Genomic DNA, 61669 nt, shown 5'->3' with positions numbered 1-61669 from the left:
TTGTAAACGTTAAGGGCATTTTTTCACATTTTTCCTTTTATAATTTCATCGTTGATTAATTTAAAACATGTCCATTTTAGACATTTTAAATCCGAACAACAACAGTTCAATATAATTTTACCAAACACTAGTAATTAAACAGCTAATAACAAACAGCTAACAGCTTACTGTAACTGCAACCGCAACAGCTATTAGCTAACAGCTGAACCAAACAGGCCCTAAATATTTAACCGTAACATTTCAAGCGAAGTGCAGATTTAGCCCTAATGTATGAAATAGTGCAAATTTAGCACTAACATTTCTAAGGAAGATCAATTTTAACCATACGCTACCGAAATTTTGAACAAAATTTGTTTGATAATTTTTTTGCCACGTCAGACCTTCTAAACCAGTTTGTCAATAAATTGAATCAATTTTATACATTTTTTTTTCATAACTATGTTAATAATATAGTAAAATATTTTAGACTGTTTCAAAAAACTAAACCTGTTACATATAAATTAATCGCAATTTCTTTAAAAATGTCTAAAATATTTTACTCTGTTATTAATATACCAAATTTTTTTTTATTAGTAATGCATTAAATATTTAACCGTAACGTTTCAAGCGAAGTACAGATTTAACCATAACGTATGAAATGTGCAAATTTAATTATAACATTTCCAAACAAAATTAAATTTAAATTTAATCAAACTTTTATAAAATAAAAATTCAATAACATCATTATACTATATAATATTATTTTTATAAAATGATAAATTGATTTTTTTTCTTTATAATTGTTTTATAAATTGTTTTTTAATTTTTTTTTTAATATTTATTGGCTTGTCCACTAGTTGGTTAAAAAAAATATTCAAAAAAATACAATATTTAACCATAGTTAAAAAACAACCCCTTTGGTGAAAATAAATTTCAACTATAACCAACAATGTAATAATTTCTACTTTTAACCCCAAACAAAGGTTTAATCCATCAATTTGTTTGACAAATTCTAACAAATTCAACCTATTATTCGGGTATTGATTCAAAAAATAATGCAAACCGTCACACTTAGATGTGGTTCTAGTTTTAAAAAAATCTCTAAGATATGTCTCCGCCCATATCTTTCAATCTTCATACATATGTTGAATCCAATATTATTTTATAGATCATACCTTAAAGCCAATGATGACCATTTTTCTTCAAATTCCTACAACTTCATAGGAGTTACCATCATGTGTCCAAAATTATGATTGATATCATAACTTTTCATCTCACGAGTTGCATTTCTTTGAATATGTCAGCTACACAACATGTGAATGACACCGAGAAAAACGTCCCTAATAGAAGCACGCATCACCAAATCACCGTTAATAAACAACAGAATAATATTATTCTGACTATTGTTATTACATTGATATTTACAAGAGAAATTTTAGAGTATGTCGGGCATACCACCTAGAAAATATGAGGTGGTATGCCACATCCAATAAAATAATTATACCTCATTAAAAAATTGTCTAATTCATTTAAGAATAATTTCAGGGCAACAATTTTCCAACTCTGCCCTCCACTTTCCCTTTTTCCCCTAATTTCTGTCAAGAGTCCATCTCGGAGCCAACCACACCTATACCTGGTTCTACCGCCGTTACTTCTTACTCTTGCTTGAGGGTTGCGTTTCTTTTTTCCCTTTTTATTCAAATCCAAACTGTTAAAAGAATAGGAGAGTTGTTAAAAGAATTGACACATCTGTAACTTTCCAATTTCTGAGAAATATAACTCAAAACTCAGGCTGTCCCTTGGAAGAATACAGCCGGAAAACCGGCAACCTTACAGTGGTTAAAGTGGATTATAAGGGATTGTTTCATAATTTGTTGATTGGCGGTAACCAATAATGTTTATAGGCTGGTTAGATTGATAATTAATTGCTATATTTGTAAATGAGGCATTTTTTTATGATATCTATGGTTTTTGTTTCAAAAAAAATGATCAATATTGAGAAATAAAATCACTAGCAATGGAGTTTATGCCAGATGAGAGAAAATATTTGTCTCGGAGAAAATATTTGTCATGGTTCTGCAGGTGTAAAAAAGGAAGGAGAAGGAGAAGGGCAAGATTTGATTTTAATGTTAATTATTAGTTTTAAAATAATGATTTTGTTTTTTTTTTAACTAGTGATAGAGAGATGAGTTAAAGGAAGTTTTTAGTTTCTGGATACATCTGATGCAGGAGCAACGTGAAGGAGAATGAATTTGGCTCTACAATTGTTTTTTTACTGATGTGTTAACTAGCACGTGTCATATTTTAATTAGTCAGGCATACCACATCATTGTTCGTACGTGGTATGCCTGGCACATACTGAAATTTCTCTATTTACAATATATTAATACATTATCCTCTTTCCATAAACAAGATAAATAATATAAAAATTAAAATAATATTATATATATACTATAAAAGTGAAGAGATTGAACAGTGCAATTGAAAAATTTTGCCAAAATTTTCCAATTACACCCCTTATTCCTTCTCTCTTTTTCACTTTATGTGTCCTTTTTTGTCATTTCAATTTTTTCTGATTTTATCCTTCAATTGCCCCTCTCTAAGAAGAAGTGATGTAGACAAATCTATTTGAGGATCTTTTATATAATTTACCATTATCTTCAGATTCATTGGGGTTGCTTACAGCTAGCACCAAAACGGCACCGTATTATCAAGGGCATTTTAGAGTTTTCTTCTCTCCATTCATTTAGGGTTTGTATCGATAAAATTAACTTATAGTGCCTGCAAATTACCCTTGCGCCGTTTCTCTCTCATTCCAAGCGTTTTCCTATTCTCCATCGTTTTTCCCCAGCTCTCATCCTCCATTTCCCATCTCCGACTTACCGTTTGGCAATCTCCAGCAATATTGTGTTTCCTTTATCATTCTCTTGGCCGGTTTGGAAAGCAACGATTTAGGGATTTGTTCTTCACACCTATAGCTTCGAATCGGTCCGCAATTGATGTAAGATTTCTATCATTTCTTAGCGTACTTTTGTTGAGTTTAATTTTGTCGTAGTCTGAACATAGTTCTTTCACTCTTTAGGATCCTTTTTCAACAGCCGAAGAACACGGATCTACTGTTCAGGTACATTTTCTGCAGATTTGTTTGCTTTTTTTACAATATGCTTATTAACTTTTAAATTTATTATATTTGGCAGGTCTTTTCTCATGGATTGTAAAACTTGAACCATTTCTATTGTTGAAACACACAGATCTGGAATAATTTTGTTTTTTTACAATATGCTTATTAACTTTTTAATTTATGCTATTTGGCAGGTCTTTTCTCATGGATTGTAAAACTTGAACCATTTCTATGGTTGAAATACACAGATCTAGAACAATCTGCTCTTCAAATGATATTATTCAGATCTTCCATTTTTTTGGCTATGTTATTTATTCATTATTTTTTACATGTTTCTTAACACGCCTATTTTTTTGGTTTACTGATGGTATCAACCTTTTTGCCTCTATGTTCTTCAATTTGAATTGTCACTCTGGTTTTGGTACTGGCCATTACATTGGAATCCGTATTACAATGTCCTTCCTTTTTTCTTTTATTGGTAATACATTTTTTAGCTTGGTTGGAATTACAATTTTATGTTATATTTTTGTAGATGTAGCATCATCTACTATTAGTGAGATGAGAGAAGGATGGGAAAGTCAAAGGAAAAGTGACACTACTGAGTTCTGTAAGGCCGATCCTTGCACTTCATGCTTCTTTTCAATATCATTACTCTTTATTTCATTTTTTCGACTTTTTTGTTGGTCATTTCATGTTCAGATAAAGTATATGCTTCCTATTTTCCATTTTAATATATATATATATATATATATATATATATATATATATATATTAGCTGATTTTGCACTCTAATTATGTTAGCATTTCTTAGACTTGGCTGTGTTGAATTTACAGGAAAACTTTGAAATGCAATTGAAGGAGAAGCCTAATCAGGCTGATTTAGTTCGTTGTTTACAATATTTGCAGGTACAAGACTAATTTTTGTAGCATATCGGGAAAGTGATGGTTTTGCACATTTACTTTGTTTTAGAGTGTTGAAGCAGTTCTATTTGTTTTTACAGATGTGCTTAGAAACCGAGTAAAGTGCAGGAAAATTCTGCATAATGTGTGCTGAAACCGGGTGGCTATTTTTTTATTCCTATTTATTTATATTGGAAGTCATAATTTGCATCAACAATTCATTATTGTGTCTGAAATAAATTTCGCATCGCTGTCTATCTTATTGAAGGATGTTTAGATATGTGGTTTTGTTATTTTAATTGTATTCCAAATAAATAGCAATTGGAAAAAGGCATCCGAGGGGTTCTGTTTTTTTTTTTAATTTTTTCACATTGAGTAGTTTAATTTGACACATGGAGTCTTTATCTATCATAGTTGCACATGATGGTAAATAGGACAATTAGTTTTGAACATCAAGCTTGATCAAAATTGGATGTCCTCTTCATCCTTTGAGAATGACATCATTAGGAAAAAATTTAAAGCTCAATCATTTCATTTATATTAAAGTTGGGTGTTTGTTGTTTGTGAAGGAGATTTTTTTATTAAACGAGATGAACTAATGCGGTTTTGATAGTTAGTTGGTTCTTACAAGTTATTTATTTGCGACTATGTTGCTTATATTGCTGAGTTTTTACTGTTTGTTTCATTGATGTTTACAGCTTCTTTTCCTTGGTCAAGTTGTTTCCATTTGTTATACTATATGCATTGTATTAGCATATATATATATATTTCTCCCTGAATGTTATTTGTATACTTGAGCATGATGTATTATTTCAACTAGCAACCTTCTTTTTCATTTTATAATTTCTTAACATTTTATAACACCTCCATTAATCATTTTACACAAGGACCTTTTACATTATAAAATCCTAATACATTTAAATACCTATGCTTTTAGCTTATTTAATTCACATTAAAATTGTAAGTGACAAAAACCATGCGCTTTTCTCTTACATTTTAAACATGTCATTGTTGTTACTTTGGTATAGTTATGTATGTATCAAACTTTTTTTTTGTATATATATCATGTTTATTTTGGATCCTGTGATAAATTGAAAATAAAACCTTATTAATAGTCTCATTAAGTCATCTTTAGTTATCACAAGACTGCATTTTTTAGCAAAAGAGCTATTTCCAGCACTAAATTAGCATGATGTGCTATCTTACTATCTTTCCTTTTTTTTTATCTCATTTGTTTCATTTATCTGTTTGCTAGACAGATGGAAAATAATCGTACAAGTGTTTGTGGAAATTCTACCAAAACTAGCATCTAACTTCTTAGGAATATGAATTTGGAAGAGGGAAAAAGCACTGGACCCATGAGTAGAGTCTAAGATACTCAGGAATTTGTTATTGCAGGGAAAAAATTGTTCCATCTTTTAATGAATCATGTTAATTTTTGCCAGTTCACACAATATAGTAGCAATTATTTAGAGGTTTATAATTTACATATGGATTCCATGACTACTATTTAAATTGTTTATGAAATTTGTAAGTTTACAATATACTTTATAGACGTGTGGGGGGAATAGTGATCTAAATCCCTTTAATGAGCCTTGAAATATTAGTTTATATATTTTTGAACTACAAAAGTAATTAATTCCAAAACTAGATATCTTATGATGAAAAAGCAAAAAAGTTCAACTATTTTATTTCAAGTGGAACAAACATTGAGATTGTTATATATCTATTTCCTTTGGTAAGCATTGGTTTGATAAATGATAAAGGCATTTTGAAAGAGATTGATATTTGAATTTATTCTTTAAAGTTTTTACCCAACATCCATATCTTCCATATCCCTTTCTAAAACATTTTTATTTCTTATATTTTCATTTTTTCCAATCCGACATATCACTTTTTTTATAACATTTTTAATTTTCCATTTTGATTTTTATAGGTAAGAAAAACTGATTTATTCTTTAAAATCATACTGCCTGCCATTTTTTAAGTATTGACATTTATTCATTTTTCCTAATGCTACACACTATATTTAAACAATTTAGGTTTTCGTTTTTGTGTTTTTTTATTGGAAGGTTGTTTTTTTTTAAGAAATTGGAAGGTTGTCCTTTAATTATGATATGTGTTAATTATTCATTAATTAGAAAAACATTACTTAACTTTTGAATTACATGTTTCGAACTTTATATGAGTTTCAAATTTTTATATTCACTGCTTCAATAATATGCAAATTGAAAAGTACGAACAAACTTAAGATGTACGACCTAACAAAAGTATAATAAATTATTATGTTATTTACTAAATTTCTCATATTTATTCATTCTACAGATACAACTCATTTTCTAAAATTTAAGATCAATCATATGTTGCTCCGTCTTTGTTCATCATGAATAAATTTATTACTCCACAAATGAGTTGTATTACATGAAAAACATTATTCAGCATTAATATATTGTTGAACCTTTTATTTTCTTATGTATCTTTTTAATGAACATAAAAGTATTCATTTCTTTTCCCCTTTTATTATTTATTGTTTATGTATAATATCATTTCTATTTTATGAGTTATCTTTTCAAATCCTGAAGCATCGCGAGGGTATTTCCTAGTATATATATATAACTTAATAAATAAATAAATTGAATTAATATTTTATTATTATTAAGTTTTGTATTAATTCTGATTCCGATTATTAGAGAAATAAACAACTTCAAATGTCCGATTCCAGACTAAACCAAACAAGATAAATAAATAATCATTCCAATTCTGATTCCGTTACATTCCGATTCTGTTTCCGTTTTCGAAGTTTGAACCAAACACACCCAAAGTTTAACTAACAAAATCTAAGAAGCCCTATTCAAACTGTCTTTTAAAGATCATTGATCTCAATATTGTTTTTTACTAATTGTATCATTTTTTTAAATTAAATATAGTACTATAAATTTGTCCAAAGTCCACTAAAATGTTGATGAACATAATTAATGAGATGTTCGCGAGAAATCATGAACAATATTAAAAAATTGCTGAAGAGCAAAGCTCGCAAACAAAATAAATAAACTACTGCGAGCATCTCACAAATAGATAATTTTCTTAATAAGCTAAGTTTGAACGTAATTTTGAGCTCAAACTAAGCTCAAAACTTAACTCGAGCTCGTTAATTTTCTATAGAGTCGAGAATGAGCAGGTCACAGCTCAACTTGGCTCGTTTACAGTCTTATGTTAAATGAAAATGAAGAAGAATTAAACTTTATCTTCTCTTTTGAGTTTTGATAGACCTTTTGAGCTAAAACTAAGAGGTAGATTTTGGCTTAAAGCACTCACTCATGTTTATTACATGGGGGGGGGGATTTTGATAAGTGCACATTATACTAATATAATCACGGGATTTGGGCCTAATTTAGTGCTTAAGTGAACCAATTATTATTCAGAAAGCCTTATAATTTGCCTTATCTATGCAGGTTGTTCTTCAATGACTCTGCTTGCTCTAAAGGAGTCAAGAACGGTCAAACCAGAGAGAGAGAGAGAGAGGTCACGTGAGGCACGCTTGGGAAACAGGAATGTGGAGTTTCAAAGCATGATGTCATGAATTCTGAAGAAATAGTAATTGCGTGTGTCCTTTATGGCACATAGAAAGTTGAACATTATCCTTTTTTGTGCAACTTTGTCTGCTTATACTACTTTTTTCTGTTTTTGCAGATTGTTTGATTTATTCTACAGATTGCTTGTCTTACTTTGCAGATTGCTCTTATTCGCAGCAGACTGTTCCCAGTTGCTGACTTTTATTTTATTTTCTATTTTAGTTTGTTTTATATCAGTCCTATATATAGCTCATTGCTAGGAAGCTATGTGACAATCTTTTATCTACCTTTGAAGTTTAAGTCTCTGTAATTTTTGAATCCAAGTGAGATCCTTAGTGATCTCACACTTTAATCTATTTCCATTTTATGTTTTCTTTAATTATTTGTGTTTTGAGCATGAGTATGAGTGGGTAGTTCACCCAACGGGCTGAAGCCAGCCTTAGGCTAATGGATGCAAGAGGTTTCCCACCCCTAATATGTACATGAATATCTTTAAATGATTGTTAGATGGATGCTTAATTCATTATAGGTTTAGCTAGCCTATATGTTAGTCGAATAATTGCGGAGGAGACTCGGATTAGACGATGGAAACACTAGGATGGAGACAAGATTAACTAATGTTTTTACAGTTTTCTTATAGTAAACTTATACATATAAAAAACCGCTTTCAAACTGTGAAATATACAAATTTCAAACGCATGTGAAATAAGTAACACTATGTTACCTGAGTTTTCTGTCCAAAACTGATTTTTCTAGTCATCAGAGGTTTAATGTGACAAAAAATTAAAAAATTAAAAACTTAATGTATCAAAATAAAAAAATTAAAAGCTTAATGAACCAAAAATTAAATTACTACACCTTAAAATGAATCTATTTATATGAAACCAAAACTAGATAAATCAAACAAATTTTATCCTTCCTCAAAATAAAAAATAAAAATTATTTACACTTCGTGGATCAGAAGTTGTTTTTGCAAAAAATTCATTTTTTCAATTGCAAAAGCTTCATTTCCATCAATTAAAGGGGTTGTTTTTTACCAATTAAGATTGATTTTGTTAGGGAAAACCCCGTAGCGGAACGAAATATTTAATTTGGGTAAATAAATTGACAACAAAATAAAAGAAGAACAATAAAGTAAATGACACAAGGATTTACGTGGTTCGGCGGTGTGCCTAGTCCACGGGCGAAGGAGACCGAAAATTATTCCACTAGAGAGACAAAAGTGGTACAAAAGAATGAAGAAAATAACACTCAAAACCCTTAACCCCAATACACCAAAAACCTCACAATTCTCTCTTAGAGAATATCACTCAAAACTAGCAATCTAATATCAATTGCTAGGATGCCCAAAACCTATGCCAATGCATGGTATTTATAGGCAAATTTTGGAGTGTGAATACAAAGAAAAATAATGTGTGAACAAAGGGAAAGAAAAGGGATAAATGTGAACTTTGACAAATTTAATTGGTGTTCAAAGTTCAACATGGTTTGAATTGAAATTCAAAGTATTCATACTAATTTCAAAGCATTCATACAAATCTCCACCTTGATTTGAAATTTTCCCAAAAGTCTTCCTTCGCCGTAATGCCCTTTCGGGCCAGCTCACTTATTGCTAATACCGATCAAGTTCAAGCAATGCTTGAACTTAGTTGTTGGAAGAGGCTTCGTCATCATGTCGGCTGGATTATCTGCAGTACCAATTTTACTAACTGTAATATTTACTTCAGAAATAACATCTCGAATAAAATGGTACTTCACATCAATGTGTTTCGTTCTTTCATGAAACATCTGATCCTTCGTCAAATATATAGCACTTTGGCTATCACAGTGAACGACAATCTTCTGCGAATTTGAACTGAGCTCACCAACCAAGCCTCGTAGCCAAATAGCTTCTTTTACAGCTTCAACTACAGCCATATATTCTGCTTCTATAGTGGACAATGCAACTGTAGGCTGTAAAGTAGCTTTCCAACTGATGGCACTACTACCAAGAGTAAACACATAACCTGTAATGGATCTTCTTCTGTCAAGATCACCCGCATAGTCTGAATCAACATAACCTGCCACCATATTCTCACTCCTTCCAAATTTTAAACAAGCATTAGTAGTACCCCTTAAATATCTCAGAATCCATTTCACGGCATTCCAATGATCTTTACCAGGATTGGACATATATATACTGACTACACTGACTGCATGTGAAATGTCAGGACGAGTACAAACCATCGCGTACATGATACTACCAACCGCACTAGAGTAAGGTACATGTGACATATATTCAATATCCATTTTGGACTGTGGACACATATCAGCAGAAAGTCTGAAATGAGCAGCAAGTGGAGTACTTACAGGTTTAGCATTTTTCATGCCAAATCGCTCCAACACTTTTTCAACAAAACTTCTCTGAGTTAAACAAAGTGTTCCTGCAGCTCTATCTCTATAGATCTCCATACCAAGAATCTTCTTGGCAGCTCCCAAATCTTTCATCTCGAATTCACTGCTCAGCTCTGCTTTCAATCTGCTGATATCAGACATATCCTTGGCAGCAATAAGCATATCATCAACATAGAGTAACAAATAAACAAATGAGCCATTTGGAAGTTTTGTGAAATAAACACAACTATCATATTGGCTCCTAAAATAACCATGCCCAATCATAAAGGAATCAAACTGCTTATACCACTGTCGAGGAGACTGCTTTAACCCATATAGTGATTTCTGCAACAAGCAAACATGGTCTTCTTTGCCTTCGATTTCAAAACCTTCAGGTTGTTACATATAGATTTTCTCCTCAAGTTCTCCATGTAAGAAGGCAGTTTTGACATCGAGTTGTTCCAACTCCAAATCATTTATAGCAACCAATGCAAGCAAAACACGAATAGAGCTATGTTTAACAACAGGAGAGAAAACATCATTAAAATCAACTCCTTGTACCTGACTATAGCCCTTAGCTACCAATCGTGCCTTGTATCGAGCATCTTCAACGCCCGTAATGCCATCTTTACGTTTGAAGACCCATTTACAACCGACAATCTTCTTGTTCTTTGGCGGTTTCACCAATTCCCACGTTTTATTTTTGTGAAGAGATTCCACCTCCTCTTGCATGGCTATCAACCATTTTCCAGAATCATCACCGGACATGGCTTCTGAATATGTTGAAGGATCGCCAACTCCTTCAGTCTCTTGTGCAGCAACACAGGCAAAAGTGACATAGTCTGCTAACCTTAGAGGTTGTTTTCTTTCTCTTTCTGGCCTGCTTCTAGCAACTGGATGCTCCTCTTCAATAGCTGTAGATTCTTCTACTTCGGCAGACTCCGTCAATTGTTCATTCAATGGAGAGAATGAATTCTCCACCTCAACTTGAACCTCCACCTGCTTATCAGAATTCTGTATCTTGGTGTTAGAAGTGACTGAAGACTCCTTTGGATGAAGCATGACAGATTCATTAAATACAACATTTCTACTGATTACAGATTTTGGTGACTTGGGATCAAGAAGCCAAACTTTATATCCCTTTACACCAGGAGGATAGCCGAGAAAAATGCCCTTTTTAGATCTGGGCTCCAACTTTCCATCATTCATATGAACATAAACAGGACATCCAAAAATCCTCAAATCAGAATAATCAGCGGGTTTTCTAGACCATACCTCTTCAGGAGTTTTACAATTAATTGAAGCAGACGGAGAACGATTCACTAAATGACAAGCTGTTAAAGCTGCTTCAGCCCAAAAGTCTTGAGATAAGCCAGAATTTGATAACATACAACGAACCTTTTCTAACAGAGTTCTGTTCATCCGCTCAGCTACAACATTTTGTTGTGGTGTTCCTGGAACTGTGAGATGTCTGGAGATGCCCATATTTTTACAAAATGTGTTGAATTCATCATTGCAAAATTCTAGACCATTATCAGTGCGGAGACGCTTGATCTTCTTACCAGTTTGGTTTTCCACCAAGGCCTTCCATTGCTTGAAAGTGGCAAAGGCATCATTTTTCTGCTTCAAGAAATAAGCCCAAACCTTCCTGGAGTAATCGTCAATGAAGGTAAGCATATATCGAGCGCCACCTTTTGAAGGAACACGTGCAGGCCCCCATAGATCTGAATGGATATAATCCAAAGTGCATTTTGTTTGATGAACACCAGTATTGAAACTGACTCGTTTATGTTTGCCAAAAATGCAATGCTCACAAAACTCCAACTTGGACGTATGTTGACCACAAAGGAGACCTCGTTGACTTAACATGGACAAGCCTTTCTCACTCATGTGGCCGAGCCTCATGTGCCACAATTTGGTAATTTCTGACTCCGGCATGGAAGAGGAAACTGCAGCAACACCCGTGGCTGTTGAACCTTGTAACACGTACAATCTTCCAACTTTTCTGGCTTTCATTACAACTAGAGCACCTTTTAAAACCTTCAAGACTCCATCTCCACCAGAAAATCTGCAATTATTGTCATCTAAAGCAGATAAAGAGATAAGGTTTTTCTTCATGTCAGGAACATACCGCACATCTGTCAAGGTTCTGACAACACCATCATGCATTTTGATTTTGATGGTACCAATACCAACAACTTTATAAGGAGAATCGTTCCCCATTAACACAACTCCTCTGTTTACTGATTCATAAGAGGAGAACCAATCTCTGTGAAGGCAAATGTGAAATGAACAAGCAGAGTCAAGGATCCACCCTTGTCCAGATCTAGCACCATCGTCGGACACGGCATAGACTTCGCAATCCACTTCATCTTCAGCAACACTGGCTTCGTCATGATTGTCTTCTTTATGAACATTCTCTTTATTTTTCTTCTGTAGCTTGAAACATTCAGCTTTGATGTGCCCTTTCTTTTTACAGTAATTGCATGTCACATTACTGTATCTGGATTTTGATTTTGATCTCGATCAATTGTTGTTGTTGCTGCTGCTGGGATCCTTTGTAGAAGATCTCCCTCTAACAACCAGACTTTCTGCAGGGCCATTTCTATCACCAGAAAGCTCTTTGTCTATTAGATCTTTTGAAAATAGACACCCTTTAACCTCATCTACAGTTAGAGTGCTTTTACTGTAGATCATGGTCTTCCGGAAATTTTTGAAAGACGGCGGTAAAGATCGTAACAACATAAGAGCTTTATCTTCTTCTTCATATTTAATATCTAAATTTTCCAGATCCAGCAAAATTGAACTGAAATTATCAAGGTGTGACTTTAGGGATGTACCTTCCGCCATATTGAGCATGTGAAGACGATGTTTCACAACAAGCTTGCTGGTGAGGTTTTTGGACATGTAGAGAGACTCAAGTTTCTCCCATAAGCCTTTAGGAGTCTTCTCATGGATGACTTCACGCAAAACCTCGTTTGACAAGCATAACTGAATGGCAGTTAGAGCTTTCTCCTCCATTTGTTGTTTCTTCTCCTTTGTTACCGTGGGAGGTAACTCGTCTGCTAACACCTTGCTCAATCCGTTTTGTGTTAAAATAGCTTTCATCTTGACTTGCCATAAGGCAAAGCTGATAGTACGATCATACTTCTCGATATCAAATTTTGTTGTCGCCATAGTAGATCCCAAAATAAATATTAATTGGCTCTGATACCAATTTGTTAGGGAAAACCCCGCAGCGGAACGAAATATTTAATTTGGGTAAATAAATTGACAACAAAATAAAAGAAGAACAATAAAGTAAATGACACAAGGATTTACGTGGTTCGGCGGTGTGCCTAGTCCACGGGCGAAGGAGACCGAAAATTATTCCACTAGAGAGACAAAAGTGGTACAAAAGAATGAAGAAAATAACACTCAAAACCCTTAACCCCAATACACCCAAAACCTCACAATTCTCTCTTAGAGAATATCACTCAAAACTAGCAATCTAATATCAATTGCTAGGATGCCCAAAACCTATGCCAATGCATGGTATTTATAGGCAAATTTTGGAGTGTGAATACAAAGAAAAATAATGTGTGAACAACGGGAAAGAAAAGGGATAAATGTGAACTTTGACAAATTTAATTGGTGTTCAAAGTTCAACATGGTTTGAATTGAAATTCAAAGTATTCATACTAATTTCAAAGCATTCATACAGATTTGAGTGGTTAAGGGTCTTAAGTTGTTTAAACTAGATTTCGAGTTTGAATCCTAACATATGCATGAAACTTTAATTGAAAGAGGGTCCACCTAAAAGATACCTGATGAGTCTCAAACCGATAAATCAGACAAATTATCAAAAAGAAAAATGTTGTTTTTTAACTTCTTAGTTGAAGCTCGTTTTCTTCATTAAATCTAGGTTTAATACATTTAGTATTATGGACTTGTCCAAAAAAGTTATTTGCCCGTATAATTTTAAAATGTTCAATTTACCTATAAAATCTACATGGAGAAATAAAAAGAAATTTTGAAAAAGTTGAAATATATACAATTTAAACAAGTTCGCAAAATTAATATATACATTTCAGAAAATCAATTTGTCACTTTAAATAAGTATTAAATGATATAAATATTTGATAAATACTAAAAATAAATATCATTTTTCAAAAAAATAAACATCAAATTTGAAAATATTACTTGATTATTAACTTAAAGTTTTAATTTAAATATTTTTACTTGCTATACTAAGTGAGTTTTTTTTTACCTATTTAAAATTTGTAAATAATAAATATGGATGTTTATTTTTTTTTTGTTACAATGGAGGGGCTAATCCCGAGGACACACCAAAAACAGACCGACTCTTAAAGACGGATCATTCTGGGAAGCGCAGATCCAATCAGCTGTCTTGTTCCTTTCCCGTAGGATATGAACGAGCCGCACCTCCTAATATAGATGTTTCTTAATCCTTAAAATGTTCTTCTTCATCTAGATTTTATAGTATTCTTCCGTCTTTTAGCCAAAAGATAAACCTCATTTTTTATTTTGTTTTGTTTTTTTATTGAATAAAGTTTTTTTATTAATATACTATGATAAATTTGGTAGTTTATATATATATATATATATATATATATATATATATATTAGTATGTCTTCCTATATGGATGATTATCGTCTGTCTCCCTATATGTGTGTTATCATGTTTTACTTCATGGAAAAACATAAGAGTTCTGTTTATCACCACACAGATCTGACTTATTGAAAAGATTATGAAGTCATTCATAGAGAAAAAGACTATAAATTCGATTATGGATGGAGTATGGTTCTTGCCATTGTGCCAACAAAGTTTCAAGCACTGTCTACTATCACTTTATCTCGATCTATGATATTGAAAATACAAATTCAAAATGCTTTGATATACTTATATCGAAATGTACTGTTTTTTTTTATGAATGAAACAATTATCGTTTTTCTAAATTTTTTATTTATTTTAAATCATATTATCAAATATATTATTTATAAGTGATTAATTATCAAACAACCCCTTCTTATTATATAATAGAGTGAAGAGAAATTCACATAAAAATTCACGTTTAAAAAACTATCTACAATTAAAAAGCTTTTTGTGTGGAAACTAGTTGCTGGAGCTATCCCTCTTAGAACTAGACTGGTGGATCGTAGAATAGCCATCCCAACCTCCTGTTTACTATGCCCGAATGACATTGAGTATGGATGGCACTTGTTCTCAAGATGTGCCTTCGCTCGACAGTGCTGGATGGTGGCTAGTGCGGCCTCTCCGGGTCCAAAATGGGAAAGAGTGGAAGATTGGATTCTGTATACATGTAGAGGAACTGATGAGATCCTTATACAGAGAAGCATGGCTGTGTTATGGGCAATCTGGTATGCGCGAAACGATATGATGTGGACGCATAAACACAAAAGAGCCAAGGAGATGACTGAGTGGGCTCTTCGATTTACTGAGGAGTGGAAGGAAGCCCAGGCATGAAAGAAGATGGAGGAGGGAGGTGTTTTCAAACTAACAATGATGCTTATTTCTGTGCAGGTACACATGAGGCTGACCATGAAATTAACAGAAGATCCAGGCACAGGGATGAGCAACAAATCCCAAAAAGATGCCAGACTCATCCAGACCAGCCAAATGTAGTCGTGATTGTTGAGGAAGGGAGCAGGTCGGTGGCACAGAGTCAGGGAACTACAGCTGGTGGTCTTAGCTTATTCGGTGCTATTGCGGACCAAACAGGTCCATCGAACGTCATTGCAACAGTAACAGGGAGCATGCAGATCACTCGCAGAACCAACGGGACATCTGCAACTGATACTAGACTTGCTATAGAAATGAGCGAGGACCCTGCTTTTCCTCAAACGACAGATGTGGCTGTTGCCTCCTTAGGGACTAACTATGGTTCTTCGGGTATTGGTGGTCACAGCAATGCAGAAACATTAGACGTTAATGTTGTACTGATACGAAGAGGAACGTCGAATGCAGCAACCTCAATAACACTAGGCGACAGAAGATCTGATGATAGCAACCAGCCACGCAACACTGAGAGATGGAGAAAATCGTCGAAAGGAAAGTACAAATGCAACATAGATGCCGCCCTGTTCGTAGAGAATAAATCGTTTGGTGGCGGAGCAGTCATACGTGATAGCAATGGACATTTTGTATCGGGCTTCAGCTTGCACAACGAAGGGCTACCAACAACAAAGCTTGCTGAAGCGATGGTTCTCCACGCAAGTATCAAATGGGCATGTGAAGCAACGTCTCTAAACATCATTTTTGAAACCGTCGTCAAGACAGTTGTGGATAGTATTTTATCATCCAAACGAGACATTACTGAATTTGGTACGGTAATTAATTAACGAGATTAAACTTCTCCTTAGTATTCACCATAGATTTTTGGTGTTTTTTGTTTCAAGGTTAACAAACGGGGCGACTCATGCACTTGCACGAAACGCTCGTTTCTACACTAATTCTTTCATTGATTCCTTATTCATTGAGGACATTCCAATTTGGGATACTCCTCCTAATTTTGAATAAAGTACTGTTTATCTTCAAAAAAAAAAAAAAAACTATCTACAATTATGTCAAACTAATAAAATCATTATAGTTTAATATATTTTAAGGATTAAAGTTTATAAATAAAAAGTTTAGAATATATTGTCTAGGACTTAGGATTTATGAATTGGGATTTAGAATTTTCAAATTAGGGTGTAAAAGTATACTTTATTTGTTATATATAGAAAATAATGGTATTTTGATAATTAAATTTGATAATATGATTTAATTGTAATTTTGTAGTTAATTATTATATTTATGTAGGTAGCCCTAAATTATGCTTGGCTTGGCTTGAGAAATGTTGGGTTTGAGGGTGCTGCGGCCTGCTTTTGTTTTTCGGCCCACCCAAGACTAAAACGACGTAGTACTTTCTATGGAAGACTGAAGAAATAAAGGCAATTGAGGGAATTTTGAACCCTCCCCTCTCTTTTCTCAAGTCGCAGACACAGCCCCCTCCCTACTGCCGCCTTCTCGCTCCTCCTCCACTCTGCGGCCAGGCTATTCTCTCCTCCGCTCCAGGTCACCGCCGTCCGTCCTCCTCTCCGTCCAGAAGCTCTACTCTCCTCCTCCGGTAAGTCCTATAATATCTTATATATATTATCTTACCTATTATTTATATAGAGGAAATTGATGGGGAAATATGTATATTGGTGATAAAGAGATAGAAGAAGATAATGGAAGTAAGAAGAGAGACCTTTCTATTCCTTCTTATTTTTTTCAATTATTTTACTCTCTTTTTTGGCTGGTGAACTAATTTGCTAAATTAACTTTCTTCTCCACCGAGTGTCTTAGTCTTGAATCCCTGGATTTCACATCCTCATTGTTGTTAAATTGATTCAGTGGTGAACATTCAAATTGCTTCTTCACTGTAAGCCATAGTTGGTAATTTATTTCTTCTTTCCTTTTCTCATCTAATTTTACATAAAAATCTGGACGGTTTGATCGTAGTTATGCGGCTCTATGTTTCTCCAATTTTTCGGAATAAAATTATGCATTAAATTGGCAGTACTTGAGCTTCAATTTGAATTTGTTGATCAAGTTATGAGCGATTTGGTCGTACAAGTGTAGTTTAAAAACCAGAAGCAGAAATCCCTGTATCTTTAGATGCATTTTCATATACCACTGCTTTTTCTTTTTATTTCTTTATATTTTGAGCAACAACACCATTAATTCATCCTTAAAAATAATATTAATCTGTGGTGATGGGAGGGATTTTCTTCCCGCCACCTTAACTGAATTCCTTAGCTGAATAATTTTTGGTGTAGTCTACGGTTTTTCGTGTTCTCTGCTAGTGACTGCTTTCTTGTATCTTAGGCTTCCTAAAAATGGAGAAGAAGAAAAGAGATAGGCACCATAATCCCCAACCTTTCATTCGAGATGATGATTCCATTGCCTCTACAAATAAACGAACCAAAGCATCCAAAAACCACCAGAAGCAGGAAAAGGTATGTTCTAATCGCTTAATGTATATAACTATATTCAGAGTGTTAATTTCATTTTATGGTGGTACTCACAGTTTTTGTCTGGTTGTAGATGATCTCATCTGGTTTGAGTTCGAAAATTTTGAAAGAGGCGTTGATTCAGCAGAAGGAAATTCAAGAGGAGGCCGAGGAGACAACTCCTACTGGTAAAGCCTTTGTTTTAGCTGAAGAAGAAAATGCCAGGGATCGAAAAGAAGATGAAGAAGGGGACCTTGATGATTTTAATGGTTTCTCTGAGACTCAAACTCAGTTTGGTGATTATGATGTGAGTTTTTTCTCTTACAGTTCTCTTGGGATTTTGACTTTATTTTTGCTACTAAGAGTAGAATGAGGAGCAAGTATACTTTACTTCTATTTGGCCTATTGTCTCGCTTACTATAGAAACATCTTTCTGATGTTTATACTGCTGAAATCGTGTTTCATATGTGAAACTTATATTGGAACCAGCTGATGATGGATCCATGTTCTATACACATCTTAGCTGAGTGGACGTATCTAATATGTCTGGCTTATTTAAAACACCTGTTATGTTCCTACTTCTTTTTCTGCCTATGCATATCTAGTCTTTAGCAACAGCAGCTACCACACTTCTTACTTGGGATGTTAATGTTGTGTAATAAAAAAGAAAATTTGTGATGTGTAGTTCAAAAGAAATTTGATGTATAGGGACGGTGAAGTTTTCTTTCTTCTAAGTGATGTTGTCCAGTAGTGAGAAAGAATAATTACTACTAAAATATTGGCAAATTTGATGTAAATCAACTCAAGCATAATTTTCTGAATCAAAGTAATTTCAACACCATTACTCAGACCTGCAGCTTTGATGTCTATTTATACTACTATAGTCTTCTCTTTTCTGACTTTTATTCTTTATCTTTCTAATAAAATATTAGTACGTGGATTTCAATTTATATTTCTATTCTTATGTTGTATAATTGCTATAATAAATTCTCAACCATGTTTGTTGACAGATATTATAATGCATATTATGGTGTAGTCTAGGTTGTTCTTTACTTCTTTTGAGCTTTTTTTTTCCAGGGTCAATGTTGGGTTGGTATTACATTTTGCTTATCTCTTTGCTTAAATTTTATTATTGCTAATGGAAGAACCATGCCAAAAATCCTTTCCTATTGTTGAGTATTCAAATGAGTCAATCCTTGTCCTGCTGAAAATTTGTTGCTAAATTTTAGCATGCCACAAGTAGTGCATCTTAGACCTTGTTTGATAAAATTGAAAATTAAGTACTGAAAAAATAAGTACTGAATTTTAAGTGTTGAAGATTATAAGTGCTTTGGCGGTCCGGTCGCACTACGCGTCCCCGCTGAGCGAGGGTCCGGGGAGGGGTCCCACCACAAGGGTGTACTGGGGGCAAGCCTTCCCCTGCCAATTTATTTGACAAGAGGCCGCTCCTAAGACTCGAACCCGTGACCTCTTGGTCACATGACAACAACGTTTACCGTTGCGCCAAGGCTCGCCCTCTTGAAGATTATAAGTGCTGAAAGTATTAAATTATAATAAGTGCTGAATATAAAAATATTAGTTGATAATATTTAACTTAAAATGTTAAGCTAAATATTGACATATCAAAATAAGTGATTTTTAACTTAATTGACAAAATTTAAGTGGCAGAGAAATAACTTTTATCAAACACTTAAATTTAATAAGTACTTAACATTTTAATTTAAGTGATTAAACTAAGTTATCAAACAAGGTCTTAGGCTCCATTTTTTGCACGGCAAAAATGTTCTTCCAGAATGTAAATTCTTTTTTCCCCCCAACATTTAGAGCTCTACAAGAAAATAAGTTGACAGTCACCAAAAAATAGTATCAAACCATGGGCTTGTCCTTCTAAGAAGAAGTAGCTACTTTCCAATCTTTGAATTAAAGCAACAAATATTGAGGCTTGCATTATTTTTATTCACATACTAAATTTAAAAAATGGAAGATATTTTCTCAAGGTAAATTATTTTCTGCAAAACAAACAGAGCCTGAATAACTTTTTGCTATCATATAATTCACTATGTTCTTTGGTGCTGTAGGAGATTGATGAGCATGAGGAGAAATTACTTGAGTCATTTTTGTCCAAAGACGCAGGTCCACAGCGCACACTTGCAGACCTCATTATTGAAAAAATCAAACAGAAGGACACAAATGTTTCTTTAGGTTAATATTTTTTTCCCTTAACTTTTTTAAAGGTTAAATCATGTCTTTGATTGGAGATTTCAATCCACCATTTGATTCTAAATGGATTTCTGTTATTGCCTGCTTGCATGGATAAACTGATTTTTTTGTCTTTTTAATTTCTATTGCAGAAGCGCCTCCTTTGCCCAAACTGGATGAATCGATCATAGAATTGTATAAAGGGTACATCTTTTTATGTCTCCCTCTTGCTATGTGCTATAATGAGCTATTTTCATCTTTAAGTTCCAAAATTATCAAGCATTTTACTTTTCTGTTTCACTTGTTGAGCTTGTTTCAGGATAGGCATATGTTTTTATTTTTTATTTTTTCTCTCCAGAAAGGTAGTGTCAGATGTGACTTGTTAAGTGGAGAAATGTATTTAGCATATCTAAGTTTGTTTTGATGTGTAGGCTTGGGGAGTTCTTGAGCAAGTACACAGCTGGAAAAATGCCCAAAGCATTTAAGCATATCCCTGCAATGCAACTGTGGGAGGATGTCTTATACCTTACAAAACCTGAGAATTGGTCACCAAATGCAATGTATCAAGCAACTAGAATTTTTGCTTCCAATTTGAGCGCAAAGAAGGCAGAACGTTTCTATAGGCTTGTATTGCTCCCTCGAATCAGAGATGATATTAAGCAGCACAAGAAGCTGCATTTTGCTTTATATCAAGCTTTGAAAAAGTCTATCTATAAACCTGCTGCATTCAACAAGGGAATATTGTTTCCACTGTGTAAGGTATGCGCTAGAACGAAATTTGCATATGGCATTCCAAGTATTAAAAAATTGGGCGCCCAAATATTTTGCTTGTAGTTGTTTGTCTATTGAAAGTGAAGTACCACTTCATCTTCATCCCAGTCAAATTGAGATGGCCAGTATATGAAGATTTTATTTGATGGAGTAAAATTTCATTGCAAGCATGAAAGCTTAACTTGATTGATGTTGCTTTAATATTCCCCAAGTATGCACTTCATACATATCATTATGTGAAATGATGACCTGCCTCTCTTATGACATATCAAGCTAACTTGCATGCCACATCCCTGCACCCGCATGCAGACCTGTAAAATATTGTCCATCTACCTGTGCTCTTAAAGCATTTAGTGTCTGGTGACATTGGATTGAAAGCTGAAACTTCTCTGGAACTTGACCCATTTAGGTCCTCTTGCATGTAGTACTTTGGAATTATTTTATAGCTGTGATGTGAAATTTTATGATAAAAAAAAAAACGCTGTTAAATCCTCCTTAGGAATCAAATTTCGTTGCCTCTAATCAATACATTCAAGATAGCTAATCAGATTAGAATTAGCTGTGAAGTGTTGTGAACAAAACATTGTAAAATTCGCCTTAAGAAACAAATTTAATTGCCTCTAATCAATAGAGTCAAGGTGGAGTGAATCTAGAATAATAATGTAATACATAACCTAGGGAGTTTTTGCTTTTTTGACTATGGAACATCTAATATTGGAACTTCTGTTGTTCTGCTATTTATGCTTGCTGATAAGGCTTTCTGCTGGTTTCCCATATTATGATAGGCTCTCCTTGCCATTTCAGCTTGCTGGTTTGAATTTCTTGGTTCCTCATCTGTTTTATGGAAGAGTTGAACTGTTCCCTTCTTCCCATCATCTTTAACCCTGAAGATGAAAATAAAGATAACTTACGAATTTTAATAATTTCTATAATATGATTACCTTAATTCTTATATTATTTGGAACCACATGATTATGCCTCATTGACATCATTTTTGTCTATGATGTCAGTCCTTGGGATGAGCAATAATAAGTTTGCTTTTGCTTCACCTGGTATGATGTTTTTCAAGTGCATGTTAAATGTTTTATTTATGTAGCTCTTCCTTATATAATTGTGTACATTGAGCTCAGGATTCTGTCATTTAGTATTTAGCTTATCGAGTTTCCATACTCATTTTTGAGTGTTGAGTTAACCCACTCACTACACATTAACTGATTGCCTGAAGAGTATTGCTTTCAGGCAAGAGGGGATCACTTGAATCTGATATTGCTGAATCAGAATAGCGAAGTGTCTAGGTTGTTTTCCATGGGTTCTTGATTCATCTTGGTAACAGTACCTTACGAGAGCCTGGTAGCCACTGAAACTCTAATTAAATAAACACTAATATTTTTTTTGTTGCAATTTTAATTAGATTATCAACCATAGCAAGCAGAAAGCCTACATAGGCTTGTTTAATTTACTCAAGACGTGGTTAAATTGGAAGACCACTAAACTAATGATAATGAAAGGAAAACTTTTCCAACTATTTGACCGGAAAGTCGTTGTTTTGTTATCTTACTATTGATTGATACAACTCATTGGTGGCATTATTGATTGTTGCATTTATTATTTCTTTTGTCACCTTTACGTAAAATTAGATTGTACACAATGCTTTTCATATTCTTTTTCATTTTTTTTATAATCATATTATCATTTCCATATTTGGTGTTGTCTTTCTTGTCACATATACTTGAAAACATTGGTGGCATGATTGATTGTTGCATTTATTATTTCTTTTGTCACCTTTACGTAAAATTAAATTGTACACAATGCTTTTCATATTCTTTTTCATTTTTTTTTATAATCATATTATCATTTCCATATTTGATGTTGTCTTTCTTGTCACATATACTTGAAAACATATTTCCAGTTTTAGGATTCATGGAAAATATTTTCAAAGGAAAATATGTTCTAGGAAAATAAAATATTTTCCATTGTTTAGCTTCAATAAGTATAAAAATGAGTTGTGCCTTAATTTGATACGCCATATTAATTGCTTTGATAGGAAGGATGAAAATAATTCCCATTCTCAAAAGTGGAAGTTGTTTTCCTTGTTTTTAGATTATTTTCCATTGACTAACAATTTATTTTCCTTTGACTTATTTTACTATAGAGCTCCAAACATTAGAAAATAAAGAAAATATTTTCCGTGAAACAAATGGAGCAGCATTTAATCAATTTTTAATGCATTTGATTAATTTTCAAACTCAAACAAGTCTATATCTTAAGTATCATTTTTCTACATTTGTTTATCTTTAATAAACTGCATATTTTGTATTTTCATGTTAACTTATTTTCCCTCTTTGACGTGCAGTCAGGGACATGCAATCTTAGGGAGGCTGTAATTGTTGGAAGTATTGTTCAAAAAGTTTCCATTCCCATGCTTCATTCCAGGTATGTGAAGTTATTTTGAGGCAGAATCGCAATGGGTTTGCAAAAATGATTTGAATATGTGATTGCAGCTACTTCTCATTAGTGAGTGTGTGTTTCCGGTTCTAATAGGAACTTTTGCTTGATAATTGTGTGGTCGATTTAGGAAGTTATCCTATCAGTGCTCTTCTATTCATTGGGAAATATAGGCCTTGCATGTTTTTTTAGGTCATTATCTACAACTATAAGAATTTAACTCTCGGCAAGTCATATAGTGAGGAAACTGTGCTTTCTTAGAGATTTGTTTTCCATTTATGATCATATTTAAACCATGATTTTGTAGCAGAAGTATGCCACAGACATGATGCTGTTACCTCTCTGTATGCGCTTTGGTAAATGCAGCTGCAAAGATATGAGTCTAGATCAATTATAAGTGCTGAATTGAGAAATGGTTCTAGGGTCTTGATAAGAAGTTAAGAACAAAAAAGAAACATCAATTGACATTTTTTTTATTTTTTAAATTGGTTTGAGTTGGAGTAGAAAGATTAGTATCACTTGTTGTAGAAAACCGAACACGGACAAAAGTGGTGTTAGCATTTGTCTGAAGGGCTTTATTGTTGAGAAGATAGTTACTACAATTAAAAAACAATGTTGAACAAGGATAAGATATATAATGGATAATAACACTAATTTTGCATTGAAAATCTCATGAGGAAATTTCTAGGAAATTTTCTTGTGGAAGAATTTTCGAAATAAATTTCCAAACCATGAAAATATTCCTACTCTACTACATAAACAGCTAGGTGTCCTGAAGGCTGAATGGGTATCTTAGTCATTAAGAATCTGCTCACTACTTTGGGCCTTGTAGTCCATATAAAAATTTGCTCCTTGTATTGTCAAACGACCTATGAAGTCCTTAAATAGATTTAATTATTACTTATCCACTTAAACTATATCTCGATCCCAAACCAGTTGAATTGACTATTTGGATCTGTTTTCTCCATTTCAACCAGTTTAATCTTGAGGAAATCATCTGGCTCTTACATCATTTTTTTTCTTCCCTTCATGTAATCACGAGTCTTCCTGTTGTTTTATTTCCTGAAACTTCAATGGGCTAAACCTGCTGTACAAATGCTTTTCGAATTTCGCCTGAAATAAGCTAATTATCTCCTGGATTTTCTTGATGTTTTGCTGATATCCATCAGTTTGACATGTTTTAATTGGTCAAATAATTTCGGTGAAGGGTGATGATTTCATTGTTCCCTAGGACTTTGTGCATCAAATGAGAAATTATGCATTAGATGGAATTATCAAATGTTTGCACCTAGCGTTTTAAATACTTAGTCATTGTGTTTGCGCCTGGATTCTTAAATACTTGTTTATTGTGTTTGTACCTTTGCATTTTCATGTGAAGCTTAACTCAAATGTTGGATGTATTTTTCAGTGTTGCACTATTGAAGCTTGCAGAGATGGATTACTGTGGCACAACTAGGTAATGTTTGGTTTAGCACACCTAAAAAATTTCCATTGAGAAAAATAAAAATGTGTATCTATTTTTTTTGAAACATTCAACAGTTCCACTAATGCATCTGAACTAAGTTTCCACATGCCTACTAAATATATACCAAGTAGGTAATCGTTGATTGTATTGTAATATTTGTTCTATAGTCAGCAAAATCCGCGAGATGAGATTTCCTAGAAGTCGGATTCTGAAAAATGTAATAACTAGCATGCTTATTTATTTATTTATTTTTGTGAACTGCTAACAGAGGAAGGAACAATCACTTATAAAAAAACATATTTGATGTGTATTTGTTGTCACGACTTATTATTAATTACAGGAGACAAAATTTATAAGTAAGGTTGCATATAATAATAGTAAAAGTATGTTATCATTATCAGTTTTTAATCCGATGTTGCTCCATTGGGCTACAGTTCATGGCGTAAAAAACCCGAAAGAACTGCTAACTAAAGATTACTGCCATAATATTGGCAAAATTAGAAATAAAATAATTAATATACATGTACAATTGCTCTGAAACAAATACAACTGGATCCTTAAACATGAACCTGTACTTGCAACTCCATCGTTTCATTTTAGGACATATAAGTGAAGGAATGAGTTTTTTTTTTTTTCTTTTCTTTTCTCTTGTCTTTCTAAGGATGCGAAGTAATCTAAAAGTTGAGAATGTTGTTTTGGTAAAACATTGCAGTTATTTTATCAAGCTTCTCTTGGAAAAGAAATATGCCTTGCCTCTTCGTGTAGTTGATGCAATTGTTTCTCATTTTATGAGATTTCTGGACGATACACGTGTAATGCCTGTAATATGGCATCAGTCACTTCTTGCCTTTGTGCAAAGGTTAGTGAATTTTCTGAGCTTTTTGTTTAATTAATTCTAGTTCAATCTGAGTCCTGAACTTTTCACATAGATATGCATGCTATTAATTGTGAAACTCACTTGAAATTTAGCATCTTTAGCAAATACGATGCTTGAGCTGCATATTTACACACCTTTGCCTGAGCTGCATCTTTAGCAATTACATTTCTGAAATGTTAAATGTTTTGGCATCTAAGTCAAATTTTCATTTGTTAGTTCATTTTGGAGGCTAATGATTTTGAAGGTTGTTTCGGTTAATATTGCTTCTGACATTTTCAAAATTGTCGCACTTCGGTGGAATTTGTTTGTGGCTATACATTATAGATGAATGTCTCTCTTAACAACGGTTCATACTTATTTTCTAATCTTTTTTAATTTTATTGCTAAATGACGCTTCAATTGTTGTATCTCATCCTTGCAGGTACAAGAATGAATTGCAGAAAGAAGATAAGGATAATCTTCGAACGCTAGTTAGAACGCAGAGGCATAACTTAGTAAGATTATCATATACAAGTTCCTTTTTTCTATAAGAGAGTTTTATTTTTGGAAATTAAGCTTTATACATCTTTTGATTACAGGTAACTCCTGAAATTGTCCGAGAGCTAGATAATAGCAGAAATCGTGGCGAGAGAGATGATCCCATGACAATAAATATCCTTTGCAAATTTTTTGAATCACACACACACACACACACACACAGCTAAACTCAGTATAATGTGGTGTTTCTCCATGGATTAAATTAAGATGACCATGTATCTAATCAACATTATAATTCATATATATTTGTTAATTAAATACCTGCTTTTGCTTCTCGAACGATAATTTTGATTATTGGATAAGTTGATGATTCCTTGACTTTGCATTACCATCTCCGGTGTCCGTGATAAATAATGTGATAGAGGAAGACAGGTTTGATATTCCAGATGTACCTATGGAGGAGGATTGAAGATTTTATCATTGGTATGTTCGCTAACGATGCTTATGATTTCTGTTTATTTTTCGATTTTTATGCATTGATCTTTCAATCTGTCTGGTATGTAAGGCCTCCATCAATTATAATCGTGGACATTAAGCTCTTAGCTAACGAATAAAGTATCTATGAAAATCAAACTTGGTTAAAATCCATGGTCTATTTTATTTGCTTTAAAAATTCCGTTTCTTAAAGGTTCCAAAAGAGGTTTTCTTATGCGTGTGGTGGTTACCAAAAATCTTATTTTCGAAATATGCAAAATACAATTAATTTCAGATGCAACGCGTTTTTAACTGATTTTGATACTTACAGGTAGTTGCCTCTGTAGTTAGGGTTAATGCATGATTATGATTTTCCCGTTTTTCGGAAGCGTTTTTTTGACGATTGTTGATGTACAAATCAGCTTGTGCTCTTAACTGATAGAAGGTTTTGTTCAATTGCAGGTTTGATATTTGGGGGAGCAATTCAATTCAATGATATAAATTATATTCCAATTTTGTTTTGAGTATTTGTTTTTTGAGGAATTGCTCCATGTGTTATTGTTGTATGCCATTTTTCTATTAAAAATCATAAATCTTTTTTTTTTTTTAATACAAAAACGATACTTAGGCCCCGTTTTGTGGAGATAGTTTTGATCTAAAATTAGAGGTTTGGATCATTTTTAGAGATTTTGAATAGTTTAAACCTCAAATAGTTTGCTTGTTGAAAATGGGTTTGGGAAACCGGATTATGTTTAAACCGCTAATTTCGAAAAAACTGGTTTTATGAGGATTTTTAAATAGAGTGAACATTTATATGAAAGATTTTTTTTCGTCCCTACTTACCTTTAATGTACCCTATGGAGCATGGACTCTTCCCGGTCGCCGTCGCCGTGTCGGACTCAGGGACTTGGCTGGACACGGTGGGGACTCGGTTAGGGTTTTTTTTCTTTAAACCTATGGTTCAGTTACAAATTTGACGAACAAAAACCTAAACTACATCTAATTCTCATCTTTGTATTGCGATTATAAACATTTAGAGTTTCTTTCTCTTTTTCGATTTGTTTTGCGATTTACGATTCTTAGCGATTCTACTGTGATTTCATCTTATACGATTTCATCCTCTTTCTTGTCGTTGTTGCGATTTCATCCTTGCTATTAGAGAATGATTTATTTGTGATTTAGCAAGTTTTTTATATCTAAATATATTAGAATTAATTATATAGAATTTGCCGTGTCTCGCCGCATCCGTGTCTCATATTTTCTAAAAATGTCGTTTCTCGTGTCTGCACCCGTGTCCACATCCGTCTCCGCACCCGAGTCGGTGCTTCATAGAATGTACCACATGAATTATTATAAAGTTATTACTACTATAATTTATGTTTAACTTGTTCATTAATCCTTTATAATTTGCGTTAATTATTTGTATTTTATAGCAGAAGTATTTTTACGTTTCAAATCAAAATGGCATGGCTTAATTAGTAGAGGTGTTTAGAACACGATTAATCCAGCCAATTTGAATTCTTTAACATATTTGACACATTTTTTTTTTCATTTTACAGATTTTAACATTTTCATTCATTTTGGACAAGAATACTCTTATTTCAATTCACTTTCTTTCTCAGATTAATCTGTCTCCTGATTTGCATGAAAATCTTTTTGCTCTTGCCTTAGATACTGCCACTGAAACAACACTACAATGTCTTTTTTATTCCGTTTTTTTATGGAGGTTTGAAAAAATGTTTGGAATCGGAGTAGGGAAGAAACTAAAAAATTGTCTCATAATTGTTCAAAACTACATGGATGAAAGCATGCAAGGAAAATCCATCAGATTGACTATTTTTATTCATGAGTTCCTTTCTCCATCTCATTCGTTCTTCATTTTACATACACATTATTCAAGTACACGATTGGTTAGTTGAATGCTTTCTCGTTGAATTCGTCTTTTCCAATTTCCTCAATTTTTGTCACATCGATAGTTGCTCATGTCGCATTTACGTCGCATTTGCGATAATATTTGTTGCATTTATGACAGAATTGCTCTTGTCACATTTGCGATGATAGTTGCTCCTGTCGAAATGTGACAACTTTCGTCGCAAATGCAACAGGAGCAACTATTGATGCAACAAAAATGGAGAAAATTGGAAATGACAGGTTCAACGAGAAAACATTTAACTAACCAACTGCGTACTTGAATAATGTGTATGTAAAATGAAGAAAAAATATTTACATGAACTTGTATAATTGTATGAATATGCTTAGATTTTTAGTTGAATTATTGAATTTTATTGTAAGAAATGAAAAGGAGAAGGTTAGGGTATTTTTTTTTTCTAGAATGGATGAAAGTGTCCAATTTGGTAAAATGAAAGAGAAGTGTGTCAAATATATTAATGGATCTCCTCAAATGGGTTAGATTAGTAATTAGTCTTTAGAATGTTTTTGAATATGATATAAGTTTTAAAATATAAATCTATTTTTGATATCCAATGAGTCATGGTATATGTCTGCATGAAGCGACTAACTAGCCCAACTCTAAAGAGAAAATATGGCCGTCAAATATCGTAAACTTCCTACTAGACTCTTGAATAGTGTTGGATCAACCCAACATGTTCTCCATTTCCATGCTTTGACAGACAGCTTAACTCCCACATTCGATGGGAGTATTCATCGGCTTACATTCATTTATCTTGAACTTTTTGACAAATGACATATTTTCACTCATTCTAGCAAAGAACGTCTTATTGGGGGGAAGTGTTCTTCATAATGATTAGGGATATAGTAATATGGAGAAGACAAAATTGTTTCAAGCACCGACAGAACCAGAAGGGCCCATTGTTTCAAAGAGAGGAGGACGGGTTATTCACATTTCATTTGATGGTCAGAGGCGAATTGAAAGCTAAGCAGTGGTAATTCTAAAGATTCCCTGGGGGAAAAATAGAAATGTCTCCTACGTTACCCCTAATATGTGGAAGTATCGCGTAAAAGGCTAAAAAGGTATCTTACCCCTGCCTTTAGATGAAAAGAAACAAGCTCCATAGAGATTGATAGTAAGGCGATGAATATCTTCACTTGGTCACTACCTCTTTAGCCTCGGGCTTTGAAAATGTCATCTATCCCTTATCTCTCCTCCCACGCGAGTTAAGAAGGCGCGACCAAGACTTGGTGAATTATCGACATTCACTTTGATTCTCCTTCAAGTATTGGAAATCATTGTGACACAATTCCTCCTATACAGTCAGCGATGTAGCAACTCATAACCCCTTAGCGTCTTCTGCAAGACACCAATTCGAACAAACCGGTTTTTGTTATCCACCAAACCCCCTCGAAAGACTGACCCGCAGGTTCTACCGACTGACCTCTTTGATTTTTAACATGTTAAATTTACAATTAATATATCTAACGATGTGTTGTATTAAATTCATTAAAAAATTTAACAATACGATAAAAGGAGCAAATTTGCCCTTATGGTTTTAGTGGAAAAGTGAATTTACCCCTAATGTATGAAATAGACTAAATATATCTCTAACGTTTATAAAGAAAATCAAATCTTGTCTGACAGAAAAATATAACAGAATAATTTTACCATTATTGACTGTCACGTCAAATCTTTTTAATCTTAAAACCGACGAATTAGCTTTATTTAATCTTTTTAAGCTTCCAACAAAGAAAAATTAGCCTTATTTAGATCATTAAAACCAACGAATTCACAATGGAAAGAGGAATGAAGATCCAAGATCAGGGGAGAAGATTCATGATCTCCAGAGGAATAAGAATGCAAGTAAGAAAATAAAAAATAGGGTTAACTGAACTTGCATAAAATGTTCAGTTAGCCACCTGAACTTGTATAAGATGCGTGGAGTACATCTTCCGCATTTAACTTACTTTTTTACGACCAAGTGATCAATTAATTACATTTTACGCAAGTTCAGTGAGCTAACCGAACATTTTATGCAAGTTCAGGAAGCTATCGGAACACTTTGAAATCAAGCTTTTTAGACAAGTTTAGGGGACAAATGATGTATTAAGCCTTCTTTCAATGGTCCAGATATATCCATGTCATGTCAGACATGGCCGATCAAAGCGGATCAAGATTAAAAATTTGACGTGACAGTTAATAAACGAGTCAACTAACGGTAAAGTTATTCCGTTATATTTTTCCGTTAGTTAGAGGCATATTTTATTCTCTTTGCAAACGTTAGAGTATGTTCAGTCTATTTCATGCGTTATGGGTAAATTTGCTCCTCCACTAAAACCATAGGGGCAAATTTGCTCCTTATCCCTTAAAAATTCTTTTTATTATTCTTTTTGTTTATTTTTATTTTTAAAAATTGTTTCTAATTCTATTTGATAAACATAAATATATGTTCATCCACCTTAGCAACTTAAAAAAGAAAATATTCGCTTAAAAATTAAAAACTGGATTAGTATCCCGAATTAGAATGCTATCAATGAATACAGGAATAAAATAATGAATGAAATAATTAACGTAGGAACGGGATTGACGTGCCATAGCATGGACAATTCCATTTGCTAACCTCAAAGTAAAAATTACCGAAAATCTAGGGTGATGACTAAGTAACAATCTCACATCGTTGATGATTCGCCCATATTCCGTTAAGTCCCGCTTGTGAGTGGCAATTGAATCGAAAACTGTTTTTGCATCAATCTCAAAAATGACATTATCGTAGTCAAGTGACTGAACCCACTCCATACATTCCTTCAGCGCATGTGCTTCCGCCAATTTCACAGATGCTACGCCTTCCAAATGCGTAGAATATCCAATTATAAAATTACCAGTAGAGTCCCGAATTACTGCACCGACGCCAAAAGATCCTGTTTCAGCAAATATGGCCGCGTCTAAATTACATTTCAATGTTCCCTGCGGTGGTTTTACTAAATAAAAATTAATGTTTTTATTTGTTATTTTATATAAGTAGTTATTAACTATTATCAAGATTTACTAAATAATTAGTCAAATTTGGTAAAAAATTTTTTATTATATAATCGCTAATATACTCAGTTAATAATGGTATTTGACTTCTAACTCTAATGCCCATAATTATGGGAAAATTACATAGAAATTCATTTTTTAAAAACTATTTATAACTATATCAACTCATAATTTTAGATTATATCAAACTAGTAAAATCAGTATTTTTAATATATTTTAAAGATTAGAATTTATAAATTAGAAGTCTAGAAGAGTTTATGATTTATAAATTGGAGTCTAGAATTTTTAAATTATGGTATAAAATCATAATATATAGAAAATAATGACATATTAAGAATTAAGTTTAGTGATATGATTTAGTTGTAATTAAATATTTATGTATTTGACCCAATAATACGGCCTGGACTTAACACAGCAAGAGATTTTAATTTTTATTTACATTTATCAAAATCATTTTTATATATTATATGACTTTAAATCTTAAAATATCAAAATATCATAACTTTATAACTTTGTTTTTGTTTTTGTTAAATTTTCAGTTAATCACTCGTAAAAAAACAGTTTTAAAAACCACTAGATTTAACATTTAAATAAATTTGTTTTAGAATTTGACACTCTTATAAATAATTTATCAATCCTGACTATCGTATAATTTACCCATTTAAGTTACATGAAACTCATATTGGAGTAAATATATAGAACACGAGTTAAATTACAAGAAAAAACTCATAGTTGTTCAGAAAAAGAATTAGAAAAAATTAACTTTTTGATAAAACTCAAAAGAGGTTTGTGATCTTTCGATTTTTAGTTACATAAGTTCCTAATTTTTTATTTGAACATTTGAAATTATATTTTTTTTACAGTTTAAAATAAGATTTTTATAGTTTTTTCTACGTTACATTATTCATATTAAAAAATATTTTGAACTGTTAAAAATAAAAAATTTTGACGCAGGGAAAATAAATAGCTATACGTTAATTGTGTTTTATATTCAAAACTAATTTGTATGGCGGTCATCAAGGGCTTAATCTGGCAGAAAATAAAAGATCGAAAGCTTAATATGTCTAAATAAAGTGCAAATTATAAAACTGACTCAATTGAGAGGATGGTTTATATATTTAGACCTATTACAATATCTATTGCCAAACTAGACACAATCAAAGTTAACCTTCTCAAAATATCCTTAGTATATATATTATCACTTAACATGTCTCTCATCTTTCTTTAATTATCTCTATTCTTCTCCAATTTTCATGATTTCTTTGTGATTTTCGTTTGAAATTTATGAATTTTTTTTATCTTTTGATTTGTTAGAAGTAAAAGCTTCTTTGAATAGATTATTTTAGTTGTTGTATCAATGATGAGTAAATAATAGAACGTTTTGCCAATAAAGAGATTGACGAAGGAAAATACTAAAATCACTTAAGAATGGTGTGATTTTTTGATGCGATTCGATGACAAAGATCGCAAAGAAGGAATATGTCACGACCCATTCCACGGACCGTGACCGGCGCTAGGGAACGGGTAAGCTCAAGCTATCGGAACCCGTAGCAAGCCTTAATATAATATACGATCAACCTTACCAATAGCCTTAACATAATCTAATATTAAATCCCTTATGAAACACACAATATAATCATCAACTCTGATACTGCGGTCTAGAATATAAATTTTAACATAATTCTTAAATATCCATACATAACAAGATAGATGTGCTGTCCGGAGAAAGGTTGTGGGCTGCAACAGACTTCTAATCACCTGAAAAATGAAAGGAGTCAGACCTCCCATAATGAATTAATTATATGCAATGCATGAGTAATTTAACATTGATGTCACACACAATAATAATAATTATATATATATATATATATATAAAAGTAGGCACATATTATGCTTTTCATAAAATTGTCTTATAAATAAATAGATAGGTGGTTTAATACGTGTGTTGGACCCTAAACCTCAATACTCAATCTAATAATCCACCAATAATCAGCATTTCACTCATATCCAATAACTGGGGGACCGAGAATAACTCAACCGACCACACGCCCAGTTAGCTGGAGGATCGAGAATAACTCAACCGATTCCGTACTCAGCCTCACTTAAATCTAAAATCCACATATCATATAACCCGAGAATATCTCAACCGAGCTTATCCATATATCACAACATTCACAATATTAGTATCATCACTATCCAATAACCCGATAGTACCTGTGCGCACAAGGTCTTGATGCCGCTCACCAGGAAGCATGTCCATAACACGTATTTATCCACAAATAATTACGTATAAATTATTATAAACAATAAGACACTTTTATAAGTAAAAATAATACTTTACTTGAAATATCATGAAATCATTTATTATGAATGCAAATGTTAAATTAAAAATACATAACATATAATTAACTCACAAATTGCTTCTAGCTGACCGTTCTAGTTTTCAGGTACTGCTCATCCTCCTATCGGTTGAGTATCTAAAAGAGATAATATTATTTTTAGAATTTATATATGTTTAGGGAAATGTTAAAATTTATTTTGTTTCGTTTTACAGACTGTCTACTGAAAATTCGGCAATAACTAGGGTCAACCCTGCAATAAAATGAACATCATCCTAGCAATAACTAGGGTCAACCCTGCAATAAAATACACTTCTACATTAAAAAATAGGCCTAATGCATACCCAGCCCCTTAAAGTTGTCCGTTTTGTTCATTTAACCCCCTCACCTTACGGGACAACCCTTTAACCCCCTAAACTCCCATAAAAATGGTATTTCTCACCCCCTTAACTTGTCCATTTATCCCCCCAACTCATAGAATGTTCTATTTACCCCCCTTAACTCCATAAAAGTGGTATTTTTCACCCCTTACAATCCGTTATCGAAGCCTAAATTGATAACTTTTTTTAAACGTTAAACCTATATTTATGTTTTCCATAAAAGTGGAACCTAAATTGATATTTCCCCAAAAATCATAGGCCCATTTCGGTACATTATCCCTACATATAATGTATTTAACTTGTTTATATTAATGTTCCTGTTATTTGTATTTTTTATTCGTTCTTTCTCCATTCAACTTTTTTTACTACTATAAAGGGATAAGAAATACCATTTTTATGAAATTAAGAGGGTAAATAGGATCATAAGTGGTGAGAAATACCACTTTTATGGAGTTAAGGGGGTAAATAGTATATTCGATGAGTTGAGAAGGGGTAAAATGACAAATTTGGACAAGTTAAGGGGGTGAGAAATACCATTTTTATGGAGTTTAGGGGGTTAAAGGGTTGTCCTGTAAGGTGAGGGGGTTAAATGAACAAAACGGACAACTTTAGGGGGCTGGGTATGCATTAGGCCTAAAAAATATTCAAAATCCAAACCGGGACTCCATAGACTACAATTTATCAACCCGGTTGGACATCAATCATCCGACAGTTCTATAACTGTCAGTAATTCCAATACTTTACTCCCAAAATTACTCATCATCAAACAACATATAAACATATATATTTATAATCCTTTTTCATAATATCTAAATCAATTAAATTAACTAACCAATAATCTTAAGAGCATAATTATTTGATTATGCTTAGTCCAATCTCCCTTTAACCTTTATTTTTAAAATCATATATTCTGAGTTTTTATTTAAATGAGGATCCAAAAATTATTTTTAATCAAACTTAATTATTTTTCTTAATTTTGCCCAACTATATACTTTCGTAATTTATAGAGACTAAACAGTAAGGAATTTGGTCAAGGTCCAAGAATTAATGTTGCTCCAAATAGTATTTAGAACATTCTGAAGTTAACCAACTATTTATTCTGCACTTATTTCATATGTCACCGGAAAATACCACCGTGGTCGGGATCCGCCTATCGGAAAAATTAAAGTTGTTTGTTTTGATAAACTAATTATACCACTTTATTTCTTATGATTCCAGGAGTCTAGAATCACTCGTAAAACACCCAAAATCAACCGGAAAATTAAACTTTAGTTAGATTTCTTACTTTTTTGGTATAGCTCCGATTACACCTCAAAACTCATTGCATGCATCAAAATCTAGTGTATCCATAAGTAAATTGATCCACTGAGTTCATTTTTGGTGTTAGAATTGCAAAATAATGAACATAGGACCGAGAAATATAGAGAATAGCAAAAGTCACGAATTTTCTCTCTCTAAACGATTTTTAAAAACTCAAAATCTCATAATAAAACTTACATGCACTTGTTGCTGGAGTTGAGAGCTTCCTCTCCGATTTACCACAGATCTTATTTTAAAAAAATTAGCCAAATGTCCATAATAGTCCCTATATTTATAATATCTTTTAAGTTTTTCTCAAAAGTAATTATATTTTAACCTTAATTCCTTCTAACTAATTCATTTTAACAATTAGTTTCAATATATATAATTTGGGGTATTATAGAATAAAGAAATGATTTTGGGGTATTATAGAATAAAGAAATAATTTTGCTATTTACCGCCCCTAAATTACTTATTACCACCTCCTTCTTGGACATTTCCGCCTTTTTCATTTTTTCTATCCAAAAACTCAATATCCTCTCTCTCCCGAGCAAAAATTTGGGATTTTACGAAAATGGATCCGAGCATTCCGGAAGTGGACGATTTCGAACACCAGGTAATGTTACAATCCTACAAATAACAAAATTACCGAAATCTAAAAAAAATTTAATTTTTTTCGTTGGTTTTAGCCTGAACGGGTGGCGCACGCTGCCCGTTCACCCGTGGGACGGGCGGCGCGCACTGACCGTTCCGCCCATGGGACGGGCGGTGCACTCTGCCGGTTCCCGCCTAGGGTGAAACGAGTGCCATGCCAGTTTACCTATATTCTGCCGAGTTCCGTCTCCGATTTCGGAGACGGAACTCGTGTTTTCGAACAAATTTCAAGAATTAAAACTTACCGGAATGCCCATTAAGCCTGTTCCCATCCCGTGTTTTGGTGCCATGACGTTTTAGGTCAGGTTTTTGAAAATCCAAAAAAGCTTGTGAGGCTTTGAAAGGTTTGGGTTGATATTATGAGAAGGGCAAAAATGTCAAAAGGAGGCGGTAATAAGTAATTTAGGGGCGGTAAATAGCAGTTGACATAAAGAAAAATGAAACAATACTACTTCGCAGTTATAAACTCTTTCACACTGTGAAACAAAATAAGTTTAAAATACTTCACAATTGAAGCAACTGTGAAACAGATGATAAAACTACAAAGACAATTATCTTAGCAGTTCATGCAGTCCCTTCGCAGTGGAAGCAACTGCGAAGACAGTTGTTTAGCAGTTGATTCCACTGTGAAGCAAAATCGTAAACTTTGAATCAATCGGATTGGATAAAATCTCCAAATATCATCTGATAAAGGTGCAGACTAACTTAAAATACCAAAAACTAACATATACAAAAAAAAAAAAAATATATGGATCTTGGATTGATGTATAAAATTGAGTTGGATTACAAAAGATGAGAAGTAGAGCGAACGAATTGGTTAAATCATAATATACTCCTTCCATTCCATAATATTTGTCTTTCTAGAGAAATTTGTTTGTTTCATAATGTTTGACGTTTTGATTCAATCTTTGTACATTAATTGACGTTTTACCAAATATACCCCTATTTAAGTTGCCTTTTTATTTTAGGAATAGATAAAAATTAATTAGTGGATGCAATTAATATAATGGTAACAAAATCTTTTAGTTAAAATTAATTACATTTCTTAATTCTTGTGCCTTAATCTTAAAAGACAAATATTATGAAACTGATGGAGTATATACTAATACTCCCTCTATCCTCTTATATAGGCCATTCTAGCAAATTTTTTTTTTTTTAAATATAAGTTATTCTAGGATTTCAAGAACTTTTAGTTTAGTTTTTTCAGTCCAAATATTAATTTTTTTTAATATGCTTATAGAATATTTTTTTTTAGTTAATCAAGGCTTAATACATCATTTTCCTTTTGAACTTATCTAAAAAACTTGATTGGTCCCCTTGAACTTTCAAAGTGTCTCGATAGCCCATCAACTTGTATAAAATGTTCAGTTAGCCCCCTAAATTTGCGTAAAATATAATTAATTGATCACTCGATTGCAAAAAAAGTAAATTAAATGTGGAAAATGTATTCCACACATCTTAGAATGTTATTACATAATTCAAAAATAGATTAAATCGGAAGTTATTACTTGCTCAACTATAAAACTTATCTTCTCTAATATTAGAAACAACATATCCCAACCTTGGTCGTTTTACTTTTTTTTTTGAAGATATGTGCAATGTATTTTCCGCATTTAACTTACTTTTTTACAACCGGGATTAACTGCTTAAATTTTATGCAAGTTCAGAAGGTTTACTGAATATTTTATATAAATTAAGGATGCTATTTGGATACTTTGAAAATTTACGGTACAATTTAGACTTTACCTACTTATCAAAATGTAAGACATTTATGTACTACTTGCAAATTAATTAATGTTATATTGAACCGTCATTTTCAAATAATAATGCAACGTAACACAAACTACTATTATGCTTCCTTGATGACCATTAATAAAATTAAGATAACAGATGTCAATTTCGGTTTCTTGTCCCATTCATTCATGTTATCTCTCATATACATGAAAATCGTGCATTCTATAGTTACTTTGGTTTTGACAAAATAAAATTTACTTTGTTTTTTCACTATTGGATGATGGTGAATTTTAAGTTCTTCCGATGGTAGTAAAAACAAAGTAAGGGTTACTTTATCAAAAACAAAGTAAGGGTTACTTTATCAAAAACAAAGTAACCATAACATAACCCTACGTTTCATATATATATATATATATATATATATATATATATATAAATATTAATAATACACTAGGGATGTAAAGTGCGGAAGGAGATGGGGAATGTATTTCCCATTCCTATTCCCGACTAGTCGGAAATTCCCCATCTCTGTCTCGTCCCCGCGAGTTAAACATGGACAAATTTGTCTCCATCCCCATCCCCACGAAGAATTCCCATCTCCGTTTACAGATATTCCAAAATCTTTTTTCTCAATCCCCATTTATCGTTCCCCGCGGGGAATCACTGTTTATATTTAAAAAAAAAATAGTAATACCTAAAACTTTTAAGAATCAGTAACTAATAATACCAAACATTAACAATTATTCTCAAATTTTTCAAATCATAAAAACCAATTACCTAATTAAAATCTACTTAAATAATCCAAAAATCAATTATTACATGAAATAGTCGGAGATCCTCCATCAGAGATTAACGAGACGAGGGTACCTTTCCCCATCCCCGTCAGGGGGACAAAACTATCCCCGTCCCATGGGATTCTTATCAGGAATTCCCCATCTCCAACGAGACGGTTCACCAACGGGAATGGAAATCCCCATTCCATCTACATCCCTAAATGCAACACAAGACAAACCCTAAATGTAGAGAGCAAAATTACAGAATTATCCATCATCAACCGCGCAGTTTTGTAGTGCAATGTGAGTGGCTGAAACTGAATTTAGTGGATTGTTGAAATTACTTAAAAGGACAGGAAATACAACAGATGTAGAAGGAATGAGAGATTTAATTAGAAAAATTGGATAAATGAATGCCAAAAAGACAATAAAACCAACTAATTATAAAGGAGGAAGATTGCAAGGGCTCAATTGAAAAAATTAGGCAAAAGTTTCTCAATTTCACTATTACAAGCAGGGATGACAATTTCGGATTTTGTATCAAAATCAAATGTTAGAAAAATGATTTCCATGTCAATCGTGTCGTGTCAATCAGGTTGTCTCTACAAATCATGTTGTCGTGTCGAAAATTGTCACCTCGACATGAGCCATATAATATTAGCATGTAAATGAAACAAAATAAAGTACTGTCATTTAACTGTTACATAATCTGCTCAGTTCTAACTCTGGAGTCTCAAAAACAATGAATTCAACAAGGATAACTCCATTAAATAACTGGAGGAAGTAAGAAGCATCTCACAAGCTTCTTCTGCAAAATATCTGTTGAACCTCCGAGATCTCCGTCCGCCCTACCGAGTATTATAACCTATTACAAATTTTCCTCTACTAATCTTCAAAATTCGTTTAAACGTAACAGTACAAGGTACCGTGTTTATCCCGCAACCACAACTTCCTCAACTCTGTTCCTTACTATTCTCGTGATCTACTGCTCCTGATAAGAATGTTATTCATCTCAGCAACATAGATACCGGAACTCAGAGTAATTTATAAGAACTTGACACCAATTATGACTGTATATGAGACCCGAATTCGCTAGTTTTGGTTTTTTTTTGATGAAAAGCTGGGACGGAGAAAGACAAGGCCGAAGACATCCCGACTAGGTCGGCACCCCCCCAACCTTGCCTCGCAAAACTCGCTAGTTTTGGTTTTGGTCAAAGCCAACTTAAACTTAAAAGGAAGAACTTACCGTTGGATACCCCCTCCCTAAACGTGACTGCTACATGCTTGAAGAATTCTTTTGAGGCATCTGCACATTTCAAAATTTGTTAAGAATAAGAACCCACGACCTTTCATCGTATGTCAAAAGCCAATGCAAATGCTTGTGTACATTTTCACAAATAGTTTTCTTTTGTTGCTGTCCTTAGAACAGATAGGTAATGATAAAGAAATTTACGGCCAAATTCTGGAATAAAGTCGATCCAATTAATCCAATTCGAGATTGATCATATGCCTTTTAGGTGGTCTGTTTCCCAATTAAAAGTCTGCTAAGTAGTAAGTACACCAGGAATACAACCCGGGACCTACCTAACTTAAGCGATTAGAGACGGAGAAAATAGAGTTATGCATGAGGAGAAAATGATTGTCTGAAATCAAGCACGATGACGTACCATGCTTCATTGTGAGGGAGGGAACCTTCTCGTTTAGGTATCCTATCACGCCAGCTGGTATTCCGGCAATCATGCTTCAATATAGCAAGGCGAAAAAGTATAAACAGATCATTTAGATATCATTATAATAAATATAATTCCATTTTAAGTACAATTGTACCGACGAATGTGAATGCGTTGCCATACCTGTGTGGATGAACATCCTTTAATACAAGAGAACCTGCAGCCACCATAGCCCCTTCACCTATTTTTATATTCCCGAGAATTGTTGCGCATGCTCCAATTAATGCACCGTCACCTACTTTTGGATGACGATCGCCAATTTCTTTCCCGGTCCCTCCTAGAGTAACGCCCTGCAAACCGTCTTTTTTGATGAGCAAAATGTGATCTCAAACAACCATCTTTTTTAACTTATACTATCCATATGTCAACAAATTTAAGCTTACATGCATCAATGAGACCCTGTTACCGATAACAGCAGTTTCCCCGATTACAACGCCAGTTCCGTGATCCAATAATATTCCTTCTCCAATTTTGGCAGCTGCATAATGAATGTAAACTGTAAAATATGTCCTTACAAGATAACATGATAATGTTATTCATTATTTCATCTAAATAGAAAGGAAAAGACACTTGTCAACGATCTATTCATCAATCTTTCTTAAATTTGCTCATTTAGTTCACTGATGAAGTTTCCTTAACTATCCGAACATTAATAAGATTGGTGCCGATCAACAGGATTCAATGACATGCTTATAAAAAACAATGGAGTAGAACATACACAAAATTAATGAACATACCGGGATGTATGTCAACTCCAAAAACCTGAACAATAATAGAAATATTACGAAATGTTTTCATATAGTAATAACAGTATGGAATAGTCATGAAGATCAATCAACCTCACTAATTCGACTTTGTAACGCCGAGGCTAATACTTTTCTTCCTTGGTTCCACAAAACATGAGCTATACGATACGATTGCAAAGAATGGTAACCCTGCAAAAGCAAAGTAAATTACGAAATGATCATGAAAATACCTTGTTTCCGTACAAGAAACACACCAGGCTTTTTTTCATATAAGTACCTTGAGATATAGTAAAGCCGAACAATATGATAAACAAGCAGGATCCCGGTCTTTAAATGCCTGCAAATGAAGAATGTTCATGAAAACTAAGATCAGATTCACCATTAATGGCAATTTAAACAAACTAAAAGCAACGCACCTGAACAAATTCAATGATTTAGGCATGAAATTTACCTGCAAATCTAGGCGGATTGAATGCTGGATGCCTCTATCGTGCATTATAACATCAGAAATTATATCTAACAATTGAGTAGCTAAGAGAGTTGAATTTTGAAGCCGATTCGCAAGAACAAATGCTAGGGCTTGCTCTAATCGATTATGTGACAAGATACTGGCGTATAAAAAGCTACTAAGAATTGGTTCTTTATCTGCCTGCAACAATTTATTGTACAGAAACACAATTATGAGTCTCAAAATTGAAAGCAAAAAACTCTTTCTACTATCTTTAGTCCCAAACTTCCACATTCATAACAGTCTAGAATCAATCAAACAGTTCTAACAAAAAGGCAATGAAAATTAAAGATCAATCTGTTTCTATCTTAAAATTTATTGTACAGAATACTAATTGATACGATTTCTAAGAATTATGAAACAACAAACCACATTCCGAACAGTTACAATGAAGATTTTCACAAGAATTAAGAAGCCATTGATGAAATAACTCTATGAACCTACACTTGATTACAATTTAAAATTATTTCATCACGACGAAAGGAAATCAATAAAAGAGGGAAAAAGAAAAGAAGGAACCTCTAACTTGGCTTCTTGTTTGACGGCATCCCAAATCGGATCACCGAAATCATCAGAACACAAAATAGAATCAGAGTGAGGCTTGAAAAATCCCATTGCATAAACAGGGAACACTTTTTCGAACGGGAAATTGATTTCCGGTTCTTTATTTTCTTCTCCGTCATTGATAGATAAGCGTGTGGAGAGAATTTCAGGAAGAGGAGGAGGCCAGCTCTCGTCGCTTAAACAAGCCATTGATGGATTGGAAGTTTGGTGGTAGAATTGATGGATTTAAAGGAGGAAGAGATGCATAAATAAGTATTGCGGAAAGAGAGAAGTGGTGGAGAATTGAGGTGTGGAAGTAGTAGCCAGGTTCAGCTGTGTTTGTAAGTTTTGGGAGATGAACCAGTGGTGCAGTGTAGTGCAGGCGAGAAAGAGAGAGAGACGAGGAATGGGATATGGATGTGAAAGTGAAAGTGACTTCTTTTGTTTTGTTTCATTTTCATTCTATGGCTCATATATATGTTATTTCTGCTCCTTGAACTTTATTACTCTATAAATTTATTTATTTCGTATTACTAGCTACTTAAATTCGTCTATAAAAGTAGATTAGCTTCTGAACTTTATAAGTATCTTACTAACTTCTGAATTTGCTTGTTCCGTAACGACTAAATACAAAAACTATAATACTAATTCTTGATCCCCATCCATTCGATTTTTCAAACCTGCAACACTAACTCTTATAATAGTTTAAATGTAGGAGAAGAGAAAAAATTACATCTGGAATAGATGAAGCTGTATTTTTAGAATTTATGTTTAATAAGTTTTTATATTTAGTTGTCACGGAATAAACAAGTTTTGGGAGTTGGTGAGACACTTGTAAATTTCAGGAAGTTAATATATTTTTATAGACAAGTTTAGGCAGCGGGTGATATGAAGTAAGCAAGTTCGAGACACTAAAAAAATTCAAGGAATCAATCTACTTTTATATATAAGTTCAGGGAGCTAGTGACATTTTAAGGTGCGTGCAACACATTTTGTGCATGTAGCTTACTCTTTTGCAATTTAGTGATTAGTTGAATACATTTTACACAAGTTCAGAGGATTAACTAAACATTTTATGCAAGTTGAAGAAGCTATTGAGACATTTTGAAATCCGGGTATCAATCAATCTTTTTGGACAAGTTCGGAGAGCAAATGATGTATTAAGCCTTATTTATTTTTTAAACGATGGTAATTGTTTTGATATAAATAATTAAAAAATACAATTCAAAGTACACAATAGAAGTTTGAATTCTTACCAAAAAAATAGAAGTTTGAATCTATATCTTCAATATTATAGGTGTGTTAAAAATTAGATGGGTTATTATAACCCACCTTATCATAGCTCATCCAATCTGATAACATACGAATATTATCTTTGAGGCAAATGTATAATAATAAAAGAAGGGAAGAAGTCTCCAGCATTATGTAATGCTACGTGGACCATAACAGGATACGTCATAATAAAAGTTGAATGAAAGGGACCCGTCATTACTCTAACGGTTCCAATAATATCAAGAGACACCTTTAAAACCACCCTTAAATGAGAATAAATATCCTTAAATGGAAATTAATAGTCATTAAAAGAAGTAATGACATGACAGTTCGAATGAAATATCATTAATGCTAAAAGGTTATAAAAATCTATATAAATTCTCTCACTCTAAGCTATTTGAGCTATGCTTACAGACTCTCTAACTTTTGTCAATTATTCTTATTATTCCTAAACTATATATTGATTTTGGTATCAGAGTGTTCACCGCCTATCCCAACGACATCTCATAAGGAAGAGATTCCGACTAAAGAAGTTTACGCAATTATCACAACCTATGAAATCTTAGTTTTTATGAGTCCAATACGATTTAATAGTTTTTTTTAAGAACGATTTAATGGTTTGTGAATTTCATATTTGGTGGTCATATAAGAATTTATCTAACTCACTCAATCTATCTCAATTTTCAACCCTCTCATCTTATTCTATTGTGTGGAAAAATGTATATAAAAAAATTGTGAACACCTGTTTGGTTCAACTGTTGTTGTTAGCTGTTTGATCTTGTTATTTATAGTTTACTGTTTACTGGTTGTTGTTTGCTGATTTCTATTAGTTGTTTGATTATTAGTGTGTGATAAAAAAAATTATAACTAACTGTTGTTCTTAGAATATAAAATTACTAATATGGATATTATTTAAATCCACTATGAATAAATGAGAACGATGCAGTTAAAAGTTACGGTACATTGACAAATTAGACTCATGACCTAATAACTAAAGTAATCCTTTGATTGGTTGGTGTAACAATCAAATGATACATACGCATTTCAGTTTGAGAAGTCGGAGATTAATATAAGATTTACGAATGAACCTTAACTATTAGCTTGAGCTCTTAGTTCAATTGATTAAATGATATGGTATCCAAGCATCTTGGACCAAATGGTCGATGGTTCGAGTCTTGACAACCTCATTAATTTGTGGAATAATATCGTGTGAGTCTCATCTTATCGAGATTCTTATCATTTGTGAAGTTATCCTAACTATTAACACCATCCATTGTATTATTTACAATTGATAGTAGATAAAATGATAAAAAAGAATATAGGCTTAATACATCAAAAAAAGCTCGTTGAACTTGGTCCCCAAGACATATTAATTAACGGGTAAATTACATCCATAGCTGCTGAACTTTATTTATTTTAACATTATGGCCACTGAATTTCAATTCTTAACAGTATGGCCAACGAACTTTACACTTTTTAACACCGGTGACCACTCAATTTTAACTAACTTCTCAAAATGACCGTTAGCGACCTCAAAATGAAAATATTCAAGAATTAAAGTTGTTCAGAATGACATTTACCATGAAACCACATTTTTTATTTTCCAAAATCACATTTTTTGGAGCACTTTCTCCATAGTTAATTTTGATAAATTGAAAAATATATTATTTTATGCAAATTGAGTGAGCGAATATATCGCTCAGATTAATTTCACTTTTAATATATTACTTTATGCAAGTTGAGTGAGCGAATATATTGCTCAGATTAATTTCACTTTTAACCTTTATATTTATATATAATTAATTTTTTTATAGAAAAAATATTTTTTTTGATTCAATTGAACCAAACAGTCATAAAATGAACCAGAGACATATCATTTTCTTTATGGAACCAAATAGATAAAAGAATTCAGGATCATTTTATAAGTTTCTCTTTTTTTCTTTTTTTATTCTATTCTGTTACATCCGCACGAACCAAACTTTCTACTACGAGTTGAATCATGTGTATGATAATAAATAATAACAAATAAAAATAAAAATGATGTGTAGGATAGAGAGGACAGGTGAGTGTATATAAAATTGCATGCGGAAGCCACCATAGATGTAAAGGACAATTTGTAGGTATCTTTTGTATGTAGCCATGTATATGTCTAGAAACATTCTCATTGCTCCTTTCTCTTACATTACGGGTAAATTACATCAATGGTACCGAACTTTACTTATTTTCATTATATAGCTACTAAATTTCAAAATGTAATATAAAAATCATTCAACTTTACATTTTCTAATATTGTGGCCACTAAAATTTAACTAACTAATACCTCAAAATGACAGTTGTCGACCTCAAAATGGAAATGTTCAAGAATTAAATATTTAGAACATTTTTATGAAATCACATTTTTTATTTTCTAAAATCACTATTTCTGAAGCGTTCTTTCTCTAAAAATCTACTTTCTATCTCCTAACTAAACAACATCTAAATGACCTCAAAATGAAAACTTTGAAGAATTAAAGTTGTTTAAAATATTATCAATTCTTGATTTTTTTTTATTTTGAGATCGTCAACAGTTATTTTGAGATGTTGCTTGAAGTTATAATGTTAGGAAATATAACATTCAGTGGTTTTTATAATATATTTTGAAATTTAGTGGTTATAATATGAAAATGAGTAAAGTTTAGTGTCCATAGATGTAATTTACTGTTGCATATCCCTTCAAATAATTCTCCTAATAATGCCAAAATCCACAATCATGTTCTCCATTCAGTCCATCAGTTTATCTATTTCAATAAATTAAATATAGCATAACAACTAGTTAATAAGCCAAAAAAACAAATATATAAAATGAACTACTTTTTTCGTTTTTAGACACATCTTTTTAATATAATATTATAACAGTTAAATGTCGCACATCAATACTATGCATAGAATCGGTTCTAATATTTTATGGGTTCTAAACAAAATAAAAGATAAGATTTAAAAAAAAAAATTATATTTAAAAGTTTAAAATAAAAATAAAAATTTATTTTAAACTTAAAATATTACTATTATTTGTTTTTTTATCTGAATTAGTATTATAACTATATTTATATAAAAGAAATTATTATAAATATATTTGGTTGTTACGGAATAATCAAGTTTAGAGTGTTGGTGATTTAGTGCAACAATGCCGGTTTATTGATATGTAATTGGTGTAGAATAAAGAACAAAATATATGTGTTTTATAATAATGTCTAAAATTGATTTAACTTGTCAACGTTAGGGGTAAAATTGCTCTTAACTGTCGACATGAGGGGTCAAATTCCACTATTTTAAATGTTGGGGTAAAATTGCTACTAGGTGTAAATATTAGAGGTACTTTTACATCTTATCCCTATACTTATTTACCTAAATGATAAATCTTACTCGAATACAAAAGGGTTAAGGTGCAAAAATACCCCTAACATTTTGGGTTAGGAGCAATTTTATCCGTAACGTCTAAAAATAGTGTAATTTTACCCCTAACGTTGGTAGCCAAGAACAATTTTACCCCTAACATTGATAATTTGGGTCAATTTCAGATAATATTATAAAACATAGATATTTTTTCCTTATTCTGCATTAATTGCATATCAATTCGTTATAAAAAAAAGATTTCATGTTTTTTTATAATTTAATAATAGAATCGGAGATTGATATTTATAAATTCGGTGCATTTTTTTATTTTTTTTATCAAATTGGTATAAAAGACAGTATATTTTTTATTTTTTTTCACATTGCAACATATGTTTGTGATTTGTTACTGATAAAATGACGCACGTGTGAAGTGTAGATGTCAATATTTATGGCCGAGAAGATAGTTTGATGAATTATTTCTCAAATTGACCCAATTTATCCACGTTAGGGGTAAAACTGCTCTTGACTTATAATTTTAGGGGTAAAATTACATCATTTTAAACGTTAAGATAAAATTGCTCCTGATCAAAACGTTATTTTACACTTTAACCCAATACAAGACCTTCTATCTGAATTTTTTTTCCAAACGAAAAGTAGGTTGTGGGCCTGACCAGTTGGGCCTTCCAAACCAACTATGGTCAGGCCCAAATTCAAATTGTTATTTGAGAAAAGATAAACTAAAAAGAAATCATACTTTGGGATTTTTATTTATTTAAAATGCTCCTCCATTTATTTAATATCAGTGATGTAAATGTAATTCTATTTTTAGAATTTTTTTATTTATTATATGAATTTCATTTTATTGGTGTTTCTTTAAATTTTGAAGAATGCTCCATTTGATACATCGTAAACCGTTGTAATGGAATTTCTATTAAAATGGAGTTTTGTTAAGTAAAAAATAGGCATGAATCCCCATTAAGATTAACTCTTGCATTATTTTTATTAATACTTATTATGCATATTTCTTATTAAACGGTAAAACAAAAAACATGAAAAATGTAAAAATTGAAAAACACGAAAAATCCAAAAACGGGAAAACATGAATAACGAAAAAACACAAAAAAATATAGACTAAGACGCAATCCAATCCAATGAAAGCATAAACAAAAATTAAATTAATAACTAACATTCTTTACATCCACAAACATTATACATATACACTCTTTGAATTGCTACGACCTGTGAAAATTGAACATTTTTTTATAGAAGCCGCAAAAGTAAATAACAATCAAATTAATAACCACGTTCTTTACATTTAACTAAACAAGTATAAATATTATAATAGTCCATTGAATTGTAAATATTGTTTTAAAATATATGTGAAATTGAAATTCGAAAATTTCATAAGATAATAATGATATTGATATTTTCAAACAAACATTTACCTTTACCATAAGCAAAACTATTATGAACAAGCTAAAAAGTATTTCGTACAATTGGAAAGAAATTCGTAATTCCTATTCTCATCCTTCAATCTAACATTTTTCACTATTTTTCTATTTTTCATCTTTTTTCTGTTTTTTTTATCAAATATAAGAACATTTTATATTAAACCATTGAATCCATATCACATACATTGAAACAACTAATTAAACAAAATGTAAAGCTAACTAATTGAAACTCATCCAACTTATTCCACCTCAGCCCACAACTAAATGCAGCTTTCTTCATCATTTATTACACAAAGACTCATCATTCCAGTTTTGCAGGGAAGTACTTTTCAAAAAGTATGGCTTCACCTTCCCACATCAACTGTGACTATGAATATATGTAGCCAATTGAGATTATCATAATCCTCCTCATTCTTGTACACCCCTAACCTGGACCCTCACCAAAACCCAGACCCACCAAAGTTGCACAGCTCTTACTTAGACCAATTCTCCCAAGTATAATTCTCCCTATCCCTCACCTTCTTCCTATACAACAATTGTAATCTAACACTACTACTTATATGCTTAATCACTCTCTCAGAACAAAAATTCTCACCAATAAAATACTGTTGATTGCGTTCTCTCCAAATCCAATATATAGCTGCCACAAAAGCAACCCTCCTAACTTTTGCTTTCAAAGTTTTACCCCATGCTTTCTTACAAAGCCAACTAACAGTCATTCCCCAAGAATTTACTCTATCTGGTATTGTGCACCTCTGCTTAATGTTATTCCACACTTGAGCAGTTTTTACACATTTAAAAAAAGATGAGGAATAGTTTCTTGCTCCTCCATGCACAAGCCACAGACATCATCCATCAGCAAATTCCACTTCTTAATATTGGCTCTAACTGCAAGTTTACCCCTAAGAGCTAACCAAGTAATAAAACTTGGGAAATTTACACAGAAATTCATATTCGAAAAATTATTTACAACTACGTCAAGTAATGATTTTGAATTATGTCAAACTAGTAAAATCAGCATTTTTAATATATTTTCAAGATTAGAATTTATAAATTAGGTGTCTATGATATATTTTCTAGGGTTTAGAATTTATGAATTGGGATCTATAATTTTTAAATTATAAGGTAAAATCACAATAAATAGAGAATAATGATATATTAAGAATTAAGTTTGGTGATATGATTTAGTTGTAATTTTATACTTAATTATGATAAATTAAATTCCTCCAATTCACCTTAGGACGACAAGATCGCAAAGCATTATAAGCATTTCTTATAGTATACTTTCCAGATTTATGCTCCCTCCACACAACTTTATCTTCACAATGTGTCCTAGGAACAACGGAAAGAACTTCCTGCCATGTAGAATCCATAATAGGAGAAGACGAGACGGGTAAATACCAATTTCTTTCCAAGTAAACATCCCTAACTTTGGCCGTTTGAGGAATATCACTATCATCAGTAAGCAGTCCAGGATACCTCTCATTCAAACCACTTCCACCAACCCAATGATCAAACCAAAAAGAGAAATCATCACCCTTACCTAAAACATACTTAAACAAGGGTTTTAGTTCCAAATTTATACGATTCAACCAACTCCAACTCCAACTAGCATCAAATGGTTTTAGAATTCCCCAAAAACTTAAGTTTTTCAGTTTCTGCTTAATCACCCACACAGCCCAAAGCGAATCCTTAATTGCAATTAAATCCCAAATATGCTTCCCCACAACAGCTTTATTCCAAACCACTAAATTTTTAATACCCAATCCTCCTTCCTCTTTAGGAAAGCACACATCTTCCCAAGCTACTAGAGCCTCTGTACTATTTTCACTATTCCCATTCCAAAGAAAATTCCTACAGTGATCATCCATTGCTTTAAGGACAGATTTAGGAAGAATGAATACAAGCATCCAGAAGGTATTCAAGTTACGAAGAATAGACACAATCAATTGAAGCCTCCCAGCATAAGAGAGAAATCAAGAGCCCCAAGCATTAACTCTCCCAGTAATTTTATCCACCAAGCTATTACAATCAGCTTTAGCTAATTTCTTAGATAACAATGGGATTCCCAAATATCTAACAGGGAGTCTCCCCTTTTTAAAAGGCACCTGCTGCAAAAAAATCTTGCTTCAAAGCCTCAGAAATACCACTGATAAACATTTCACATTTTTTAACATTGATTTGCAAGCCAGAAAACTCACCAAACAACTTCAATATATCCACAAGTTCCTTCACAGACTTGACATGAGCCTTACAAAAAAGGAAAAGATCATCAGCGAACATAAGATGAGTAATCTGCAAACTCTTGCATCCCTAGTGAAACTGAAACTCAGCAGACAGTTTAGCTTTCATCATCCGAGAAAAATAACCCATAACCACCACAAACAGAAGTGGAGAAAGGGGATTCCCCTGCCTCAAGCCATTATGCCCAGAGAAAAAACCATGTAATGAACCATTAAGAGCAATAGTGTAACTAGCATTACGAACACACTTCATTACCCAATTAATGAATCTCGCAGGAAAACATAAACCTGTTTTCCTAATGATGTTTTCTGCAATTAAAATACGAGTTAATTTCATTGAGTATGTGGTTTAAAAGATTCCTTGTTAATTGATTGGTGAAGTGCTTTTGTTCACTTGCAAAATAATAGCGTTAAAGTAAGTTCAGATGACATAAACAAAATGAATACTCTGAAATGATATAACAAGAGCATCAATAATGTTGACTAAACAAAGTGACATTAACTCCAACAACAAAACCAAGGAAAAAACACAGTTAAAAGCTGCAATTCTAATGTACGTGTGTTCTCCTTATATTCTTATGTTGCAGACGATCTAACCTGGTGGAAGTAGTAATAAACCGCTCCATCTCCGAGTCCTCATTTTTCAATTCACCAGCCTCCTTCATAACCATATCACTCAGATGCACTGTATAATCAGTCATGGTGATATATGCTGGCCTCTTTGTTGCCTTATCCCGAACTTCTACAAGTAGGATGACATTAGCATCAACCTCAAATGTTACCTTAATATGAGGCACTCCCCTTCCAATTAAAGTATTTAACTTAAGTTAATATCATAATTACATGCTAAAGAAGTTAGTATCTTGATGAATATATGTCATAATACCTTGGAGCTGGTGGGATACTATGCCAAATGATTCCTAGCTCACGGAAGTCCTTTGTCAAGTTTCTTTCACCTTCATAGATCTGTATGTATGTATGTATGTATGTATGTATGTAAGTAATTATATATGGTATTTCCAACAATTAAATGAAAGTAGTAGAGGAAGTAAAAGTTAGATGTTTGTTTACTATTATATTGATCAAGCCCTGCCGGTCTACACTGGTGGTGCAAGTCAGAGACATTTTGGTTGGAATTTTAGTGTTTCTTGGGATTAATATTCTCATCTCACCCTCCAGTGTTTGGATGCCAAGACTTAGAGAGGTGACATCAAGCACCACAAGCCCTACAGCCAACAGAAACAACCATGGAATTAAATCAAGTATCTTTTCATATAAGTAGGGTAGAAAGTTTGAGATAATTAACTACCCTCAATTTCTTCTCCACCCTCGATGCTAATTATTCCACCTAAAACTGCAGCACCATATACAACAGCTTCAATTGGATCGATAAATTTAGATTCTTTTCCATCTAAAAACCCCACCATAAGATCTCGAATTCTAGGCATTTTCGTATTTCCACCCACGAGCACAATTTCGTCCATCTCAAAACTCCTTAGGCCTGCATCCTTCAAAGCCCTTTCTACTAGTCTAACTGTTCTATTGAACAAGATATCGTACAATAATTCTTGTTTTGACCAGAATATCGACTCTGAAAAATTTACACCATAATAAAGAGATTCCAACTTTAATTCAACTTTGTGCAGTTTGCTGCTCAATGCGATCTTTGCTATCTCACATTATCGTATGAGTATCGCAAGATCTCTTTTAGCTTCCGCATATCTGTGGGGTAGTGGAGACTTTTTAATACAATGAAATAGTTCATCAATATACGATGAAATTCTTCTCCTCCCAACTCAGAATCGCCAGTAGTAGAAAGAACCTCAACACAACCATTATTTATAACGATGACGCTAACATCAAGTGTGGCACCAAGACGATAAACAAAGATGTTCTGTTTTTCTCCTTCATTCTCTAGACCATAGGTAATAGCAGCAGTTGTAGGCTCATTGATTGTCCGAGCAACAGTAAGCCCAACAATGGTGCATGCATCCTTAGTTGCTTGCCTCTGCGCAGAATTGAAATGAGCTAGAAAAAAAAACACTTTAGACAATGAAATGGGGCTAAATTTATCTATAAAATTAAAAGATTGCTTTAGCAGGTAGTTCTCTAGCTATATTTATGTGTCTTTTGATCTGACAATTCTTTTAGCAGAGTTTTAGAACACACAACCCAAACTTTAAAGTCAGAAGGATGGAAAAGCTTGCTGGTAGAGAGAATATGGTGAAACAACATCTAAGCTATGCAGGGAAGAAGCTAGCGCACTCTCAATTTCGGATTTGATTCACTCACTCCCACATGTCTTTCAATTTAGAAGTATATTTTATCAATTTACTTAATTATCTTAATTTTATATAATATTTAACATTCAAATAAATTAATAATGTTGAATTATTTTAAAGAGGTTACTAATTTATGGAATTTATGGAGTATTAAATTTTAAATAACACTGTTCTTTTTTCATCTAATTAGCAATCATTTCAGAATTTTTCTATGGACACCCAATCATTTTAACGAGTATTCTAATAAAATATACAACATTTTCTTTTTGAAATCAAAAGCATAAAATCGGACTCATCCAAAATATGATAATGTGAAATGAAAATATTTAAGAGGGAACCCAAAAGTTTATGCAAAAAGCTATACAGTAATGGACCTGTATACTGTCACTACACTTGTTCATGGGCTGGACCACTCAGCTCAGCCCATACCATGAGCTAAAGAAATTAATTCAAAGTTCAGTCCAAGTGATTAATATATATTAATATTAAAAAAATAGATTAAACTATATAAGTATGAAAGATGAAATAGGTAACAAATAAAATTGAATTAATTAATTTATTGAAAAACTAACAAAATAATAAAAACTTAAATGTAGGAAAAACAAAAAAATTAAGTGCGGAGTTGGATTTTTTAACACAAATCACAAACTCCATTTTATGTATGGACTATAACAAAAACATGTTCAAGACAATTCATAAAGAGTGAGTCAACGAACCATAAACAAATCTACCTTTTTTGGAATTATAATAAAGGATTGCTAACGAGTCTCGCGAAAGAAAGAATTCTTTTTATCAAACTTACCTTTATTTCTAATAAGAGAGATGTGTAGTAATTAACACAAATAATTCAAATTAAGCTATAACAATTAGGAAGAAAGAAAAAAAAATTACATAGAAAATAGAGTTTAAAGAAAAAATATTAAAAATAAATTAGTTATTTGAATAGTTTAATTAATATTTTATTGATTTTGATAAAAAAAATTAAAACGAACCATATAAAATGAGGGGATTAACTCAAAAACCACCTAAGAGACGTAATAGACCCCATAAATCCCACATTTAAAATTTAGGTTTAATTAATACATTATGAACCTCCTGAATTTGGTTAAAATAGTTGATTGTCTTCCGAACTTACAATGTGTTTCGTTAGCCTCCTAAATTTGTTTAAAGTGACATGATTAACTCTTTAAATCCAAATGAAAAAACAAGATTAGTTTTAGACAAATTGAAATGTATATGCATTTAAAGAAACCAAGCGTTATATAGACCTTATTTTTCTAATTTATTCACCCTATTATTTTTCTAATTTATAATTTACTTTGATATTTGTTTAAGAAGATACTAGTAAACTCGTACAAAATGATAATATATTGTACCTGAAACAGTAATTACGATATCATTAACCTTCTTGCCAAAAAATGTCTCAGTTATCTCCTTCATCTTCCCCAACACCATAGCAGTAATTTCCTCAGGGCTAAACAGTTTAAACCTCCCTCTTTCCCTTACTTGTATATAAGGTTTTTCATCCTTATTCACAACCTTATAAGGCATGACTCTTAACCTCATTAAACCTAATTACAAGCCAAGAACAACCAGACCCTTAGACCCTTGATTAATCTAGGGTCTAAAATGTGAAATGTAGTTATAAAATATCAATACAAAGAAAGAATGAAAGGTAATGGTTTACCATCTTCCCATGAAATATCTAACATTAAAGATGGTGTTTTCAAGATCTAAAGCTGCTCGATTCTTTGCAGCCTTTCCTATGAGACGCCCTGTATAAGTAAATGAAACCCATGATGGAGTTAATTTGTTGCCTTCCTCATTGGCTATTACCTCCACGTGACCATTCTGATAGCTAGTTCCTAGATCAATTCCAATCAGAGTTTTATGGTATGCAGAATCGTCTAACACTAATTCTTCAAAGAAAGGACAAATTTAAGTTCCAGAAGTATACACATTACAAAGAGAAAGAGAGAAAAAAAAACAGAGCATTAACCATGACCATAAAATTTGAGAATTCTAGATTTCAATTACTTGGAACAAAGAGAATGAGAAACAAAACCAATAAGTTTTTGCAATAGATCTCCATTCATCTCTGTCGACATATTGAGCGCAAAGTGTTAAAAATTAGACGCCACGAAAACTACTGAAATCAATTACCAATTACAAAATTAAGCAAGTACAACTACTGAAATAACATATAACACTACAAGAAATTTGGTCATTTGTGACGCACACAAATTGTCATGAAAACATGATTTTTTATCACAATACATAATAGGTGACAAAATTTTATCTTTACAATGATCGTCACGGCAGGAGCGTGGTATTACGTATATATGACAAAATTTTTTATCATAAATAATTTACTTTTATACGACAAATAATATGTGTCACTATACTATTTTTCTATAGTGACTTTTCTTTTGTTACTATTATTGCAAATATTGTGTCACATAATATTTCATTATTGTCATGAATTCTAAGAATTAAATGACACCATTCAAATTTCGTCATCTAAAAATAGAGCTAAAGTGACGAATACCAATATAAGATTGAAATTATAAAGCTCACGTGACACCTGAACCATCATAATTTTTTGTTAGATCAGATTTAATTTCGTCATGAAATATAAAAACTGAACTGACAATTAATATTTTGTCAAATATGTTAAGGTGACGAAACATGATAATTGTGGCAAAAAATTTGATCACTAACTTCTATGAGGACCAAATTTTAGCTCCAAAATTAGATTACTGACGATTAATTTATTTTGTAATTTACTCAAAATTTTCAATATAATTTAATAATTTATTATTGTTCTTATTATTATTATTCAAGCAGTGGAATAATATTAATTTAATAAAAAATACATATATTTATAAAAAAATAATCATATGATACATAATTACAGGAAAATATTACCAAAATGTAAAGAAATAATTCTTTACGAAAAGACGCTTGTAAGAAAAACAAAGTTATACATTGTTGCAAGCATACAAAGGCAAACAAAACACCACAAGTTAAGCATCCAATAGTTTTGGGACATTGATTTGAACCTCCTTAAGTTTTTCTTCAAGGCTCTTGCCTGCAATGTACCATAAAAACATAAAGTCACTATAATAATTATTAACAAGCACATTAATTTTCCAACAACTAATACATCTTATGTTGTTATATAAGAGATATCAGTAAAACATTCAAGAACCTATACTATAAAATGAATTGTACTTTATTTATTCCATAGATATAGTTTCCTGATGTCCAAATGCAATAGAGATAATTCAACCTCAAATAGAGAGGGAAACAACTTTTAGACTTCCACAACAAAAAATATTAACTAATTAAACTTAGTGTGAAGACACAAGCTCAAGGTTGTAAAAAGCGCTAGGCACTAGTGGGGTGTACATGGACCTTGGAGATTAATCGGGGATTAATCTTCATATTACTTTAAACTTAACCTACTCTAATTCCACTTCATCTCCATATTATAGACTTGTTATTTAAACATCATTCCAAAATATCACAGCAAAATAAAGAATATAAACCATGTATTATGTAAACTGAAGTTCTTGATCCAAAGTTGCGTCTCATCACATGAACATTCCTCATCCATTAGTTAATCATTTAAGTAAAACTCAAATTGTGATTAGGCTTCGAAATAATGTCCAACATGGGAATTGTTAAGTTTGGTTCTTCAAACTCGTGTGCTTATCTTTCAATGGCCACATTTGGTAAATTCAAGAATGGGATACACAGAAGAAAAGGAAGACATGCTTTAACACGTACTTTAACACAAATGAGCTAAAAGGATATTAACTCATGAGTCTTATCCCTATGATAATTCCTCATTAACTCATGCGCTAAAAGGATATTATCAGTAATTCTTCTCCCTTTCACAAATGCGCACTGGTTTTGAGAAATAATCTCAGGCAACACTGTACCCAGTCTAGCACAAAGGACTTTCATAATAATTTTATACAAAATAGTGCAACACGACAAAGGTTTAAAATCATTTAAAAGATTCAACACTAGGACTTTTAGGGATAATCACCAAAATAGTCGTATTAATCTGTTTAAGGAGCTTACCAGTCTTGAAAAACTCCAAAATCGCCCCACATATATCCTCTCCAACAATATGCCAAGCTTTCTTATAGAAAAAAGCATTAAAACCATCAATTTCAAGGCTTTTATCACCACCAATCCCCAAAGAGCTTTTTTAATTTCATCTTCTGAAACATCTGCCGCTAAACTCGTAGCCACATCCACAGAAACCACCTTACCAAAGGAGAAAACAGAAGCATCACAGTACTTCTTGTTATCAGTCCCCTTACCTAACAAATTCTGATAAAACTCCACCATAAGTCTGCCAATTTGATCTGGATCCGAAACCAAATCCCTTTTATGATCCCTCAACTTCAACATTTTATCCCTGGACCTCTTAGTTTTAAACTGCCTAAAGAAAAAAGCAGTATTCCCATCTCCAAGTTGAACCCAATTAATGCAAGATTTTTGCTTATAAAATGCTTCCTCAGTAGATAACAGATTCTTCAAATGCAATGTCATTGCACGTTCCTCACAAAGCAACTCCTCCTTTAGTGGATTGTTTTGCAAATTAACTTGAAGCTCCCCACCAGCTTCTACTGCTGAATAACCCTTGAAGAAATATCACTAAACTGCTTAATACTCTTCAACCTTTGCCAAACTTTAAACATATTAGAACCCATAACTTGTTATGTCCAAATAGTAGAAACCATAGGCCAAAACTCTTGATGATGTATCCGCATATTGAAAAATCTAAACAAGCATTTCCTCTATCCATAATAGGAATAATATCTCTAAGAATCAGAGGAGAGTGATAAAAAAATCCCTGAATTTAATACTTCCACCATACCCTCAGTCTGATGCCACTCAGAATTCCCAAAACTCCAATCAAGTTTACACGACACTCTTTTATTATCAACCTAATTATTAGTCCATGTAAAATAAACTCATTTCCAAGGCACCTCCACGATATCAGCTTGAATAATAGCACACCTGAACTCTTCATGATCCCCATCATCATCAGTTCCCCTAATTTTATCCAAACTAGACAACCTGGAATTAAAATCACCTTGAATAAACCATGACCCCTACACCTGAAGCAAAGGAAGAGCATCTCATAAAAATTTTCGCTCCTCGTACGGATTATAAGCATACACAACCGTCCATAAAAATTCTATCTGCATGCCAACCATTTTACAGTGAATAAACTGCTCAGAAGCTTGCACAATAAAAACAGAAAATATCACCAGATTAAAAACGATTCAAATATGCGAAAGCTCAGAATTCCCAGGATTATAAATCAACTTCCAATCCCCAAGCTTCAATCCTCTCCAAACTTTATCAATGTTACACTTTTTAACCCTAGTTTCTAATATTCCAAAAGCACCTAACTTCCATTTTTTAATCAATTTCGAAACCTCTCTCTGTTTCACATGATCATTAAAGCTCCGAATATTCCATACCGCAATTACCATTTATCTGGGGGTTTTCAAACTCTCTTTCCACCCCTTCCCTCTCCTATAACACCCATAGGCTTATTACCATCATTCGTTAGATGGCTTGAAGAAACTTGAATAGATTTTCCTTTAACAATTATTAACCAATCATCCTCCATAGCATTCCCATGGCTCCCATTACTACCCTCATTGTTCTGCAACAAAGTTATTTTAGGCTTAGCAGAAGTGATAACAACAATATCTTTACTAATGTTACCGACCTCCTGAATTATGCTAGCTCCAGGAACAACATCATGATGTCCATTAAGATTATTGCTCTCCTTAGGCTTAGGTTGCCAAACCTTAGATGATTTAACAACACATTGATTAGATCTATGCCCCAATCTTTTACACACCTCACACATCACATGCCTCCATTCATAGGTGACTCTTTGATCGCTTCTAATCCCATGTTCATCCTCAAGAGTTAGAATATCAGGAAAAGCACCATTGACCTTCATATTTTTCCGTTGATTTTAATTGTGAAAATAAAATTTTATGATTATATTTAACCAAGAAAATATAAGTATTGTAATGGTAATTACATTTCATCATTTTTTAAGGCCTAATACATCACCAACTCCCTAAACTTGTCCAAAATAATAGATTGACTCTCTAAACTTTGTAAGTGTCTCACCAGCTCCCTAAACTTACTTATTTCGCATCACCAGCTCCCTAAACTTGTCCATAAAAGTAGATTAGCTTCCTGAACTTTGCAAGTATCTCACAAACTCCCCAAACTTGATTATTCTATAACAACTAAATATAAAAACCATTTGATACGGTAACATGGCAGGGATCCCCACGGGGTGGATATAACAATTTTCATTCCCATTTTTTATGGTTATTTTCCATCTCCGTCGGTTTAAATATCCGCGGTTTTGAATAATCCCTTTCCCATTGTCATCCAAGTGTTTCTTTAATTTTTGAAGTAGGAAATAAATAAGGTAGTCTTCGTCATTTCTTTCAATTTACTCAATGATAAGTTGATTTTGGGCTTCCAAGCCTGCAAATAGGTTACCCTCTATGTGTCCTTTCAAGCCGTAACGAGCACTGTAATGGAATGCCCATTACAATGGGACCTCATTACGTAAAAAATAGGCATGAATCCTCATTACGACTAACTCTTGCGCTATTATTATTAATACTTATTATGCACATTTTTTATTAAACGGTAAAAAGACATGAAAAACATGAAAACTGAAAAACACAAAAAATCCAAAAAACGTGAAAACACGAATAACGAAAAAAAACACAAAAATATAGACTAAGACGCAATCCAATCCAATCCAATGAAAGAATAAACGAAAATTAAATTAATAACTAACATTCTTTACGCCCACAAACATTATGCATATACACTCTTTGAATTATTACGACCTATGAAAATTGAACATACATTTTTCTATAGATGCTCTAAAAGTAAATAACAATCAAATTAATAACCATGTTCTTCTAATTTAACTAAACAAATATAAATATTGTAATAGTCCATTGAACTGTAAATATTGTTTTAAAATTTATGTGAAGTGATAAAAATTTATGTGGTGAAGGTCTTAACCTAGTGGTTGAGAGCTTACCTATGACTAGGGAGGTCATGGGTTCGAATCACATCCGTGTTTGGTGGGGATTTTTTCTTTCTTCTTTAATGTAAGCGCATTATGCGCAAATTTTTAAAAAAATTACCTTTGAAATTCGAAAATTCAATAGGATAATAATGAAATTGATATTCAAACAAAAATTTACATCTACCATGAGCAAAACTATTAACAAAAAAATAAAAAGTATTTCTTACGATTCGAAATAAATTCGTAATTTCTATTTTCATCCTTCAATCTAACATTTTTAATGATTTTTCTGTTTTTCATTTTTTTGTTTATCGCTTTTTTCTGTTTTTTTTACTTTTCATGTTTTTTATTTTTTATTTACTTTTCATGTTTTACGTTGATTTTATTTGTGTAAATAAAATTTTATGATTATATTTACCTAAGCAAATATAAGTATTGCAATGGTAATTATATTTCATTATTTTTTTTAAATTGTCAATCAAACATGGTAATAGAATCACTACATTTCATTACGTTACAAGTTTAATTACACTACAATTTTGATTACATTACATTGCATTACGTCATGCCAAATGGACCCTAAGAGCCCCTAAACTTAACAAAAAAAGTTGATTGATCGCCGAGCTTATAAAGGTCTCGTTAGTCCTTAATTTGCTTAAAATGACATGATTAACTCCTTAAATTCACATGGGGAACAATATTGATTTTAGAAAAATTGAAATGTATACCACTCTAAGCAAGTTCAATAGGCAAATAGATCAATGTAAGCAAGTTCAGGGGATGTTAATAGGTCAGTTTAAAGAAATTAAGGTGGCTAATAAGTCATTTTAAATAAGTTCATGAGGCTAGATAGATACTCCGTAAATTCAGAGGAACAATTGATTTTTTGAGCCAACTTCGATGTATTAAGCCTTATCTTTTTCTTCTTTTTATCTTCAATTTTTTTTACTTCATTTAATTATATCAAAGGGCTTGTTGCTTTTTTTTCAAATTTCATCCACTTTCATGCACTTTCATACATTTTCAGCCACTTTCAGTGATTTTCACATGATATATATTGTTTAAATTTTGTTGGTTCTAATAAAAATAATTTTATAGTAATCATCTCCAACCAAATGTAAATTGATAATAACCTCAAAATTTTAATTAATCCGTGCATCTTTAAAAGTTCCTAATTATTTGTTTATTTGGTAGTTTCTTTTTGACACATGACATTAACAAACATTTTGACATGTGGCAGAGTGTATCTCCAATTTTCTGCATCCAACAAATTATATTGAGAAATATGGAGTTATTGAATATAATTGGACAAAAATATGAGATCATTTGAAACTTTTGAAAGTTGAGTGAGACAATTAAAGTTTTCGGCCAAGTGCAAGAGGTAACACATGTATTAAGTCATAGGGCCCATACTACCTGCCTAACCCTTGGCAGTCGGACTAGACAGTAGATCCTCAATCGGAGACATCTTTATCTGAGGAGGAGGCTTCGTCAACCCTGATAGATAATGTCAATTAAGCTTGAATTATATGGTAAGGATCTCAAATCGCTTAAATTAAATATCTTAAATTTGAATTCTAATATACACAATAAACTGTAATTAGAAAAAGAAAAATCTAAAGATTATCTTAAC

The 61669-nt window shown here is 32.5% G+C and overlaps 2 protein-coding genes across 2 annotated transcripts; one reads left to right on the top strand and one right to left on the bottom strand.

Moving 5' to 3' along the window:
* The first annotated feature begins 16919 nt into the window (after nucleotides 1–16919).
* Nucleotides 16920–27288, top strand: LOC136209766 (bystin). The gene is made up of 13 exons (XM_066001349.1): nucleotides 16920–17075; nucleotides 17819–17949; nucleotides 18038–18250; nucleotides 20022–20145; nucleotides 20295–20346; nucleotides 20574–20901; nucleotides 23267–23346; nucleotides 24767–24814; nucleotides 25536–25682; nucleotides 26122–26194; nucleotides 26279–26351; nucleotides 26567–26660; nucleotides 27114–27288. Exons 2-12 carry the CDS (start codon nucleotides 17830–17832, stop codon nucleotides 26644–26646), a joined length of 1338 nt encoding a protein of 445 aa, XP_065857421.1. The 5' UTR covers nucleotides 16920–17075; nucleotides 17819–17829; the 3' UTR covers nucleotides 26647–26660; nucleotides 27114–27288.
* Nucleotides 27289–39251: 11963 nt separating this feature from the next.
* LOC136210022 (serine acetyltransferase 2-like) lies at nucleotides 39252–42742 on the bottom strand. Its single transcript, XM_066001697.1, has 10 exons — nucleotides 42282–42742; nucleotides 41706–41903; nucleotides 41532–41591; nucleotides 41348–41443; nucleotides 41246–41270; nucleotides 40892–40986; nucleotides 40632–40798; nucleotides 40446–40519; nucleotides 40025–40084; nucleotides 39252–39769 (listed from the first exon to the last, which is right to left on the bottom strand). Exons 1-10 carry the CDS (start codon nucleotides 42513–42515, stop codon nucleotides 39732–39734), a joined length of 1047 nt encoding a protein of 348 aa, XP_065857769.1. The 5' UTR covers nucleotides 42516–42742; the 3' UTR covers nucleotides 39252–39731.
* Nucleotides 42743–61669: the final 18927 nt, after the last annotated feature.

This window comes from Euphorbia lathyris, chromosome 10 (assembly GCF_963576675.1).
Source record: "Euphorbia lathyris chromosome 10, ddEupLath1.1, whole genome shotgun sequence".
Taxonomy (NCBI): domain Eukaryota; kingdom Viridiplantae; phylum Streptophyta; class Magnoliopsida; order Malpighiales; family Euphorbiaceae; genus Euphorbia; species Euphorbia lathyris.
This window is presented reverse-complemented; position numbering and strand designations above follow the sequence as displayed.

Bases quoted from the DNA above. Each gene is read 5' to 3' on its own strand.
- LOC136209766 (XM_066001349.1), top strand. From the start codon at position 17,830: ATGGAGAAGAAGAAAAGAGATAGGCACCATAATCCCCAACCTTTCATT. The intron at 20,347-20,573 runs GTACATCTTTTT...TTTGATGTGTAG, and splicing joins ATCATAGAATTGTATAAAGG to GCTTGGGGAGTTCTTGAGCA. The intron at 24,815-25,535 runs GTAATGTTTGGT...AAAACATTGCAG, and splicing joins GATTACTGTGGCACAACTAG to TTATTTTATCAAGCTTCTCT.
- LOC136210022 (XM_066001697.1), bottom strand. From the start codon at position 42,515: ATGGCTTGTTTAAGCGACGAGAGCTGGCCTCCTCCTCTTCCTGAAATT. The intron at 41,271-41,347 runs GTTGATTGATCT...ATTATTGTTCAG, and splicing joins TACAAAGTCGAATTAGTGAG to GTTTTTGGAGTTGACATACA. The intron at 40,085-40,445 runs GTACGTCATCGT...TGAAATGTGCAG, and splicing joins CTCCCTCACAATGAAGCATG to ATGCCTCAAAAGAATTCTTC.